Source organism: Tiliqua scincoides, chromosome 7 (genome assembly GCF_035046505.1).
Source record: "Tiliqua scincoides isolate rTilSci1 chromosome 7, rTilSci1.hap2, whole genome shotgun sequence".
Taxonomy (NCBI): Eukaryota; Metazoa; Chordata; class Lepidosauria; order Squamata; family Scincidae; genus Tiliqua; species Tiliqua scincoides.
Genome location: NC_089827.1, coordinates 63597902 through 63669990, shown reverse-complemented (window position 1 = coordinate 63669990; position 72089 = coordinate 63597902). Strand labels below are relative to the sequence as shown.

Genomic DNA, 72089 nt, shown 5'->3' with positions numbered 1-72089 from the left:
TCCCCTGGTAGAAATTCTCTGTTCACCATATTTCCAGATCTGGGGCAAGCATCCCTGGAACAGCTTGCCTCTTCGATTGGGCTAGTCCTGTAGCTGGGTATCATACCTGAGTGTAAACAACCATGTTTGAGGGAGCTCCTAAAATGGAATTCAATTCAAACTTTTCAACTTAACTGGACTGTCAATTTGCCTGTCTCTCAAATCCCGTAGTATTGTGTAATAGGATATTTGATTTCTGCTGCAGGCAGAATTCTCTCACAATTCTGGATCCTCTCTTATGTAGTGATGGAGAACTTCCCGCTAGGGGGAAGAAGAGTTATCTTCCATAGTTGAATTGTTTTCAGCAAGACAGAGATATGTGTGAGTGGAAGGGTAATGTGTGCTGTGTGTTTTGGGCTAGGCTGAACGGATGCAAGTTGACCAGACTATTACACCTTTAATACCTGTGTAGGTGAGGGAATTTTGGCAGTTAGAGAACCCCTCTGTCCCTACAAGGTGCAGCTACAAGATTTTAGTACACTTACAAGAGCAACAGGTCCCTCTTCTATATAATTATTAAAAGCACAGGAGCCTTGTCCTCCTCTTCATCTGGGCACCCTCACTTCAGTTTGGCTAGAGTTGAAGCAAGAACAAAAATTAGCTCTAGACGGAGGAAGCCCTCTCTGCAGGGGTAGCGTTGTAGGAAGGGCCTGGAAGAGGCATGAGCCGACGTTTGGCCATCACCTTTCTGGTTTATGTAATGTTTTCTGGACTGCAGACCACATGACCCAGTTTGAGAGACTTTTCTGGATGTACAAATTTTTGTGGACTGCTTTGGAGAAGTCCCAGACTGGCTGCCTCAATCGCATGGGGAAGGAGCATAGGCACACACTTCTCCCCCCCCCCCCATTCCAGCAGTGTGCTGTCCCGTTGCTGCCTAATTATACCTCTGTGCAATTAGGTGACAGCAGGATGGTATGATGGATGCGGGGGGGGGGGGGAGCGTGTCCATTCTACTCCCATGTGCTTAGAATAGCAGGCCAATATATCTGTTGAACTGAACTGATATTAACAAAACATATGTAGATGGCATATCAAATTCATATGATTCATGATTGATTTCTGGACTTTTAAATCATAAACAGAGCCACCAAGTGTTGTTGGTTTTATCAAAGAAGCAGTTTTAGGGTGAGTGGGAGTATTGAATCCTTCCTCCCCCCCACTGTATAGCTCACTGTTTGGTCTATAGATTAAAGCTTGAAGAACTGCTTCCCCCGTGTGAAACTGCTCATCCTCTTGAGATCAAGATCTTTTGTGTGTCCCACCATGAACAGAAGTGTGCTTCAGTGCCACTGCTAGGGTGTGCAGGGGGTATGAATTGCACCGGGTGACGTACTCGGGTGTGTGTGTGTGTGTGTGTGTGTGTGTGTGTGTGTGACACCACTACTGGCCAAAATTGTGAAATCGTGGTACTTCTGAATATTATCATCATGTTATACACAATTCGATGCAATGAAATAAACCACTTTGAAATATCTGTATTTTATCAGAAGTTATGGCCAAATAACCAGAAAAGGAAAGAACAACTGCTGTATGTAAAAAAAAGTGGATTTTATTAACTCAAAACTGACCAATAGACTGGTTGTACTGAGAGCCAATCAGATGTTGTTATGACAAAGCAGGAAGCCAATCAGGTGTTAGTATGAGTCAGCTCTCATTTCCATGTCTCAGAGCGAATACTAGAACTCTCATTCAGTTGTGTGAGTGTCACTGAGTGGCACTGAGTGGTTGGGTGACCAGCACTGTTATATATTAAAATAAATAAAGTTAATGGGGATTACACCAACCCTAGTGATGCCACTGTGTTTAGGTTGTGCATACGATACTGTAATTTATTCTGTATGATCTGGTATGAACACATGGTTGGCAACCTTCAGTCTTGAAAGACGATGGTAGAACCCTACAGCACCCAGTATTCCCAGGCGGTCTCCCATCCAAGTACTAACCAGGCCTGACCCTGCTTAGCTTCCGAGATCAGACAAGATTGGGCATGTGCAGTCTAGGAGATCCATCATGGGGGTGATGCAATGAGCTCTCGCACCAGGTGACCCAAACCCTAGTAATGCCTCTGGTGTGCTTGGCAGGACTGTGTGAGAGGATCATCTCCATGGTGGCACTTATGTGAGACTAGCTTTGTAGCTGTTCTGGTGGTGACTGAATAATTCCTGTCTACTGAGCATTTGGAGCCCAAGTTTATAGTGATCTATTTTGATTATTTAATTAACCTTGCTGTTCTGAGATTACTTTTGTGGTTTGGTTGGTGCTGTACATGTAATGTGTTGTTCTTATTATTTTGTGTTTGCTTTACCCCCACACCCGCAAAATAAAGACATGAGACTTCGGCTTGGATGAAAATAGGGCCACTTTATTAAACTTCAACTGCAGCAGGGCAATAACTCTGAACATCAATCGTGCGGGGCCATATGGGGGAAGCGGTCCTAGCCGCCTACCTCCCCCTACGTTCTCATTGGGCGTACCACCTGGCTCGAGGCCCCAGCTGTCAATTGCCAGCTTAGGCCTTTCACCGCCACCCCCAAAGGGGCAAGGCAGCCGGACTTCAGGTTAGCCGGCAGAGCCACGCCATCCTGTCAGTCCAGGCCAGGGGTCTGCCTGCCTGCCTCCTGGAGCCGGTCAGGCATCATGGGAGCGGTTCAGACTTACCCCTAACCCTGCTGCCTTGGATAGACACTGAGCCAAGTCCCTACCTACCCAGCCCCGCACGTACCCTGCCATAGGGGAGGACAGCCTAGCGCTTGTCCTCACCGCTCCCCACAAGGAGAAACTCCTTCAAGCCCTGCTGCAGGTCTGACTAAAACAAATCATTGCCAACAGGCGACAAATGCACCCCATCGCTGTGGAACAGGGCAGGCTCCATTAAACCAAATAGCCGGGTGCCTGATGACTGCCCCGCCCTGCTCAACCACTACCCTCCCCAGGTAATCATTAACTCTTTTTCTAGTAACATCTATCCTGCGTACACTCCGCGCCCCCCGCCACACTCGCCGCGGGAGGAGATTCGACCAGAGGATAGCCATCCCCGGGAACCAGCTACAAAGAATCAAGAACTCCCTACGTGCCTGGAGCCTCAAGGACATCGAAGTCCTCTGGCCCAGATCATTCTCCCCTAGATGTACTACGATTACCTGAGGAGGGGGATGCCGGTCCAGATAATGCAGCAGCACAGGCATAAACTGGCCCCAACACATGCCCCTTCTGGCAATCCAGGAGACACTGGCAAAAACCTCCCAGTCCCAACTGGGAGCCAAAGCTGCTGGACACTGCTCTTTTCCGGGCCCAAAAGATAATGTCCGCAGATCAGGACCCTCACCGGAGGCAACCAACGCAGACCTGAAATAGAAAAGGCAACATAAGCCGTTGAATCAACAAAACACAAGATGCCCACAGGCAACACAACCAGGGACTCCCAACTTATGGCCCCCGCACTGCACCAAGGCTGGCGACGCCAGTCAACACGCCCCCCCCCACTGCTGGGGGAGCCCGTAACAACTGCCTGCCAGGCCCCACCGACCTGCAGGCCTAACGCACATAGTACCAAAAGGCACCAGAGCACCACCGGCCAATCTTTTTAATGGCCCCCGCCGGGAAGCCAAGCCTGGTTGCTGTCGACGCTACACCGATCCGAAAAGAGTGCAGGCCGAACAGGTCAGGCGCCAAGCCGTGTCCCTGCAGGGCAGCGTGAAACACGGCCCTAAACTGATAAATGGTCAACGGAGAGGCATTCTCATGACGAAAAAGGGGGCCTGCACCCTGTGGCGCCACCCTGCGATAAGCAACCATCACTTGTACAGGGCAGATCTCGACAGTAGCCGCACTCTTCAAATGGACCCATTGTCCTTTACCTCATTGATCTGTCTTAGACTGCCTTAAAAATAAAGAAACATGATTAGCTCCCAACACACAATCACCCCACCGCAGGGCTCTATCCCCAGGCTTAAACTTGGAAATGGATAAAACCGCACTGGGACGAAAAGCCCCAAAAATAAAACCAGGCAACAAGCCTTAAATAACAGCGCCTCGTAACGAGACGTACAGAGCGTATCAAAATCGGCACAAAGGGCCTTCAACATACCAGGAGTAACCGGCTGACGGACATCAATGGGTCTGGGGCAACTCCTTCTCAGCCCTTCCAGCATTCTCCTGATCCGAAAATCAGAAGTGCTATCAACCGAACCCAAAGCCCTAGCCTGAAACGAAAGGGCGGCTAAATAGACAGCGATCGAACACACTGACAGGTCCCTATCCCTGAGGGCGATGATGAACCTCATCAGGTGATCCACCGGCAGAGGCCATGCATCCGCAAGACGCTGCTGCTTGCGGAAAACCACAAACTCTTGAATCTGTCTGGCGTAACTAACCCTGGTGGCAGTCGCTAGCGAGGCCCAGATCATATCCCGGGCAGCTCTGAGCCAAGGCTCCACAGCGATAGGGGCATTGGGTCTGGGTCCGGCCGCGCCCCCGGTGCCAGCTGCCAAAAACGCTCCCCCTGAAAATGAGAGAGAGCGTCGGCAATGCTGTTCCACACACCGGGCACGTGCCTAGCTGAAAAAAGGGGTGTTAATTGATAGGCACTGGAGAACAAACGCTCTCACCAAGCGCATGACCCTAGGCGACTTAGAAGTCTGACTGTCAACGATTCTGACTACTGCTTGGTTGTCGCACCAGAAGCGGACAGAAGAATTGGCAAACTCCTCGGCCCACACATGCACAGCAACTAAGATGGGAAAAAACTCCAGGAACGTGAGGTCCCAAGTGATGCCGTCCTGCACCCCTTCACCAGGCCAGTGGGCAGTACACCATCTGCCCCTAAAATAAATCCCAAACCCATGGCCCCCGGCCGCATCAGATTGCACCTGGAGCTCGGCCGCAACCAAATACCTCGACCTCCAAAAAGACACCCCACTGAACTGGTCGAGGAACGCTAGCCATACTTCTATAACTTCCCTAAGGGACTGCGAAACACGCACGCAGTGAGATGGCCTACGTAACCCTGCCATTGCTTCACACATGCGCCTCAAGAAGGCCCTGCCTGGAGCCACCACCCGACAAGTGAAGTTGAGGCGCCCTACGAGCACCTGCAACTCCCTGAGGGTCAGTTTTTTGGCTGCAAAAGCCTGCTGAAGCAAGCCAGACAGCTTGACCAGCTTTGCCTCCGGGAGCCTACTACATTGATTAACGGTGTCCAACTCTATGCCGAGGTAGGTCAACCTGGCTACAGGGCCCTCGGTCTTGTCATGTGCCAGGGGAACGCCCAGTTGCTCACACAGCGTCACAAATGAGTTAAGCAACAGTTCACATGTTCCAGTACCTGCTGGTCCCATAAATAAAAAATCATCAAGATAATGCGCAGTGGTCACGTGACCAGTCCGATATTGGACCGCCCATTCCAGAAAGGTACTGAAACATTCGAAATGGGCACAGGATATTGCACAACCCATTGGCAGAGCCCTATCAATGTAGTAGGCGCCCTTGAAGCAAAACCCCAGGTGACAAAAGTCATCCGGGTGGACAGGCAACAGGCGAAATGCTGACTCAATGTCCACCTTTGCCATCAAGGCCCCTACACCACATGACCGCAACCTCCCCACGGCCTGGTCCAGAGAGGTATACCTGACCGAACACAGTTCGCCAGGGGTGCCGTTGTTCACGGATGATCCTGCAAGGAAAGACAGGTGATGGATCAATCGAAATTCCCCCGGGGCCTTTTTGGGAACTATCCCGAGAGGGGAGACCCGCAGGTTGGGAATAGGCAGGGTTGAAAAAGGACCAACCACCCTGCCCAGGTCCAACTCCTTAGAAATCTTCCTTCTAACAACATGCTCTAACCCTTTAACGGAACGCAAATTCTCGGTTAGCACAGGCTCAACAGGCCGCACCGCCGGAATTCGAAAACCCTTCGAAAACCCCTCCACCAAATGTCCGGCAGCAACTCTGTCCGGGTAAACTCTTAATCAAGAACACAGCTGTGGCAACTTAATCGGCGTTGGCCCCCTTTTCATCTGCAGGATTGAAGGGGGGTGCCCCGCCTCCGCGGCTTTGGCCTGCTTGCCTCCCAGGGGCCTGTCTTGGCCCTCCCAATTTTGGGCACGAGGACACGGGATGCTTTGCTCCACACAAGCCAAAGGCGTGCAAGAAAGTGCAGTTATTTCTTCCGCACTTCCCTGACGCATTGTACTCGAAACAGGTTCTCGGGTTCTGAACCCACTGAGCACCGCTAGGTGCCTTGCCGGGTTCAGCCTTATTCCTGGCAATAAGATGCCCGCTATGAGAGCGGTCGCCCCATGCCGGCCTGGATGGCAGGACTAGCTGCGTCCACAATTCCCATTGTGGGACGCGCCAGTCCAGCGCAGGGTCGTGCACACCTCCGCCCAGCGCCCCCTGTTGGTAAGGACCCCAAGGGTAATAAGGGTTAGCAGCCCCCCACTGAGACCAAGGCAACCATTTTGAAACAAGGGCCGCTGAAGGGAAAGCAAAGCTCTCCCTTTCATCCCAGACAGTGCCGACATTGTTGCCCACATCATGCACCGCATTCACCTGAAGGACCTACAGCTGGCTGCCCACCACTGGGAACGGCCTGCGAGGCACCCGTAATCTCCACCTCTGGCACCTGGGCAGCCGGGGCAGGAGGTTCTGAACCGCTCACCCCACTTGGCTCCTGCACACGCCTGCTAGAAGATAAAATCCCTCTCAGTCTGGCACCACGCCCTTCCGAGTTGACCTATGCAGCGGGGTAACCACACCCGAGACCCCACCACCATCACCCCTCCCCACCCTCCTCAGAGCCTTCTCCTTTTCCCGGGCATCAAAACGTGCAAGCACAGCCCGAAGCTCATCAAACTCATCCTCCCCTTCAGATGAGGAGGCGGGAGAGGAAGGAGGAGGGGGAGCAGGTCGCTTGGGGGCTTCCCCCCCCGCTTTTGACTCTTCTTCCCCATGTCCGTCCTCGTTGCCGCTCAGGAACGCACTGAGCCTGAGGCGGAGCACGCTCTCCGCACCAGAGCTCTAGTTCCACCTCCCCAGCCGCGAGAACCAATCGCGGCTCAAGCCTCAGCCCCAGTGCACGAGGCGGGGCGGGGGCAATTGGCTGCTAGCGTCTGATTGGCGCTAATCGCTGTTGTTATTTTAGCACATTGTTAGCTGTTCTGAACACCTCTGTAGTGGGAGGGGAAAGGTGGGATATAAATATTTGAATGAACAGCTAGCTAGGTAAAGCCACAAGGTAGCTAATGATGTTATTTTAATAGTATATGGTGCGAGGATGGATGGACAGCTCAGTCCTGAGCCACAGGGCTCCCACGGAACCAAAATGGCTACTGCGGAATCCTGAGTACACTGGGCAGCCACCACTGGCTCTTCTGGAAAAGGGACTTTCATCCCCTTCCCCCAGGTAAGGGAAGTAGCCCCACAGTGGGGCTACTCGATTCTGCGGTGGCTCTGTAGCCGGCACAGTATCAAGGAGTCCCACGTAAGTCAGCGTGGCCTAACACGGGGCTCCAGATCTGGCTGAGTTGATTCTGAACAGTCTTGCATGTTTGTTCAGGGATTCCATTGCTTCCATAGGATTCAATGGAACAGAGATAAAGAGTTGGGTGTCATCCTCATATTGGCAGCACCATACCCCCAAATCAGGGCCTTTGAGAGGAATGTTACATTTTACCTCTTGCGTGGAATTGAAAATATGAATTTTATATGATGTTTATCAGCAGATCACTGATTACGGTGAAAAAAAATTACAGTCCATACTACATTCCATGGCTAATAAGGAAAAAAAAAAAGGTTCTAATACATCTGATGATACTAAAGAAATAGTCATTTTTCTTCAGTTCTTGTTGATGAAGACATACTACAAAGACTGATGAAGACAAATTGCACCAAACAGGTGTTAGGCAGCTATTTATGCCTCTAACTAGATGTGTAGGAGTGATGATAACCACCAAGACCCCATTTCTGTTAAATACATGGTATGTCAGCTGAAGAATTTACTATTTATCACAGTGGGATTATTAATGCATTTCAGTTTACAGGTGTCTAAATTTCTTACTTTTATGGAAACAGTAAATAACAAGCTACTCAAAACTACATGATAAATCTTTTTCAGGTCTCCACGATTTAGTCATTTCATGTTAAATCGACAAGAGCTTCCAATTGGTTACCCAATTCAGTGTCTTAAAAGCTGCAAATTTATTTATTTATTTAAAAGATTTATATCTCTCCTTTCCTATGCCAGAGCAAATGCCAAGTTTTCTTGGAATTTGCCAACATACACATCATTGCTTCACAACCAATGAAGACATAAAATATGGATTGATATAGGGCCACAACTTTATTAAATAACCCTGAACATCTGCAACTGTTTAAATTAATCCTCTGTTGCCCATTCAGTGCAAGTGTCTAATTTAAGGAGAGAGCTAGAATGCTTTTAATTGTGCTGAGCTCCATGTGCAGGTCGAGTTTGACTCCTGCATATTCAGCCAACCCTTGAGGAATTTAAGGGAGCTCCTGACAGCATCACCTCCCTCAGGTCATAAAGCTTTTGAGGTCACTGATACAATCCATATCGAAGGGAGAATATATCTCAGCTTCTCTTGTACCTTCAGCACTCAGAGGTTGGTTTGGACTTGCTTCCTTCACCAGTCTGTTAGATATCTTCTTAAAACCGCATATTTCCAATGTTGCTACACTGCATTACTTGTGATCAATTTAAGCAATTTCTGCCCAGGGACCAAATGTGTACATCTGTGGGCTGGGCGAAAATGGGTTAACATGCCTACTAATACAGGGCCGTCCTCGTTATCCATGGGGGTTCCATTCCAGGACCTTCTGTGGATAATGAAATCTGTGGTGTTCAGGGTCCTGTAATCCTCCTGAGGTGAGGGTATCTGTGCTCCCTTCACCTCTGGAGATTGCTTTTGGCATTCTGAGGGCTGGGAAGCACAGCCCCCCTTGTCTATGAAGGGTTTAGATGGGACTGACCCATGGGACCCATGGATACTGGAATCTGCAGGTCCCAAATCCGTGAATGATGGGGGCCCACGCCTATCTCCACCCACTAGGTCAGAAGCAGTGTGAAGTCACTGAAAAAACTCACCTGCCCTGGTCACTTTTGCAGGAAAGCAAATTATGTTCACTTCGAAAAAATGGCAACTAGCTAACCTCCCATTGGGGCATGGCCATGCTGCTGCTTTCTTCCTACCAAGAGGAGAGGGTCAGAAGGAACAACCTTAAGATGCTGCCCCAGTGGCCCTCTCTTTTACTACTTCAATTATGTGAAATCTGGTGACATATCACTAACCTCATCTCTCATGTTTCAACCAAAAGGGGGTTGAGAGAGACTGAATCTGTCCCAATCAAGTGAAGGGGTAAAGTAAGCTTCCCAAAGTTGTGGCTATTCTTACAAACTCAATAGACTTACACAATTGGCTTATGCATGTGGCCTTGCCTCCCCAACTCCCAGCAAACCTCCACGGACCAAAGCATTTTGTCTTCCATACGCCATTAGTGGGAGTAGCGCTGCTTCCCTTTTCTTGATTCAGTTTGATGAACAACATTTCTGAGAATAGTGTTTTGTCAACAAAATAAATTGAGATGTTAGCATCATTTTTTTCCCCCGTTCAAAAAATGTGGCTGTTCCAATCACTCAGTCACTTATTGGACTTCATCTCCCAAAACTGATGGATTAAGTTACTATTCAATGATTAATCAATTAGCTGATCAATTCAAATCCTAATTAGCAAACACTTATCAAAAATGGATAAGTGCCAAGAAAATTGTCAATGAGATCAAAAGCATCTACTTAGTAAACCATTCACTTTTCCAAACAACACATATATTATCACCCTCTGGGGGTCAGGGCATCAGTATTTAGACATACAAGCAAGTTTCTGCCCCCTTAGAGGCTGATACATAGTAGTCCTAGTTACATTCCCACCCATTTATTCTTATCTACACCCTTCCCTTTTTGACTGGGTTTTGGGAATTCTTTGGGCCCACTTCCACTCCGGTATTGACAGGCTTTTGCCCTTCTGGTGTGGGAAGTGCTGGGCTCAGCCAAAGCTTATCTGATTCTCAGAGGCTAGCTATGTGCTGCTTGGTTCTCGTCCTAGCTACAAGCTGCTTGTGTCTCATGCTTCAGCCATGTTTTTGCCTTACAGATGGGGGTACATGAACAATACCCAGTGACTGGCTCAGGTATTTTTGGCCCAATCCTATTCCCCCCATCGAAAAGGCATGTACTGTATCCAGCAGGGGGAGAAAGCAGGAAGCTTTGGAAGGGAAGGGTGATTAAAATCCCTTTGCCCTCTTGCTGTGCCATGGGTCATATCTAACCTGTGCCAGCTGGCACAAGTCCAAGGAGAGAAAGGGGTAGGGAGGCTTCTGTCATAGGGGATAGGATCCGGCATGTGCCATGGCCATCAGATCCACCCCTCCTGCAGCTTTCCCTCCACTCATTTCTTCCCCTTCCCTTGCTGTGCCCCCACCACTCCCATCTATTGGCTTACCTGCTCTGGCGGGGGTGGCTAGCACTCCAGTGACACTCACAGGAAGGCTCTGGCCTTCCCGCCAGCACTCCAGCAGTGCACACTGCCTGAGCACTCTTTGGGGCTGCTTTGCAGCAGCCACCACTAGAGGGACTTTAGTTCCCCCCGCAGGGCAGCCCAATAGACTTGGGCTGTTTCAATGGTATTCCACTAAGCAATGTGTACAAAGTCAACCACAAAGTCTGACTGCCTTGGGGTGGACAATGCAGTCCTGAGCTGCCTTGACTCCTTTGTGGATTGGTGTTGGTAAGTTGAGATCAGGAAGAGGGTGTCTGCAGATTGGAGCCAGAGTGGGATTGCCTGGAAAAGTGGGGAGAGTTAGGAACCGATGTTGAAAGGGGACAGGAGTAGTTGGATAGTTAGAACTCTCTGCAGTATGAATGTTTCGTAAGGTTGTGGCCCACGTGCAATAGAAACATTCTTGTCCTACTTCTTATTGAGGTATATGAACAATATGCCCACTTCTGTAATAAATAAAATCCGCTCCTGATAATAAAATTCGACTAGAAAATTCTGTTGCACAGACACACATTGTAAGTCCAACAATAACAACTTCTGAAGATGAAACTTCAGAAGGTACTAACAAAAACCAGGATCCTCAATCATGTTTTGTTCTGGAACTACACAAAGCATATCTAAGGAACACATTGAAGGGCATGTTCAGTGGCCTCTATCCACAACAAAGAATGTAGAATTCTTTGCATACTAGTGCAAAGTGTTGACCCTGTAACAGATCAGTGACATCAACTTTGATGTAGCTAACATAGAAAATGGAAGTCTCAAATTGCAGGTGGGCATCACTGTGAAGACAAAACCAACAGTGGTCCCTCTTATCACTTTTCATTTATACAGAAACTCCACTTATGCATTATTTGGGGTGTTGGAATCAGGAAGCCAGTGGAGGTATACATCAGGGATTGACCAAGACTTGGATGACTCAGACTTGAGTCATGAAAACACGTTTTTCACAACTTGTATGTACTCGAGTTAACGCATAACATAAATTTGGGTACTAACTTGGAACTAGGCGGTTTTACCCCCAAAAAGAAAAGACTCAAATAGACTTGAGTCAAGACTTACTTTTGTGTGTGTTTGTGACTCTGTTTTGTAAGTGTGCTTGTTTGATTGCTTTTTTTGCAGTTTCCGGGGCTTGGTTTGCTTTTCAAAAAGACTTGGACTTTAGTCAAAATGATTCAACAAACGGCTCTGGACAAGTCGTGACAACTGCCGTTATGACTCATGTGCAACTTGAGTTAAGATAGGTGGAGACTCGGGACTTGACTCGAGTCTCAGAGCTGTGGCTCTGACACATTCCTGGACATCAGTTGTGTTTTTCTTCTCAGAAGGACAGAAATAATAAGTTGAATGCTTCTAAAGGATGCTATGAAAAAATATAGTTTCAAAATTAGTTAAATCATGAAGGTATCTACAGGTGGGGTCCCTTTATCTGTGAATTCAGTATCCATGGATTTGTCCCACTGCAAATACCAAACCCCTGGACTGTCACCCCCCTTAAGACCTCCCAGACAAACAAGGTTCTGGTAGTGTGTGGGAGGTTTTATGAGCTTTGGAGAGGCCATGCACCACTTTGTGTGACTTCTCCAAGGCTCAGGATGGCTCCGGATGCAACCGGTGCAAGGCAGGCTCTGAAAACCACTATTTTTTTTTTATCCATGGTTTTCAGTATCCATGGGGGGTCCCATGGGGGGTAGATGGGACTCGTCAGCCTGGGAAGGCAGCTCATCTAAGAGAAGGAAACTCTGACCTCAAACCTCCACTGCCTTGTGGCCATATCCAGTTGTGGAAAAGGCTTCAGGAGTCAACCTCGAGGCAAAATCAGGAGCCGGAGTCCCTGAGGCAGTTCATGGCTGAACACAGTCACGTTCTGGCAACTCCTGCGAGGCCGCTGGAACCAACCGTATTGGCTTCTGCCTTTCCATTGGACCATTCCAGCGACGTGGAGAGGGGGGATTTGCTGCATGGGTAACAGCCTATCCTCCATACCTTCTTTACCCAGGCTTTGCGCACTGGAGAGGATACTCCATCTAACCACCATTCAGAGCGCGATACCATAGTCTTTCGAGACTGAAAGTTGCCAACATGTGGGGGGTCCAGAAATGGAACCCCTGCAGATAAAGAAGCTCCACCTGTATTCTGTAGCACAGAGTCCATAGTTAAATTCAATAATGCTTGGTTTTCCGTCAAAGAAGACATCATATCGGAGAACTCATTTGTACTATGATTATTAGGATAAATGGTTAGAAAAAACAGGGGGATAATGGAAACTTCAAAAGCTGAAAAACTAATATGATAAATGATACCAAATACCCTGTGTTAGTTTACTTAAGTTAGGTTTTAATGTTTTTAAAATGAGTGAAAGAATAGATCTCTGTGCCAGAGTCACATTATCATAAATGTATTTGCTATAACTGAAGACATGAACAGCAGTTAAATTCAGTAATGTACAGTGGTATGCTTGAATGTTTCTTTGTGATTAAATGTGAACAATTGGTCCTTAAGGTAAAGGTCTTTGTACGTGTGATTAATCAGATTGGAATGACAGTGCGGACAGCTCATGCCATGCCTAGTTATCAGAATGATTGATTTTAGTCTATGCGGCTGGGTGAGAAAATATCTGTTAATAACTACAGCAGCAAAACTCTTGATGTCACTGATAGCTCCAATCACTCTGCGCACTCTGTATTATCTGGCTCATTTGCAGACAGAGAGAGTAGAAAATGATATATTGGATTGCAAAATTATAACATAAAAAAAGACACACAGATTTATGCAAGAGCGATGTCTGTGAGGTGTACGTATAGCGCATGTTGCAATGTGCTGTGTTGTAGCTGTCATGGGCATGTTATTTTCTTTGGTCTGTGTGGAGAATCTGCTGTCAGCCTTTCATCCTGCTAATGAGTTTTAGGTGCTGGAACACTCTTCTTGCTTGTAGTATGATGTTCCTGAGTATTAAGAAACATGAACCTGGTTCCCGGAGAACTTCACCAACGCATATTCTAGTGGAATGAATGGGGACTCAAATTCCAGTTATTCTGCCAGTTTTATCAAGGCTAGCCCCCTGATGTCAGCATTTAAGAGCTTTCCTAAATAAAAAGGTCTTGACACCCTGCCGAAAGGACTCCAAAGAGGAAGCTGTTCTCAATTCCAGAGGGAAGGAATTCCACAGACGGGGTGTCACCATTGGGGAGGCCCTATTTCTTGCTGCTATCCCCCTCACCTCTACTGGTGGCGGCACAGTTAGAAGGGTCCCATCTGATGATCTGAGTGGATGGGTAGGATTGTATGGAAGGAGGCAGACCCTAAAATACCCTGGACCCAAACTGTATAGGGCTTTAAAAGTCCAAACTAGCACTTTGAATTTAGTCCAGAAATGAACCAGAAGCCAGTGTAGTTGCTGGAGCAACAGCCCAACAGATTTGAACCGTCAAGCCCAGTAACCACATGGGCAGCCGCGTTCTGCAGTAGTTGCAGTTTCCGAACCATCTTCAGAGACAGCCCCATGTAGAGTGCATTGCAATAATCAAATCTAGATGTCACTAGGGCATGGGTCACTGTGGCCAGGTCTGATAACAATCTTGGCCGTCTAGGCTTCCAAAACCAGAACATTTATCAAGGTCGGAAGAATCATAGTCTTGTCCTTAAGAAGACCCACAGCCCAATCCTGTGTTGCCTCAGCACCTAGAGGAACAGTGGCATCCATGGATTTGACTCTCCGTGGGTTCCAAACTCACAGGTTGCCCCACTGAAGACCTTTCAGAAGCAACTGGAACTTTGTTCAGGTTGCGTCTGGGAGGTTTTCTCAGCCTTGGGGAGGTTGTGCATTGTGGTGTGTGACCTCTCTGAGGCTCACAAAGCCACCCAGAGTAGCTTTCACCAAAAACGAAAAGTCACTGGAAAAAGGCTCAGAACAGCTCTGGATGCGACCAAAGCAAGACACTGGTTGTGTTTGGAGCTCCAGAGGGCCTGAAAATCAAAGATTTCATTATATGTGGTTTTTGGTGTCCACAGGGGGTCTGGGAATGGAACCCCCATGGATAATGAGATCCCACCTGTATTTTTTCTACAAACATGAATTGATCAAACAAATGCATTCATATTTTTGAGAACCAATACGTATGCTATTTCCATCTTCTGGGATAGCCAAGGAAGGGGAAGGCCTTTCTCATTATTACAGAAACCTCTGAAAGGAGGGCAGGAATTTTCTAAGAAGTGTGATCCAGTCAATGTTGTGGTCTTATAAATAAATCTATCTTCAGCATTTTTCAAGCATGGCGTGGTTATTTTTTTTCCTGTATGATTCATATTTCAGACCGTAGTTTTGACAACCTATTTCGTGCTTCATTGACCACAAAGTCTTGAAATTTTCATCCATATTGGAACAGTAGAACCAAATTTGTTATGATAAATGGGCGAGATGGTTGCTTTAATAGATTGTTGCTGCTTAATTCAAGATCTGTATTTTTTTTTTTAAAGGTCCATTGCTTTTACTTTTTTTTTTCTCCTTTTGGTCAAAAGCAATGTGATCAAAACGGACAAAGAGATCAAGGGGGAGTGCTGCTTTAGAGGTATCCATGTCCAGGCATAAAGGTGATCAAGGAATGAGAAAAAAGCACCTGGATTCCTAAGCAAAGGGTAATTGCTTTCATGTGGCTTAAGCTGAATAGCATTCATATTGCTTAAGCCAAATACATCTATCACATCCTGTTGCAACAGTGTATAACTAATATAGAGTTGACACGGAGGTGCGGGATTTTCTATATCAGCAGCACTTCAGAAGCTACAAGCAGTGAGTTCTTTATTTCTTACACTCTTAGCCCACGTTAAATGCTCACAGTAGCATCATGGTCACCCTGAGAGTTGCTCAGTCAAAAATGGCCCAGTTGCTTGCAGAGGTGGACCAATCGGATGCAGTTTGGGTCTTCTAAGTAAAAGACAAGCCGTCAAGAATTACAGGGTACAGTCAGTGGCAAGCACTTAGATCTCATGCAGAACATGCAGTAGTTATCCACTGCCAAGATACCGATGGCCTCAGAATAGCATGAATCTAAGGGCACAATCCTAACCAGGTCTACTCAGAAGTAAGTCCTATTTTGTTCAGGAAAGTCTTAGGAAAGTAGAGACTCCTATAGAGTCTCAGGAAAGTATGGTTAGGATTGCAGCCTAAACCTCCAGTGATCTAATTCATAAGAGGTGTTTCATGGTGATGATGGCAAAATTTATGGAATTCGTCAATTTATATAATGGTAAAAAAAAATTAAGTGAAACATTTGAGCCAGCGCCATTGTAAAAGGTGCTCCAGCAGTGTGCTTAGTAGCCAGAGGCTTCCCATCCATGCAGGTGGCTCTCCCACCTCTTGCTGGAGCAGGTAAGTCAGTGGAAGAAGTGTTAAGGGGAGGGGCAAAACCGGGTAAGGAAGTGGCATATTGGTATGGGGAGGTTGCAGGAGGGGATGGATCCAGCTGCATTGGCTCGCATCAGATCCTATCCCCCTTTCTTACAGCTTTCTTGTCCCCTTTTTCTCCTTAGACTTGCACTAGAAATGGCTAGTGGAGGTCCAAGGAGACCCAGTGTGTGTAGGGAGGCTTATAGAAGTGTAAGGGAATTTAAATCCCTCTCACCTCTGAAGCATTCTGATTCACTACCATAGATACAGCCTACCCATTTTTGGTGCCACTGCACCAATGGGGACAGCGAAAAACGATAGGATAGGATTGGGCCATGAGTTTTCTAAATTGAACACTGCAACCCTTACTGCTTACACATAGGTCCCATTGAATTGGGGCAACTTTTTGAGAATATGGCCTTAGGCTCTTGTTTTTGATGGAGTCAGAATTTCATCCATCATCGAGTTTAGTATTTAAAATTATATTTTTCTCTGTTTCCATTTGATTGCCCTTTCACTTCATTTGCATTTAGACAAGCCTGGATGGGAGCTCCCATACTGTGAATATGAATAACATCTTCAGCAGCTGACAGGAATTAAAATATGTCATTAGCTTTGATAGTTGTCCTAGTTGTAAAGATGTACACCATATCTGTTCATTAATGAGCTTATGTATCTTTTAGGGTATATATCTAATTAAAATCCTTAGGTTCTGCTTGTCAAAACAGTCTCACCACACCTTTTAGTGTATGAAAACATCATCATTTAATGAATAGAGCACACAGTTTCAATAGAATGAGGTGATTCAGAGGTAATTTCAATATTCTTATACATTGAATTCTACCGGATTACACAGCAAAAAGATTTTGAAAGTAAAAAAGAAATGTTGCTTTTAAATTTAGTAAAGACGTAACCCACAGAAGTTCATCTATGCCACTAAGTAGGAATGATACCACTAAGAAGGAAAGGCACTCCTGTGGCCAAGACGAGGCCAGCATGGTCCATGAGCAGGGTTCCCACTAAGCCGCACAGCCTTACAGGTCAGAACTGAGCTCTGTGCATCATGAACTTGGCAGCCTGGATTTTGACGGTGACAGGTGACATCATCGCTGAGTGTCCAGAGACAGCACTGTAATTGCGCAGAAAGAGAAGGAATCCATGCCCCCATACGGACCCCTTATAGAGAATATACAGTAGCTCATAGTAGAGTCAAGGGAGCTATAAAAGACAAGAAGACCTATTTCAGAAAATAGAAGTCTTGCCCAAATGAGAACAAAAAGAAATGCAACTTCTGGCAAAAGAAAAAAATGGCAGTAAGGGATTTGGAATAAATAAATAAATAAAGAGTATGAAGGGTTCATGGCTAAAAACACCCAGGCAAATAAAGACTTGTTTAGATACACCAAAAGTTCTTCCCCTGCTCTGCCCTCATTCCACCCTCATTCTGCTCTCTCCCCACCCCCCCAGAGGCTGCACCGCCACCCAGAGGTCTTACTTACACCCAGCGGCATGTCCTCTTTCTGCCAGCACTAGGCCCGTTGCTTGACTGGGATGGCCCACATCAGTGTTCCCTACTCTCCGGGTGCCCTACTCTCCGGGTGCCATTCATGGCATGTTTATGGTACCTAGCACCAGGGCTCAGAACTGGTGCTAGGTAAGTACAGAATTGGGACTGAACACAGCACAGGGTCTGGATGGCATCCACCCAAGAGTTTAAAGGAACTCAGATGTGAAATAGCTAATCTTCAGATGTGTAAGATGTCTATACATTAATTTCCATGCCAGGGGACTGAAGGATTGTCAATGTAAAACTTGAATTTTAAAAAGGATCCAGGGGGAACTAGTAAATTTCAGACTGTTTGTTTAATATCTGTTCTTTCAATCATCTCATTTGTAAAGGAGAAGAATGGGGGGGGGGGTGTGAACAGGGCTGGCCTTAAGAGCTGCGGGGCCCAATTGGAAACATTTTTTGCAGGGTTCACAGTCAAAATCTGTAGAATCTTAGAGATATAAATAAAATGTATTATACACTTTATATCTCTATGGTAGAATGGAAAGCAATCAAAATCAACGAACAGGCCTTGCTGAGGGAGAGTCAGCATGGCTTCTGTAAGGGTAAGTCTTGCCTCACGAACCTTATAGAATTCTTTGAAAAGGTCAACAGGCATGTGGATGTGGGACAACCCGTGGACATTATATATCTGGACTTTCAGAAGGCGTTTGACACGGTCCCTCACCAAAGGCTACTGAAAAAACTCCACAGTCAGGGAATTAGAGGACAGGTCCTCTCGTGGATTGAGAACTGGTTGGAGGCCAGGAGGCAGAGAGTGGGTGTCAATGGGCAATTTTCACAATGGAGAGAGGTGAAAAGCGGTGTGCCCCAAGGATCTGTCCTGGGACCGGTGCTTTTCAACCTCTTCATAAATGACCTGGAGACAGGGGTGAGCAGTGAGGTGGCCAAGTTTGCAGACGACACCAAACTTTTCCAAGTGGTGAAGACCAGAAGTGATTGCGAGGAGCTCCAGAAGGATCTCTCCAGACTGGCAGAATGGGCAGCAAAATGGCAGATGCGCTTCAATGTCAGTAAGTGTAAAGTCATGCACATTGGGGCAAAAAATCAAAACTTCACATATAGGCTGATGGGTTCTGAGCTGTCTGTGACAGATCAGGAGAGAGATCTTGGGGTGGTGGTGGACAGGTCGATGAAAGTGTCGACCCAATGTGCGGCGGCAGTGAAGAAGGCCAATTCTATGCTTGGGATCATTAGGAAGGGTATTGAGAACAAAACGGCTAGTATTATAATGCCGTTGTACAAATCTATGGTAAAGCCACACCTGGAGTATTGTGTCCAGTTCTGGTCGCCGCATCTCAAAAAAAACATAGTGGAAATGGAAAAGGTGCAAAAGAGAGCGACTAAGATGATTACGGGGCTGGGGCACCTTCCTTAGGAGGAAAGGCTACGGCGTTTGGGCCTCTTCAGCCTAGAAAAGAGACGCCTGAGGGGGGACATGATTGAGACATACAAAATTATGCAGGGGATGGACAGAGTGGATAGGGAGATGCTCTTTACACTCTCACATAATACCAGAACCAGGGGACATCCACTAAAATTGAGTGTTGGGCGGGTTAGGACAGACAAAAGAAAATATTTCTTTACTCAGCGCGTGGTCGGTCTGTGGAACTCCTTGCCACAGGATGTGGTGCTGGCGTCTACCCTAGACGCCTTTAAAAGGGGATTGGACAAGTTTCTGGAGGAAAAATCCATTACAGGGTACAAGCCATGATGTGTATGCGCAACCTCCTGATTTTAGGAATGGGTTATGTCAGAATGCCAGATGCAAGGGAGGGCACCAGGATGAGGTCTCTTGTTATCTGGTGTGCTCCCTGGGGCATTTGGTGGGCCGCTGTGAGATACAGGAAGCTGGACTAGATGGGCCTATGGCCTGATCCAGTGGGGCTGTTCTTATGTTCTTAAAATGTGTGCTTAAAAAGCGCATGTGAGTTAATGGACCAAATGGATGTAAGTACATTTTAATATAAAATGGCATATAGGTAAGTCTACAAAATGTGTAGGTTGCTTTTGAAACATATTTGTCTTTTTAACTTTTTCAGAGAAATAAATTATGTTGCTCTATAATTAATTAACAAAATGTAATTCAAGTATAGTAAAAAATTTCAAAATATAAATAGAATCCCTTCCTCCACGTGAAGGCTATGAGCACAGAGATGGTCTCAAGGATTAGCAGTGGGCCCTTGTGAGGGTTCTGGCCCCATAGCCGGTTGCTCCAGTGATTACAAACTCTGCCTGTAGCTGTGATATAAACCATGGTTTAAATCGGGATAGGTGCCTGTTTGTAGTAGGCCCTGAGCCCGTGCTGCGGAAGATTGTTGTGTGAATGCAGACCGCCTCCTGGCATGACTCTCCGATCGTAGCTTACCCAAATGGAATGGCAGGTATGCTGGTGGGTGGGGACGGTTGTTCCCTTCTCCCCCTTGGAAGGTGCGAAAGAGGAGCTTCCACCAAGTAGGGTGGAAGAGAAGGAGCTGCAGCTACAATGAGAAGCATGAGGGACAGAGAAAGAAAGCTAAGGCAGTTTCTTTCCTTCTCACCCCTTCCCATTGGGATTTCCTCCCTGGCCCTTGCGATAACGTAGAAGCCTGGGAGGAAGCCCATTGACTGCCATGTAAGACAAGCTGCTGTAGAACTAGTACATGAAGTTATGGAGACACACTGGGTTGTTTACCAAAGCATATGACTCTATTTGAGAACATACCAAGCTGCCTTATATTGAACCAGTCCATTAATTCATCTTGCTTTGTATTGTCAACACTGACTTGCTCTGCGCTTCTTGGGGAAGATGCTGGGGACTGAACCTGAGACTTTGGCATGTAAGGCATGTGCTCCATCACTGAGCTACAGCCTTTTCCCATGTGACTCTTTCTGTTCTTACACGAGTTCTATATTGCTGTGATTAATGCAGCAGCTCTCACCATGCTCGATGATCCCAGGTGGGCCCTTGCATGAGTCCACAGACCCCTGCCCTGTAAGGCCTCACCTATGGTACTGGACTAATATCAGCCCTGTCTTAGACTATGCTCTTTTCTCTCCGTTCTTGTAACATACAAGCTTTTACTATAATTAGAGCCCAATCCTATGTATGTCTACTCAGAAGTAAGTTCTTAGTAGTCAATGGGGCTTACTCCCAGGTAAGTATGGACAGGATTGTGACCTTCAGGTTATTATGGTGATAATGTTGTTGAAAGGGACAACATTGTATCGAAAGAGCCATCATTATTCTTTGGACTTGACTAATTGGAATGACCATTTCTCTTTCCAAATAGATCTTACAGTCCTCAGTCATTCTTTAGGTAAGGAAAGGAGCAACAAACGACTCCTTCCGAACATTTCAGTTGACAGATTTGAAACTCGGCGTAAGTGCATTTGCGGTTGAACAATGTTCAGTGCAAAATCAGAGTGACTCTTAATGCTGCGAGGAAAAAGAAACTACTTGTGACATTTCAAAACACGGCTTTTTGAGGACTACAATGTTTTCAGAGATTCTTAGTGCCTTCTTTTCTCCTCTTCTGTTTTCAGCGGTGCCACTTGGCAAGTGCCTGTGCCTCTTGAAGAGGTGACACCAAATACCTCTCCCTGCTTCTACAGCTCCCCTAAGGGGCTCTGCGAAGAACTGTGGTCAAGGCAGCTGATAATATATTAGAAGCCTAGCGACAGGTTTTGCAGGTCGATTTCCTTTTAAGATTCTAATGAGCCATGTTCCTACATCATGCCTACATTGACAGCCATTGCTTTTTGTATTCTTTAACCTGCAGGGGACCTTGTACAGGTTGCTTGACTTCTAATGTAGATTTGAGTTGTCTGTTTTGCTGGTGAAACTGCACATGTTTTGCACCACCTGGTTGTACAGGAGGAAAAAAAAAAGGCCTATGAGAAAAGGTTGATTTGAATTTGTAAATGGCATGAAGTTCCCTATTTCTGCATTTTTCTCTAGTGACAACAATCTCTGTTGCACATGACACTTGATTTGTTCTTTAGATATTGCTTGCAACAGGCATGTTACTGCTGTTATGTCTTCTGCTCAGAAAATTCTGTCCTCTGAATGAATGTGACAGTGTTTTAGTCATAATCTGTAAGGATATCTATAGCTTAAAGTGCAGTGAGAGCATATTCTTACACCTTTGAAAGAGCTGGACTGTCCTAGGGGAAGTATTGAAATGACATCTCTCCACTTTCTTGCAGGGTTAGTAAAACTCTCAGCAGGATTTTACTATTGTTAATGCTTTACCATTTAAAATATCCCTGCTGCGATTCTAAAATAAGGTTTCTGCATTCATAAAAAATAAACTCTTTTGATTATTTCTGATGAAAGTACTGAGGAATGCTTACCCAGGAGTTAGTTTGTGGAACTCCTTGCCACAGGATGCCTTGTGGAGGGGATTGGACAAATTTCTGGAGGAAAAGTTCATTACGAGTCATAGTAGGTTTATGTAAACTCTTGGTTTTAGAGGCAAGCTACCTCTGATTGCCAGATGCAGGGGAGGGCACCAGGACACAGGTTGTGTCTGTTGTCTTGTGTGCTCCCTGGGGCATTTGGTGGGCCAATGTGAGATACAGGAAACCGGACTAGATGGGCCCTTGGCTTGATCCAGTGGGGCTCTTATGTTCTTATGAAATACTCGCTCATATTTTTCAGATCCATCTGTGGGCACATAACAAGGTACATTCTTTATGGGCTTCCCAGTCAGCCATGCATTCAGGTACAGGTTGTGCCATGTTGTCTACTGATTTGGCATCCACTGATATGACTCACCACTGATACCAGGGTCCACCTTTAAATGCCTTGTAACAAAGAAAAAAAGTGCCAAAATCCAATTTTCTACCTTCGCCCTGTTAAATCGTACTGGTTGCAAACTTATTGGGGTTAAAGATAGCTATAAAGACCCACTTCCAGCTTTGTTTGTTTGTCCTTCATTGTCACCCCAGAATGCATTGATATAGATGCTATACTACATTCAGCCAGTAGATGGGGTGAATAATGGAATCTAATGGAATAATTTCATAATTTCATTCCATTAGAGTCCATTATTCCCCCCTTCTAGTGGCTGAATGCAGTATAGTGTCTATACCAATGCATTTTGGGGTGATAGTGGAGGAGCAAGAAACCCAGAAAGTGGGTCTTTAAAGCTATTTTTCCACTGATTTGGTATCCACTGATTTTTTTCATCCATGGAGGGTTCTGGAACGGAACCCTAGTGGATAATGAGGCACGGCCTATACTAACCTGGACATCTTCAGTAAGATTGCTGTATCATGTGCCCTTTAAACCACACCAACCAGAAAATGGTCACTTTAATATACAGTCAATCCTTGCTATTCACACATACTGTTCCTGCAGATTTGTTTAGTTGCAGGAACAAGAGTGTAACTTACCTTGCGCCATCTGCTGCCTGTTCTTGGCTATCTGTGGCATCCATGGCCACTCTCATTTTGAAGCATTTGGAGCAGCCACTCTGAAGCTATCTACACCGTTCTGAAGCCATCTGCTGCTGGCATTCCTGACCAGGTTAACTACCCTTCTCCCTAGCCCCACTGATCCCATATGAACGATGATTCGGTATCCGCTGATTCGGTATCTGCTGGGTTTCCAGGAACATAACGCCAGCAGATAATGAGAACTGATGGTACATTGGTCATAAATATACATACGCTGCATGCCTAAGAATTAATAGTAAATTGTAAAGTAAATGGCCCAGCCGGCACAACTTCTGATGCATGAAGCCAAACACAACCTACCGGTGACATATTGTGGCCTGCCAGGGGTTTGACAACTTTCCTGTACATTTTAGATATGCAGCAAAAACAGGAAGGTTTGGGGGCACCGTTAGGGGCAGCCTACCCTTGTGGTCCACTGAAGTGGTGGCTTTGAGCAGCAGCCTGAATGAGGCAGCAAACTGAAGAAGGGTCACGTTCACTCTGGGACTTTGCACTATCTCCCCTGGCCTGCCAGCTGCCTGGCCTGTTTAAGCAACAGGTGGATGGGCTGCGGTGGCTTCCACTCCACTCTTGCCGCCAAAAATAATAGCTGCATTGCTGGAGGATGTGATGGCAAGCGTCATTGAGGTTCTATTCCTAATGGCTCTCCTGGAAGGAAGAAGCCGTCAGCAAGAGGGTTGCTGCATCTTGATCTCCTTCCCTTGGAACTTCTTTGGACTATCAGATGTGAAGGATCTTGGGTAATTGAAAAGGAACTTCTTCTCTAGTTTTTTGTGTTTGTTTTTTTTTGCTTTGGTCACAAAAACTTGAAGGACAGTCTAACAGTCTAAACAAATTAAAATTCTTCTAAACAATCTTTGGTCCCTACTAACCAGATGTCCATTATAAAAACAAATTGACATTTACTAACAAATTGCCATGAGCACATGCTGAAATATAATGCTAGTTTCTTATTTTAAGTTGTGGCATGTAGAGCCACACAGCTTGAGACACAATTACTTTTGAAAAGAAAGCACAATGTTAGTTCTCTGCTGCTTACGCATTCTAGATTTCATTTATTTGCTTCAGATTTCATGTAAATTCTATTACTATTAAGCTTACACCATAAATAGAAATCCAATGTCCTCCCATTGCTCACCATGAAAATGAAAAATCAGTCCACAATACGATACATTTGAGAGATGCTGAGATCTCATTATGAGGAATATAATTATTTATCTATTTGTCTATGTCGCCCTCCCCATCCTATTGCTCTTTACTTTTACCTCTACTGTGTCCTGCTTTTCACCCACCACATTCTAACAAATGGGGGGGGGGAAGGCATAGGAGAGTCTGTTCTACTCCCAGCATGCTATGCCCCATTTGGCCAGGTAGGAACTAATGGGAGACAGTGGCAATAAAGAATGGAAGGGGTGGATAGGGATGCTTCTCCTTGTTGATCTGGCCATCGCTGGGTGGCCGAGAAGGAGGTGGAGGCCAAGAAGTTTGCCACTTCTCTGATTGTTCTCATGGAGGAGTATGAGCAGGATCACCAAGGTGCCCTGCTACTTTTTCCCCCCACGATGTTTGTTTGCAGTAGTGGTTGGCAACCTTCAGTCTCGAAAGACTATGGTATAAGCCTACAGCACCTGGTATTCCCAGGCGGTCTCCCATCCAAGTACTAACCAGGCCTGAGCCTGCTTAGCTTCTGAGATCAGACAAGATCAGGCATGTGCAGGGTGACAGTGGCAGTGGAGGAAGAGGTGACTGCCTCTGTCTCAATCTTCCATGGGGTGAAGCGGTGGCGTAGCTCCTTAGAGCCACACACGGTACCGGGTGGCACTTTGGGAATCCCCTGAGGAGGCAGCAGGTCTTCCTGCCTGTTGCGCTCTCCAAGTGATTCAGCCCACGGAGCCTTTGGCCACTGGCTCCGCAGCAGTCAGTCGCTTGGAGCTATGCTGCCTGCTGCCGAGAGAGTGGGCGACATACCTCTGAGATGTGTGATTGCCCCTGAGATGGACTGCAGATTCCTCCTCCGTGCAGCCAGTCTCAGCGCGGTTGCCCTCAGAAGAAGCAGGTGGCATCGCTCCGAGGCCTGGTCACCAGGAGCAAAGGTGGCTGCTTCTTCCAAAATTGCCACCTTTGCTCCCAGCAAGCGTGCCGACTGGCTACGGAGGCAGCAGGCAGGTCCTGCTGCCCGCCGCTTCCAAAATTATGCTTGAAGTGAAGCCAGCCATTTCAGAAGAAGCAGCTGGCCTCACCCCGAGCGTTCAGGAAGTGATTGTGATGACATCGTCATGTCACTGCAATTAGTTCTGGGGCTGCTGGGTGGGAGTTGGCAGGTAGGGGTGTGACCCATGGCGGGGCAAGCCCCATCTACACTGCGGGGGTGATGTGACGGAGTTGGTTGTGGGCTGGGGGAGGCAGCAGGCAGACACACAGTACAGGACAGTCATCATTAGTCTGCCAGCTCCCCGAGCCCGCCTCTTGAAGCAGTCTCCTCAGTCCATGTCATAGCTCAGATGGCCCTGCCTATTGTCACAACACGAGTTGGGTTCTAGTTTCCTAGATAGGCGCAATTGTGACAGTCGACCTAGCTCAAACTAAATTCTTCCCATGTTCAATGCTCCAGTTACGTTGCACATTTTGCTTGGTGGAACGGGTCAGTTCTGCTTTGATTTCAGCCTTGACTGAATATATGCTGATTTCGACTGCTGTGGCGATATGTGCCGTGTTTTTTTTACTGATAGGGCTCAAAAGGACCCCAGCAGTCACGTGTTGAAAAAAAAATCGTGTTTTTCACTTTCTAAAACAGTCAGGAGGATGGAAGAGAGGAACCAAATAACCCCCCTCTTACATAATTCACATTGTTGGCAACAGAACATGGTGCTTTTAAGAAGAACACTGATGCTGGTTTACCTGATAATGAGGAATTGCTTTTGTGCCTTGAACTGGTCTCTTCTGTCTAATAGGCAGCAAAGATTTTCAGAGAAGGCCAGCAAAGTGCCAGTTCTGTACAGTATATAAAGCCAACTTGCATTCTGAAATAATCGAGGCAGTATTTATAGAAATCTCTTGCAAGCGGGAAGTGCAGTAGATGTTTGCCCCGCTGCATTAGCACGGAGATTGTGCTCCTTCTGCAAGGACATGACTTAAATCTCTCTTCTATTAAAATATACGGGAAAGTGGCTTATTCTCTCCTGCTCTCGATCTTGGTATTATTTTTAAAAGAAGGGAAGACAAAGATGTCAGAGTCCCTTACATATGAAGGTGGGTGGTATTGCCAGCATACTCTGGCACTTCTTTCCATACCACATTTTTCTGCCGCCCAGAAATCAGATGCTATTATGAACATTTATTTGTTTATTCTCCTTGGATCCTGCAAATGCTTTATTCTATTTTCTTAACAAGAAAACGAGATTGGGAGAAATAAAGAAAACATATAGAGGGATAAATAGAAACACCATATATAGAGAAATATAAACATTTGGCACTGGTTAAGGGCCCAAGTGCATCAGAGGGCCCTTCTGCCAAGCTGTCCCTTGAACTGTTAGCCCTGGTGGCAATAGTAGTGTCCAGTTCACCATTGGGGTGGGCAAGAACCGCCCCGTGGCCCCACTGCTGGGCTTTGCCCCAGAGCCCCCTGCGATCTCAGGTTGGCACTGTCTGGACATATTTAACCAAACTGGTTTTTAAGAATGTCCACTAAATACCTTTATCCTACAGACTTTTTTTAAAAAAAAAACAGATCTACAGATTGCCTTTTTGATCTACAGATGTGCAGATTACAAATGGGCAACCCAATACAATATTTCTCAGAGCTGCAGTGGTGCCGAAATGGTGACCGCTGCATTCGGTGGGACTGGGAAGCAGCACCAGGTCTCCGTACTTTTGCTCCCTTACCCTGCGTAAGACCCGGGTGGTCCCAATGGGTTTCCTGGGATCTGCGCCTGCTATTGTGTGGATGCAGAATTGAGGAGATCCGTGCTGGGTCTCCCAGGTCAGGAGGACGGTCAGGATATGGTGGCAGAGCCTGCTGCTATCTCAGCTCCCCACCTGCCCTGCTCTCCTCCCCACCCCCTTCCTGCCTTTCTCCCACCCTCTTCCTGCCCCAGAAACACCTCCCCCCACCCCCCTTCACCATCACACCACCTAGCACTTGCCCAGAGCTCCAAGTGGTGTTTGACAGGCCTCTGCCCGGTGCTGGTTCAGCGTGGGTTCAAGCTGAGCCAGCACTGGCCCAGTGGTAAGTGTTGCAGGCATGTCTTATGGCACATTTGTGACACTGAGCACTAGCAATAGGACCGGGCACTTACAGATCTACAGGTGTTTTGTTTTTTTTACAATTTACAAATTGCTTTTTTGCCTTATCTAGTATATATATGTGTGTTTAGTATCCCAAAGGGTTTTGGATTTTTTTAAAATTTAAATATTTAATTTTGGATTATGATCTCTTGGGGATGAGACCCAAGTCTACTTGGGACCCACTGTTTCATATGCACCTTATACACCCCTGCTAATTGGGTAAGAGGCACTTTTTCAAGTGGGTGCTCCTTTTTTTAGCAAGGGGAGAGTAACTGGCCCACCTCACCCCAGCACTGTCTGTTCTAGCGGCTGTCTGCTGGTATTCATTTGCATCCTTTTAGATTGTGAGCCCTTTTGGGACAGGGAGCCATTTAGTGATTTGATTTTTCTCTGTAAACCACTTTGTGAACTTTTAGTTGAAAAGCGGTATATAAATAATGTTAATAATAATAATACACAAAGCCTGAAGATAATTTTATATAACATTTTAAATAACTTTGTGCATAAAACCAAGTTTGGGTACATTGAACCATCAGAAAGGAAAGGTGTCCCTCTCTACGCCACCCATCTGGACAATCCGTGGTTGTTTGGCAACACCATCACTCCTGACTCTGAATTTACATGCTTCTGATAAGCAGTCAGTGAAAAAATGTGTTCAGAGTAACCAAACACCAAGTAGCATCACCAGAATACCGTTGTCAGTTTTTAATCAACAGCAACAACAAACAATGGCATCAAATGGGACATTGTGAGGAACCTGCCATTGACATGTCTGGCCTGCACATGTGCCATTTTATTACCCTTTGTGGGCACGCTTGTGTGGGGGAATCTGAGCATGCGTGGAAAGGATATATTGCAGCTGAAGGGGGCTGGTAGGGTCTTTTTTTCTCTTGGGTACGCTGAAAAAACTGACTGTTGTGCGTCTGTGTTTTGACTGCAACCTGTCACATGAAGTCAGGTGTAGCTTTTCTGATAAGGGATGTTCAGCGTGTACTATATTTGCCAGCCATAACATATGCTTATTAATAACCACATCCTTATTAAGACCCTCCTAGACTTTATAACTTTGCTTCCTTTTCCCACAAGGTAAAAAATAATTATTTAAAAGAAGAGGGTGATTTAAAAGAAGAGGTTATTTTGGTATTCAGGCTGGTGGGAGTTGATGGTCATGCCTGATGGCTTCTTGTTTAACCTGGGTTAGCTGGAGTGTGTCTCTTAAGCCTCAGTTGTTGATTATCCCTGCTTCAATCATTGGCTGTAGCCAAAGAAAGTTATTCATGACTAAGGACCATTGAAATCAGTGAGACATGTTAGTTGTTACTGTCATTAAGTCTCATTAATTTTAATGGGACTGAGTCATGAGCATGATGAAGCCTGAAGTCCTACGCACAGTTTTCCTAGTAAGTCCCATTGAACACAGTGGGACTTGCTTCTGAATAAACATGCCAAGCTTTGTATTGCAACAGTGAATAAAACTCAAGTTTACCTGTTCCCTGGATTTCTGTTTTCATTCTCTCACCCCCTTCATTTCTTCTTTTGAGAAAGATCCATGTTAAGCCACTTGTACACAGGTTATATAATGTAGGGAGAACCATTGTGGCTTTCTTGAACTGAGACTAGAGCATGGATTCAAATAACTATGGTTGGTTGGCAACCTTCAGCCTCGAAAGACTATGGTATAAGCCTACAGCACCTGGTATTCCCAGGCGGTCTCCCATCCAAGTACTAACCAGGCCTGAGCCTGCTTAGCTTCTGAGATCAGACTAGATCAGGCATGTGCAGGGTAACAGTTGCTGCTTATGATGTGCAATAATATGAGCATATGCTTTTTAAATTGTTTCTGAATAAACCCATTTTTAAAACTCTTTGGTGTTAATATTCCCATTCTAATATTTGGGGTGTGATGCCAAAAGATACACAATAATGCTTAGCAATTTGTCTAGATTTTTTTTTTTTTTTTTGGGGGGGGGGTCAAAGTACATGTATCATCTTGCTATAATTCTTATAATATTCCTGAAAGGTAAGTAAGCTGAGGTTGAGTGGTCTACATAAGGTCACCTTGTAAGTTCATGGCAGAGGCAAAATTCTAAGCAGAAAAGCCCAATTTGCAGCTCAGTCTCTTTGTCACTGGGCTACACTAGCCCTTATGTGTTCTGTCTTCTGTGGTTGCAAAATACGTATGGTTGTTGTGCAATGACATGTCAAAAATGGGCACTCTGTGTCCCGTCGGTGCAGATCAGGAGGCTTTGGTGGTGAAATCCCTTTACACCTCCATAAGCCTCCTGCTCCGCAATGGGTCTCCTCGGATTGTGCTACTGACATGCTTGTGCAAGTCCATGGAGATAACGGGGCAGGGAGGCTACAGAAAAAGGGGATAGGATCTGGCACACATCATTCCTTCTGGATCCATCCCCTCCTGCAGCCTCCCCGCTCCGTTGTTCTCCCGGCCCTCCCACCTCTCCTGCCAACGTACCATCATCGGCAGGCTGTATCTTACCTTCATCAACAGAAGGCTCCAGCCTTTCTGAGAATGTGCTTTACGGCCATTTTGCAGCAGTTGCCACCAGCGAAACACACATTCTGCTGATGGTGGGGGCCGTAAGGACACTTACTAAGGTATCGGTCACATTAGAAATAATGCAGGTCAATGTGAAAATCTCTCCCCGGCTTGAGGATGTTTAGCAACGCAGGTAAATTTGAAGTTACATTAGTATAATATTTTGGAATATAAATGTAAATGAGTTCATGGAGTTTGGCTGCTTGTTCCTCCAACGCACACCATGGAAAGCCAGGAAATCTGCACTTAAGTCACAACACGGTATCTACACTCCACTAATCGGTTTTGCTTTCTGATCTCATTCTCAACCACTTCTTTTCACCACCCACAGCCCACGTACCTTCAGTATCCTCCTGAGCACTGTTAACACAATCCTTAATTACAATACATAAACACACAGACAGATACTTGTTCTGTAATTTTCTCCATAAAAATTGCTGCCTTATTTAGAAGTGGTAAAAATGTTTAGCAAACTGAGAGCGCAGATCACTCTTTGAGTCTGGGGCTGCACAGTGAGGCAGAATGATAGTAGTAAAATAGAGAGGAAGCATTCAAATGAGTCTAAATCTTTGGGTTTTTTTGAATATTAATTTGTTTCCAATGAGGTTTAGGCTTGTGATGACCATCATTCTGCAGGGCTGGTGAACCAGGCGGTCTACACTGAAGGCTGATGAATCTGGATGGACTCCTAATGGTCCACCTCCAGCTGACATGAAGATAGATCTGGTCACTCTGTGGAATATGGAGATAGTGTTGGATGTAGGTATGGTCACTCCTAAGCATCCTGTTCCATTGAATAGAGGCCACTGCGCTCCTCAGTATCTGATTCTAGCCAACGTGTGCTGTATCAGTGCTGGCACGCAGAGTCGCAAGCATGCCATAGGGCACACGTGTGATACTTACTGCTGGTCCAGTGCTGGCTCAGCGCAAGCCCCCTCTGAGCCAGTGCCTGGTACAGGCAGCCACCACCTGGAGCTCCAGGTGAATGCCGGGCAGCAGAGAGGTGAATGGGGACATGCGGCAAGGTGTTCAAGGGTGGGGGGAAGGTGGGGGAAAGGCGTGGCAGAGGTGGGAGCAGGGAGGAAGGGGGTCAGGACCGGCAGAACTCAGGTCCACCAGATCTGAAGCCCCATGTTGGGCTTCCCAGCCTGATGCAGGACTACTTTACTCTGTGCTGACCAAATAGCCAACGTAGAGTTGAATAGCCCCCACTGCAGTGCCACTTCCAGTACTCAGGGGAAGAGGACAAATGTACTCGAGAAGGTGTTGGGAGCTGCCCGAAGTTCATAGGATGAACCGGCAACCATTTTGGCATTGCTTTGGCCTTGGGCACCAGGTAGCTCAGGAATGGACTGCCCAAGAGCTGGGGACAATGAAGCACTCTGGGTGGGTGGGGGGGGGGAAAGTAGGCTGAAATGGGCAAGACTTTTGAGGAGTGGGTATGAAATTTAGTTTAGGATTTCTTTAGGATGGGGAGGGGCTGTTGATTAGTAGAAGGAACAAGTTTCTTCTGCTCTTTTGTGCCTTCAACTTCTTTCGTTAAACTTTTTAAAGAGCAGCAGAACTCTTTTCAGTAGCCACCATTCCTCCTGCTACCAAATTGCACCTGGGATAATGCTATACTGTCACCTCATAACATCTCATATCATCTGGGGCTTCACCACATCTTTGTGGTTCTTTTCCTACCTGGCAAACCACTCCAGAAATTGATTGCTCTGAATAATGATTTGTTTACTATGGTGTGCTGATGGATCCCTCTTTGTGCCCCCCCTTCTGTTGAAAATTTACATGAAACTTCTGGAGAAGATCAGCTGGAGGTTTGGAAGTTGTCATTAGTATGCTAATGTCACTTAATTCGGTTTCTCTTTTTCATCAAGTTCAGGCGAGGCTGTGAACATTGGAATCAGTGCCTCACAATATCTATGATTAAGAGAACCTTTTCATCAGACATAGGCCCAACTAGGGTGAGTAAAGTTTGGTGAGACTATATGGGTGACGGGGGACGGGACACGGGACTGAGGGCCAAATCTTGAGTTGGGCCACTGTCGGCACTGACCTCCAGCTCTGCTCCGCCAGATCCTGAACAGTGTGTCGAACCATAAAGCCCGACACGGAGTCCCTCAAGTCTGCACTGGCACAATAGCTGGCGCACACGTGAGAATCCCCATTGTGGGGCTTGGGGGAAGGGGTGCTCCGGCAGCTGCCACAGTGCCACAGGATGCAGACTGCAATTCTATCGACTTTTACCTGGGAGTAAACTTCATTTACTATAATGGAATTTACTTCTGAGTAGCTTTGCAAAGGATTGGGCTCTAAGAAGCTTATCCATTTCTATGTTTCCTTCCAACCTGACTATCCTGGAAGATTCTGAATACAGTATGTCGCGAATACGATTTAAAGTATTAGTATTTGATTTAAAGATTTTAAGAATGTGCCTCCAGGTTACAGTTGCCCTGAAAAATCAACTCTTAAATAACCCATTAATAAAACCCATTTCTTTCTAGTAACATCAAAACTGAATGTTTCTCCTTGTCACAAAAAAGTCTGATGACCCAGTTGCCGCAAGCTGGTAGCTGCCAAGGGCTGGCAAGCTCTACCAGGTCTCAGGCCTTCATTGTTTTCATGCCTTGACATTCTTCAACTAGAGGTACCTAAACCCTCCTGCCGAGCCTAGACTCTTCAGTGTGCAAGACATATACTTTACTAATGAGCTCTCTTACTATGTTACCTCCTGGTCTGCTAGATTTATCTGTTGTTGTTCTCTTGCTCTCCGCTTTCTCCCAGTATACCTTCACCTGCAGAATCTTTGCCTCTTTTTTTCGTGAGTGGGGAAAAGAATAATGATCCAAGTCACCCAAGACAGTGTTTCCAAGGATATTTGTGTGAGGGCTATTCAGAAAGTAACCTCTGGTAGACTGTTTAAAAAAAAAGAACAATAACAAAAACAAAGGAAAACAATTCTATTATGCACAAAAGTTACTTCTTGACATAATCACCACCCGAATTAAGGCACTTGTCATAGGATGGCACAAGCTTTTGTATGCCCTCATCACAGAATGTCAAACAGGGACCCCATTCACTGCTTTTTGTGAATGGCTGTGTGGTTTTTGGGCACCCACCCTGCACAAAACTTGAGATAACCTAGTTTCTTACAGTTCCATGCAGAACTGTCGTGTATGTTCCCTACACTATTTCTGAACTTTCTGTCTAATTCCCTCAAGCTTCACGGACAATGGAAAGTTCAGAAATCACGAACCAATGGCGCTCACAAATCACTTTGTTGACTCGAGGATCACGTTGTCAACTCCTTCAACATGATTGTCTATCACCATAGTGGCAGGGGAGTACCAAGTATGTTGTAGGAAGCATATATGACCTCACAGGCGTTCACAAAAAACAGTGAATTGGGTTAGTGTTGATATTCTTTGACAAGGACATACAAAAGCTTGTGCCACGCTACGACAAGTGCCTCAATTCATCTCGAGAAGTAGTGCTGTATTCTCTACATTGAGAAGTACTGTTGTATAGTAAGTAACTTTTGTGTATAATAGAATTGCTTTTTTCTATTCTTGTTTTTTTTTTTTAACAGTCTACCGGAGGTTACTTTCTGAATACTCCTTGTATATACCTGGGTCTATCTTGGTGGTGCTTTTTGGCCAAGTCACAAGCGACAGCCAGTGGGGTAGCTGTAGTGTTCTGCCCCTAAAACGCATTCCAAATTTGAACTTGGGGCTTTCATCTCATCTCATGACTGGTTGGTCTTGACAAGGCAGGACAATCATGTGAGACGTAGCAGCATCTAGACACACAACAACCAAGGTCTTCACCTCGAGATGACTTTGACGTTTTCACAAATGGTCATGTATGCATTATGTGAATTATTGAATGTATAATGCCAGAGCAAGTAAACATTATTTGATAATTAAGTTATGTTATGGATATTGACTATAAATTATGCTGCCTGAACAAAAGGACCAACTGCTGAGACATCTTCTCTGCTGCTTTATTTTTTACATAATACCAGGAGCTTGTCCATGTGCAATGATTTTCTTATCTAAGGATACCAGCTGCTTATTGTCGGCAGAAAATAGTTGTTCCTTTCTCAATCACTGTCACAAAGAGACAGAAATATGCGCATGACTTTCATTATCACTTTCATTATGCCTTTTCATAATGATGGATGCACTTTAGTTAGAAAATTGATTATAAAAATAGAAAATCAGCTTTGAAAAGCAATTTAAAGCTGGGGCATTTGTCTGTATGATCATATTAAAGCTAATGAGTATATTTTGCTTGTGTGGTTAATATTTTCAAAGTCGTACAACAGTGTTAATGTGGGAAAGCCAGTGTTTGCGGTATGATAAACATTTCATTGATTTGCACCCAAATTACATGCTAACTATTTACTTTATTATGTGAAGGATGAAGCACAGAATGCAAGTATAATTTACAGCTAAGTAGTAGTCTTGTTTAGAACAACAACAGCATCGCAGTAAGCCCTTGTATATATTCCTTAAATGATAGGAGATGATTTGAATTAATGAATTGAACTGGCTCTCCATTCTGACTGAAGATTAAGTTTAAAGCTAGCATACTTTTGTTTTTCCCTTGGAAAAGTTAGCGGTGCCTTCAAGGCATGGCAGAGCACTTATTTTTGAGCTTCTCAATTTTTTACAATTTGTGGACAGTGGTAGAGATTGGGAAACTGAAAGCTATTAAGTTAGTGCAGGAAGTTTCCCTTCAATTGCATATAAGAGGAACCAGAACAGTTATTGATGGACAAGAGAACTGCAGTGTGTTATATAAATCATTAAGGTGGCACTGTCTGGCTTCCTGTGCCAAGAGCAAGCCCACATTTATCAATGGATCACATCTTTGGCACTTTATAAGTGGGGAAATGGACACTGAATGACTTTTTGGAGCTACTTTGTTGTATGTGACAGGTTGCACAGAGCCAATGCTCTATATCAAAACCATACTTTTTTTTTTTTTTTTTTTTTTGGCCAGGCCAAAAAAAAAAAAAACAACTTCATTTATAAAATGAAAATAAATAGATTGGAACATTTCTTGTTACTATTTGTCTTCTGGAGGGATATCAGAGATATGTAATATAGGGTTTGAATTCAGATTATACCTCCTAATAGTGTTCCTTTGTGGGGGCAGTAGTTCACACATCTTTTGATAAACTTCAACTGTTGAGTTCTGATACAATTTTTGTTGCCAATGTGTGAAGCAAAACATACCAGGATTTCCCCCTTATAACAATCTGGGTGCCTAGTCCAGTTAGGGTGTTAGGTGCCCAGTCCAGCAGGAGGCAGCTGATGCTTCACTGGTTATCTTTCTTTACCCTTTGACCAGTCTAAAAGTTTGAGACTTAGTGTTCCTACCTAAAGAAGTGGGTTAGCCCTGGGTTCCTGCCACACAGCCAGAAGTGGGCCACAAATTGAGTGTCCTATATCTTAGAGAGTCTTCCCCCCCCCATGTTCTGGCTTCCCTGCCTTCTGTTCCCTCCCACAACTCATGCAGAAAAAAACCCCCACAAAACTTCCTACTCCCTTCAACCCTTCAGCCCCTGCCTTCTGGAACCTACACTTCCACCATGTCTGCTGAGCTGCCATCCTTCAGAATGCCTGCTTCTGGAGCACCCATGAGGTCTTTGGTGCTATGCAGAAGCAGAAAAAAAAGTAAGCAAGAGAACACACACAAGAGAGTCAGGACTTGAGTAATTTCGAGTCCCAACACTGGTTCCAAGTTGCAAACTAAGTTTTGCCTCCATGACTTGATTCCATGTGAAGTCCATGGCATCCATGACTCCAGTTGTCAAAAACAGTGTTTTAGTGCGATTCGAGTCAAGTCATCGCAAGTTCAGTTCCCATCCCTGCCTGATGCAGCCTGCAGAAGCTCTTTGTCTGGCCTGCATGACCATTGGGCTCTCCTATTGCTGCCATCTTCCTCAACTCTCAGCTGTCGACCTACAAAGCGACACCAAGGAAGAAGTGGCGCTGCTGAAAAGGCACCGACATGTCCAGGGAGAGGACAGCGAAGAAGCAGCTCCGCCCTCAGCTCTCACAACCTGTGTAGGCCTGCTCTTTTCTTTCCTGTGCGTTATTCAGCAAGCCAGGGAAAAGGAGAGTGGAGCAGTAGCAAGAGAATAGAGGATGAGAGACTCAGGGGAAGGAGGACAGAATGGGGAAGATCAAAGGAAGTCAGCAGAGGATGTAGAGAAGGAGTATGGGATGAACAGAGGGGAAGAAGTTTAGACCTTGAAAGTTCTGCTCTGCTGCTACCACTCCTACCTGCTGCTACTAGAGGCTGCTACTACCTGTTGCTCCTAGTCACTCCTACCTGCTGCTCCTTGACTTTTCTTGTCACTAGTGTGTTGTGGATTGACTACCTTCATGGTCAGAAGTCTTACCATTCAGTCTCACCAGCTGTACATATGTGTCTTCAATGGTACTGTCCAATGAAGAAATCTCGTGTTTTTGCTTCACTGTTATTTATTTAAATACTCATAGAAAAGAGACATTGTTTATTTAAAGAAGGAGTTAGAAGATACTGTTATGGCAAAGAGTTCCAGGAACGTGTTTACCATAAGATAATTCAAATCTCGGTTTTTAATTGAGCCAAGTTTTGATCAGATCCCTGCTCCTGGTAAGGTACTTCCTTATGACATTGTAATTTTATTCCTGTACTAAATACGATTCCCAGAGCATTATTAGATTGACATATATTCATTTGTGATGTCCTGGCCTAACTGTAAAACAACATGGTTCTGTTGTCTCAGAAACCAGTGGACCTAAAGCAGAAGCAAGAGAGAAACTTTGAAAAGTCTTATAGACTTTGTAGTTTGAGGACAACATTCTTTCCTATATGAACCACATCATTTTCAGAATGATATAATAACTTGTGCAGCCTGGGGATATGAAACAAAATTCAGGTCCTGCCACAAGAAAATCATGATAAAAAGGTTTTAAATATTATATTGTTGTATTGGAGGGGAAAAGCTTTCTTTCTATATCAAATATGTTGTTATTACTTTTCAGGCTTTCTTCTTTTGTAAGAGGAACTCTTCCTGTGTTGTCCAAGGATGACTTGATTTTTGCAAGGAATAGAGTTGTTAATTCCATCTTCTGCTGACAGAAACTTTAATGGAAAAGATCTGAAACTTTCAAACAGTGTTGGCTATAACTGTTTCCACAGCTTCTCATCAAACAAGCAACAAATGGCATCCATAGCTAAAATGACCACGTCTCCATACCCTCCTGCCACGAGTCTCATATCCCCTGAAATAATGACATTGATGTTTATATATCACATTGTGGTGGTAGGTCTAGTCCTGTTTTAGATGGGGAAATAGACAGAATATAAATTTTGTCCTTATCCAATTATATTTTGAAAAGAGCTGAAGGACTTTTGCCAAAAGAAGAGCTGATTGCCACTTATGCCAGAATAGAAACCCTGAGAAACTGCTCAGTCACATATGCTAATTTTAATTTATTCACCAGTGTTTCTCAGACTGTGGGTCGGGACCCGCTAGGTGGGTCACGAGTCAATTGCAGGTGGGACCCCATTCATTTCAATGTGTATTTTATTTTTAATCTATTAGACTTGATGCTACCATGGTATGTGAATGTATTTGGGAAAATGTTACAGATCTGTGTTTTTAACAGGTTCCTACGTACAGGCATGCCCCCATATCAGCCGGGGTTCTGTTCTGGAACCCCCCGCGGTTAAGTGAAACCATGGAGATGGGCAAACGCCTCCCGCTCACTCTCCGGACCTGAGGGAAGCTCTGCTCCCGTTGCCTCCAGAGGATCCTCTGAGCCCAGCAGAGGATGTCTATGGCTTCTGCCAGGCTCAGATTGAGCCCAAGAGTTGGGGGAAAAAAGCAAAAAGCTATTTCCGGTTTCACTGTGAAACTGGAAGTGACATTTATAATAACTTACATGGGGAGTCTTTTTAACTGGATCAGCCTTTATAATCAGAACTGCTTGGGAGAGTGAGGCAGGTTCTTCTTTGTTTTAAATACTTTTTAAAACTTATACTTGCTGCAAACTTTTAATTTCCTTCATACTTGATGGATTGATGGATTTGTTTTGATTTTGTCTTTTGTGGGGGACGTTAAATTTTCCTGCTTGACGCTGTCACTTCTGACCATGACATCACTTCCAGGTTAACGACATCGCTTACAGTGAGTCCCGTCAGATTATCATTCTAAAAAGTGGGTGCTGGTACTAAAACATTTGAGAGTCATTGGTATATAACAGTTAAAAAGATTGTAAACTTAATTGAGGATGTAAAAAAACCATTACAGAAAAGGCAACCTTCATGTTTTGATGGTTTCTCACAGGTCACCCAATGAGCTTGTGCCTTCGCTGACTGTAGTGGTGGTACAGAGGAAACTGTATTAAACTGAATCATACCCTTGGTCCATTCAGCATAGTTGTGGCAACACAGCCTGGCAGCAGCTCTCCAGGGTTTCAGGTAGAAATCTTTTTGTAGTCTACCTGGAGATACCTAGTATTGAACATGAGTCTTCTGCAAGCAAAGCATGTTCTCTACCACTAAGCTACCCCTGTGGGGGGTACATCGGGTAACAGGGAGCACTGATGCTTTTGCATATCTTCTGTACATAAAAAAAATAGTTTCACATGTTTGTGAATCTTAGATCTATGACGACTTACAGCCCAATACACTGTAACTCCTGTACAGCGATTCAGCAGCGTCAACATGGGGGGAATTTTGGCCTCTGGAGGCCTCCTCAGGGAGGCAAATATCCCCTTGCTCCAGGGTAAGATCCTGCAGGTCTGATGGGTCTACTCAGACCTGCACCAGCGATATCACTGGCAGAGTGAACCCGTGAAGGCAGATTGAGCCTAGGGATGGGGTTTGGAATGGTGGTGGACACCATTGCTGCCAAACCGGCCACCTTCCCTGTCCTGATCTGCCCTCCTCCTCATCCCTTCACTGCCCCATTCTGCCCACCCACAGCTCCCTCCCACCATCTCTGTGTTCTTACCTGTCCTGGAGGGCGTCTGGTGTCCAGTGACACATGGTCTTAGTTGTCCCCTGCTTCCGGTGGCGATGGACAGTCCACGCACCCCAGCATGTTACCTTTGGTGACAGCTGGAAAGTGGCTAGCGCCATCTGAACACTCATTCTGGGTGCACTAGAGGCTGATTGGATTGTGCCCTTAGGAAAGCAGGCACATTTGTAGTTTCACGACATCCATTTCTCATAATTCAACAGCAACAACAAAAGCAAACAATCTCCTGGTTCTGCCTTTCCTCTCTTCCCTTACCTGAACAGCCAGGCTTGCATAAATATTGTATGGGGTTGTATGTCAAGAAAGAGGTGAAAATCAAATTAAAAACAATGAAACACAGGCGGCCCCCGCAGATACTGACATTTGCTTAAGATTATATCTGTGGATTATAGGGGCCCCCAAACCCTCAGAACATGACTGGAACTGTGCTGAGGGCCAGGGAGGATGTGACCCTGAGCACAGAACAGTTCTGAGGGTCCAGGTGCCTCCCCCTCCATAGGTTTGGATGATGAAATCTGTGGATACCGAAACCTCGAATAATGAGGGCCCACTGTACACTTAGCAAAAATGTATAAATATGAACATTTAGCTGTGTCCAACCATGGACAACTTCATAGTATATAATAGAGTAGCAATAGGACCTCCTGAGTACACTTCTGTACTGCAGCGAGTCATGGACTCTTCACTCACAACAGGAGAGGAAACTGAACGCTTTCCACATGCGCTGCCTCCGACGCATACTCGGCATCACCTGGCAGGACAAAGTTCCTAACAACACAGTCCTGGAATGTGCTGGAATCCCTAGCATGTATGCACTGCTGAAACAGAGATGCCTGCGTTGGATCGGTCATGTCGTGAGAATGGATGATGGCCGGATCCCAAAGGATCTCCTCTATGGAGAACTCGTGCAGGGAAAGCACCCTACAGGTAGACCACAGCTGCAATACAAGGACATCTGCAAGAGGGATCTGAAGGCCTTAGGAGTGGACCTCAACAAGTGGGAAACCCTGGCCTCTGAGTGGCCCGCTTGGAGGCAGGCTGTGCAGCATGGCCTTTCCCAGTTTGAAGAGACACTTTGCCAACAGTCTGAGGCTAAGAGGCAAAGAAAGAAGGCCCATAGCCAGGGAGACATACCAGGGACAGGCTGCACTTGCTCCCGTTGTGGAAGGGATTGTCACTCCCGAATCGGCCTTTTCAGCCACACTAGACGCTGTTCCAGAACCAGCTTTCAGAGCGCGATACCATAGTCTCTCGAGACTGAAGGTTGCCAACAACAACAACAACTGTGATCCCAGGTCCTTAAACGGGAAGATGCAGGACAAAGACAGATCTGCAGAGGGGTCAAAGCAAGACTGCCACTTACCAAAATGTAAATGTGGTTCTTCTTTATGATGGCCAGCCTAGAAGGCCATAGGCTTGCACTGTGATGTGAGGTAGTAAGAGGAGTCACCATTTCCCAACCATGTTAACAATTAATGGATTGGACACTATTATCACAAATGAGTAACCGTGGCCCTCAATCAGGAACGTCATGTTGCTAACTCTGCATGCCTGGTTGGCCTTTGGAGATTGACCTCTTTTGCCCAGAACCAGCCAGCCGTGCTACCTGGCAAGGAACGCTTCCAACTCGGATGAGTTTCAAAAACAGTCTGCAGTGAGGGGCTGCTGTTTGCAGAAGAGCTATATGAAGCTGCCTTATAGCAAGGCAGATCAGTATTGTCTACTGTGACTGACAGAAGCTCTCTGGGGTTTCAGGCAGATCTCCTTCCCCCACCTGCCTGGACTGAACTCGGGTGAATTAAGTATATGCCCTTTATGCTGAGATTTCCATACTCCAGTTTTATGCTTGTTAGGTACACAGCCTTAATTTTGTGGGTTCCTCCTCTCCTTTTTCTATGTCCTATAAGGCGATTTGGCTACTTTCCTGCTGGGGGAAGGAATTCCTGTTTTGCTTTTTCCTTTGCCTTTAAAACTTGTAGCTTCAACCTTAATAGCACTGCTTCTGCTTTAGTTTATGTGTGATGTTTAAAAGCTGGGGAAGGGTATTGCGACTACAGGCTTGGCATAATTCAGTAATGATATTCTGGCTTCTGCTTCAACAATTCCCTAATTTTCACAATAAATATGTGCACTCTTTAGAAGCCAAACATACAGATGGCACAGGGAACAGTGAACTCTGGTTCAGCATGGGATATCAATCATGAACGAACATCTCTGACAAATAAAACATTGTAATTTCTTTTGCAACTGGGTATTTTGGTAGCGTTGCAGGAACAAGAACTGTGGGAAAAAGAACCTTGCACTAGTGATGATTTTGGCTGCATGCGCTTAATTGTTTTTCGTAAACCAATATGGAAAGATGATCTATATAATGGCATCTGGGTTGGGCATGGCTGTACAGTTGCAAAGCACCTGCTCGGATCCCTGAACTCACCATGTGGGTTTCATGTGGTCATATGTGGTTGGGCAGAACCATTCTTTTGGGGTCCATCCACATAGGACTGGGGACCATGAAGTGGAGTTTGCCAAGGAATCCTTGAAACTGCATTTGGCCTTGTAAGTACATGATACTATATCTATCATACATGATACTATATCTATCATCACAATGTTTGTTTAACTGTCATTTATTATTTAAATAAATTATTTATGAATAAAGTTATTTATTTATTCATTCAGCTATTGAATGCCATCCTAATAGAGAGGTCTCAAAAGGTCTCCACAGTGGTAGCCATTCTTAATTTCAAAGGGAAGAAATTTCACAGTCAGGGTGCCACCACCAAGAAGGCCCCGTTCTTTCCCATCATCCCCCTCACCTTCATTAATGGTGGCACAGTTAAGAAGGCCCCTTCTGATGTTCTCAGAGGACAGGCTAGGTTATATGGAAGGAGGAGGTCCCTCAGATACCCTGGTTCCTGGTAAAGGGCTTTAAAAGTAAAAACTAGTATCTTGAATTGTGTTTGGAAATGAACCAGCAGTGTAGCCGCCAAAGCAACAGCCTGACTGAGTTGAATTGGTGAGTTGAACCACACAGGCAGTCAAATTCTGCACCAATTGCAGTTTCTGGACAGTCTTCAATGGCAGCCCCCCATAGAGAGTCTTGCAGTAATCTAATGTCACTAGGGCATGGATCACCATGCCAACTCTGAGCGAATCAGGTATGGTTGCAGCTGTTGGGTCAGCTGGAGCTAAGCAAAAGCTCCCCTCACCACAACTGCCACCTGGAAATGGAGGGGCAGCTGCGCATCATTTTATATACAGATCATTGTTATGTATACTGGATTTGGGACTCAAAAAGTTGCATAGCCTGAAAAAACTAAGCAGGATCAGCTTGGGACTCACCTTGGATGGGTGACAAGAAGCTGCAGGCTAGAGACGAATGCATGTGGACTGGCGAGAATCTGAGAACCAGCCTTTGTTTTGTTTTGCAACCTGTGTTTTGCAGGTGCCTCTGGAAGTTTGGGGAGCGCAAGAACTGTGCAGCTAGGATGACGATTGCACCAAGAAGAGAAAATCTGGAGAAATGGAGGATTCTATGAGTTTCACAGAATAAAAACTTGTTTAAGAAACCATTTGGGGGAAAAAAGGTGCTTATATGGTTAGCCTGCCTATCTAAACCACCTTGAGTCTATGAGACTCAAGTCTACAAGTCTGTGAGAAAGGTGATAGATAAACAAACAAACAAGAAACCTTGACTTGGACTGTATACCCAAATCCAAGTAGAAGAGCTTTGTGATTTGGGTGTACAGCTTGTTCTGAATGGGTTAGTAATCCCCCTGGAAAATCAGATTTGCAGTTTGCTTTTGAGGTGCTTCTGGATCCAGCCTACTGGACATTTCAGTTCAAAATAAGCGTTCACCAATTCCCCCCCCCCCCCGAAAAACTATATTGGTCACCTTTACCTTTTTAAAAATAATCAAAGCACTTAGTGTGAAGCACTTAAGGACTTTCTTTTTGGTTGATTGGTTGATTGATTTACATGAATTGTCCATTAAACTTTTCTCATATCCACAATCAATTGGAAACGTGCATTGCTTCTCTAGCATGTTGGAAAATATTTGTCTGTGCTGGTAGTTTTATCTGTAATCAGTTCTATCGCTCATCTTTTTTCACATTCAATCTTTCTAACAAGTTGAGAACAGGAAATCCCACAGGACAGTTGCACACTAAGCTTGGATTTCACCACATACTGCCACACTACTGAGTACGATTTGTGAAAGAAGCAGTGGCAAACATGTGAACACATTTGGTAAATAAAATCCTTGGTGTAAAAGGGATAATACCTGTATCCGATAATAGCTTTATATGATAATACCTATATATTAATATAATAGTACCTTTATATGGAAACATGGAGGATATCTTGGTAGAACAAAGTCTATGCACATCTTGCTCGGATGTATTTAATATAACAATTTTGGTTCCAGGGAAAAGCATTTGTGCCTTCACAGAAAGAGCAGCAAAATATAATTGGTGTCACCATTGTCTATGGATGAAGCTAAAATCCAATATGCATTCTGATCAAATCACAGTCTGGCTTAACATTCTGTAGAAGACAGGAAAAATACCACTATTATATTTTATCAGTGTATTGTTGTTTCAGGGGTGTGTGTGTTCCTGTGCTTAAAGGTATTGTTTCATGTGTGCTGGTAGCTACCGTACCATCCCATCGACAACTGGGACTTGGGAGCGCAAGCTTTTTAATGCACTAAGGGTAGCAAGTACTTCAGCCAATCTGTGATAAAAGGGGAAAATGAGATCACTATGGAAACGGCAGGAAGAATCTAAAAGGTTTCTTTAGAAAATAAACGTCTGATGTTTGTGACTGCAGGGGCAAAAAAAAAAAATTCAGAAATCTGTATGATGCTATCATTTCTGATTTGTTATTGCTGCAAATGCCAAGTGGAAGCAGTCTCACCATGGCTTTATTAAGCACTTTCTCTTGCAAAGATAGTTACTATTCCATGAGAGAGAGAGAGAGAGAGAGAGAGAGAGAGAGAAGTGTTGCAAGGGAGACCTCGCTTGTTTAAATTCCTCATCATACTTTTCTTTTTAAATCACACAAACCTTAGGGCTTGTGCAGTCGGAAGCACTGTGAGGTTTCCAGAAATTCAGCCACTCAGGGAGCTGAATGCAACTGAGAAAGCGATGTTTCACCCCATTACGTGCTTGCCTTTGATCTCATATTGAGAATCGGTGACCCTCTCCCTCCAATCCGAAAGCAAATAAATGTGAAAGGAAAAAAGGAACCTTGCCTCACTTCAGTACACACGGGTGCTGCTAAGGACTGAAAAATGAAGGTGACAGCTGCTGCACCAGCTCTCGTGGACCTGTTTAGACAACAGACAGCTGCCACTGGGTTCACTGGACGAGTTTCAGAAGACTGGAGAGAGCTGAGCAGAGACAATGCAGCATCTCCAGTCCTGGAAAGGCCAAGCAGTGCTGCCTTTGAGGCTTTCTCTGCACTTTGCTGCCAAACCTTTTGCAGAAGCGACAAGATAAGTCGTATATCTTCCGAAGACCCAAATCCGCCTCTCTCAGAATACCTCTCAAAGCCTCTGCAGAAAGAAGAGGTAAGGCGATCATTTAGTGTCCAACAGCCATTTATTGCTTTGAAATGTTGGCTTTCTTTTTGTGCGTTATGCCTCTTGAAGAATGCTTGCTTTTTCAGCATTTTACAATTAAGATGTATCTTTTATTAGTGTCTTTTGCCATGTATAATCTTTATTGATTTGGTTCAATATGTTGATTAGTGTTGTTAGAAACACTCAGGGGACATTTAACAGACTTGAGTACAGAAGGCTGAGATCCCCCTCTAAATGTTTTGTGTGTCAACTCCAGGTTAAGAAAATAAATTTGTATTAACTATTTTCCTTGTCAAAGCACAGAATCTCTGTTAACCTGAAGCCTGAGACTAAAGAAGTTGAACTTAGGTATACACAGATGTGCCATAGTTTAGAACAGGCTATCTGAAAGAATGAGGATTTGAAGTTACAGTTCTCAGGTCAGTCTCTTGGTTTGTAAAGTATTGAAAGAAGCCTGCTTTTCTGAAATACATTCAGATATTGTTTATGTTTATGAGTGGTACCTGGAACAAAAGTAACCTGGGATTCTTGTCAAGGCAAGCACCTTGAAACAAAGTAAAGTCTAGCTTTAAGTCATAAAGATACGTTTTGAAACAATACAGTCTGGGCATAATGATTTCACTGCTGCTTTTTATGCACATCATGAAAACCCAATTATCGTTGGAGAAATTTGACTTTGCGGAGTGAAATGAAGATGCTTTTGAAGGACCTCCTTAAATAGTGCTCACTTGGAAGCCAGCCAATAACGTTTTGAGCTCCGAATGGTAAAAGACCTCCCTACACTGATAAATCCTGTTGCATTCAGACTTTTATCAGATGATGATGAGAATGGCTATGTTAGGGCAGGATAATTCTACAGGAGTAGTTCTTGAATGTCTCTATTTTTCTCCTGTCAAGCTACTCTACACATGGCCTTTCCGGACCAGTTACTTCTCCAGAACAAAGCTTACAAGGTAGGTCAGCCCTGACAATCAGACAGCTTGATAACTTTTGGAAAAATCTAAATGGTAAGCAGCAATACATATTTAGTGAATAATCTTGATGGATGAAGTCTATTGTGTGCAAGATGAGACAGGAGATGGACTTATTTTCATGGATGCTTGCATTCTCTATTGTCATTTTTTTTTTAAACTGCTTTTGGTCCTGACTAGTACAGGTTGCAAAACAGAACTGTACATCAGAAAACTGTTGTGTACATCCAAAGAAAATGCCAACACAACTCATAGGGTAGCAATATTCCATATAGATGCTTGACAGTTTTTGATTACTACATTTCATTCTGGGGCAAGGTAGTTTCTTCAAAAGAGGCAGGGAACAGGTGCAAAATAACATGCAAGAAATTGAAAGACTGCACCAAAAAAGTTGACATTTTCAGAAGCAATGAGCTGTGCTTTCATTAGATGATGATGATGATGATGATGATGATGACAATTCCAGTGAGCTTTATTGAACAGCTCATAAAACAAAAATATAACAATACAAGAGTGTGAACATGACACGCATCTTTGACCATGATTCTCTGGGTAGGGATCTAAAGGCTGCCTATAATTTCTTTCTCTCTTTTGGTGCTTCAATAGTGTCCAGCAAATAGTGCAGTGCCCTTCCTATATTTCTGTTAAAATTAAAAGGAAATTTGGTGTACTAATTTTTGAAATCATATATTTAGTAAATCACATTAGAAGTGAGTTTTGGAGAATTGATACATATTTCCCCCCAAATCCGTTCAATTGGGGCAATTATATTGGCATCAATAAAATTATTGCAGAATCCCATAGAGTCCTATCTCAAGTTTCAAAATCTTTCATCATGCTTTATTGTTTCTATTCTCTATTATCACTCATGAAATTTAATCTTAAAACTTCTTTTCCACAGGAATAACTTGTTACTGCTACTACTTTGTGTAGATCTGCCAGTGATATTGGCTATGCTCTAGTGGCCAAAGAATCCAGTCTTGTGCCTGCTGCAATCTTTTTGAAACCCATGGGGTTTAAGCATTCTCAGATATTTTCATGATTGTAACCAATGGGTGCTGCGTTGTCCATACATGATAGAATACAAAACAGTTTCTGTCTAAGTAATGATTCAGTTCCCATAATATTTGTTCTCTCTTTCCCTGTTTCATTTAAACACATTTCACTCATTGTACAAGCTGTATGTACTAGCAGATGCCACATTAAAGTGCTTAGTTCTGGGTGGGGGGGCACTCACCACTTTAAATAATACAGATATACACATTGAAATGAAAGGCTAATTAAGACTGATATTGGAAAACCATGCTCAGAGTTTTCATCTAGTGAAAACATGAATGGAGCTAATGTAATTCTTTTATTTGTATGTATTTCATATATGCATATGTTTCGAGATCTCGGCTTTCTGCTGCTAATTCATTAAAACTCTCCTGGAGGGTAAATGAATCCTAGATATCAGTAAGCGCCTTTGTGTGAAAGCACATAACATTATGACTTAGCTTAAGGGACTGTTGTTAACTGTTTCCTCAGGTAAAATTCTCATTCACTGGTATATTATGCAATCAAAAGTAGATGGGCTTCAATCTCTCTCTCTCTCTCTCTCTCTCTCTCTCTCTCTCTCTCTCACTCACTCACTTTACATTTCTTCTGGGAAGTATTATCCAGACTGTTTGGAACAAGACATGCTGGTGGATGTGATGGCTAGAGAAATATGCTCAAAATTTCTTGCTACACCTCTCCAACCAAAACTAACAAGTCCCGTGAAACCTTAGACCTTAGCCCTGACTCTGAAAACTTAGTGTCAAGGTATTTTAGTCCAAAACCAAGTCTCTCATTAAAAAAAATACTGCATACCGTTAATTTGGGTTGAGTCATTACTTATTATAGGCATTTGGTTGTTCATGATGGTCTTGACGGACTGTTGTAACTTTCCTCTGCCTGTTGAATTCAACAAATTCAAGGGGTCTTACTCTAAGGTTAATGTGCATTGTAATGCAGTTTTACTCTGTAATGTATCAATCTCTTACACCCTACTCAATTTCTTACACCCTTGTACAAAGGTAACTTTCTGAATATAGGATCACTGGACTTGCGCAGTGATCCTTCCACACTTACAATATGGTATCATAGCACTGATCAAAGATCTTTGTCATTCCTGAATAATGTCATGCCTTGTGATGCTGTAATGGTGCATAGAGCCCACATTAAGCACATTTTTTTTCTAGTGAAATATCTTTTCAGATTGGGCTAGCAACAAGTACCAGGAAGTCCCTTTCCCTGGAAGATAAAGAAATTGGGCAATCAACTGTCAGGGATACATTAGGTATAGGTTATCCTGAGTTGTTGCAGAATTAGCCTAGGTGCTGTATTGGTCTCTTGAAAGTTTTTGATTCTGTCTTCTAGAACATATTAGGTATACACTCAGCACAGTTGCTTAATAGCTCTTTCTTAGTCCCATTTTTCTAGTACATTGTTTTATAAATTGTTGAAAAGCAAGTCCAGTTTGTTTGCTTGCTATACTTCATACCATTCTTTCTCCAAAGAGCTCATAGAGGCTTATATACGTTTTCCGGGCAATCTCCCATGAAGGTAATAATCAGACCCACTTATGTCTGACAGTAGAACTGTATGATGCACCTCCAGGCCATTCTCTAGGCCAGTCATTGAATGTTCAGGCCACCCACTCACCCACAGGATGGCTGGGATCCACCTTCTGGTGATGTGAGCCCAATGATCAGGGGCGGATTGTATGACTTTGTTATCCTCCAAGAATGAGAATACATTCCCACTCAACTAGGTGAGGAAGATCCATGCAATTGGCCCTGCCTATGTATGTCTGATATTTCTGGTGGGGAAGCAGCACACATGCCAGTCGTGTGTGAGCAAAGAAGGCAGTAATATCGTGTAGTTTTGATGGAGGCATATGAAATAAATATCCAGATACAACTTTGACAAGTCTATATTTTGATGGTAGTTTGGCTATCAATGAATTCTGGTCAAATCTTAAAACACTTAACTACTGTGTCATCAGTACCAGGAATTTAATGGTTTTGACTGAAGTTGGCATTTATTTTTGTCATTTTTCAGTAAGAGGTTATATCCAAGGATATTGTCTAGATTGCCTTAGGGTGTCAGCTCAATGGTTTGCTTCTGGATGTAAAATAGTTGCTTCTGTGATGGCGATCTTGGTCAGCAAACTCTAAGAGGAGATGCAGTGGATTCTACCTGGAAGGAAAAAAAAAACACAAATGCTAGACATTAAACAAAATTATAACCCATGTAGCTAGGAAAATGAAGAAATATTCTTCTCTGGAGATTTTAAATAGCAGCCTTTTTGGCTGACTGTCATGAGGTTTTAAGAACCTTTGTCACTGAGATGATCCTTACATTGCAATCTGGGAATTCCCTGGGAGTGAGTGCCCTTAAACTCAGGGCTTACATCTGTGTAGATATGCATATGATTGCACCTTTACTCCTAAGATTCTGTCTTTATTTAAGAATCTTAGAGCTATTTTTAAACTTCCTTTTTCTGCCAATCCGTTCATTGATCACTCCCTCTGTAACAACATCCAAAAACTCCTGTAAATTGTTTTCAAACGTATTCTGGAAAATCAAGAAACTACTTAAATCCCATTAAGTGTAGTTTCTAGAGTTGGTCTTGGACAATCCACACTCAGTGTTGAAGCGCAATGGGTTCTGCACGCTTAGGAAATGACTATAGGGTTATGAACACTCTTTTGGTAACAATAGTTTCACTGTGAAACATTTTATCCAAGACTAAAACACTTTTTCCTTCTTGTACTCTTTGAATCACATGTAAAATAAATATATACAGGTATACTGTATGTGTGTTCCATTTTTCTCACATATGGATGGCTATAGTTATCAAGCTGCTCACATGTATGCAACACTATGTTCAAAGCTGAACCTTACCAGCATCACACATATAAAGAACCAGACTTTGGCACAATAAATGTCTGAAGATGTCCTCACTCACTGGAATCCATGTCCAAGCATAATTTAAGCTAGTTTTAAAAGGAAATGGAAAGACTAAAATGCCTTTTCTGAACTGACAGAAATGTGCAGAATCCAAATTTGTAGTGCTGTCTTCTTGAGTTCCTGTGGAGTTAAATTTATAAAATATAAATACTTGATTTTAAGCGTTTTTTTTTTCTTTTTTCTTGTGACTCAATTTTTAACTTGTACTTGGAGGTAGGATTATTTTTAGAGGAGAGAATTGTAAGAGCCAGAAGGATGGGGGCAGCTCTCTGCCTCTGCGATCAGATGCAGAAAAATCTCCATTGTCCAAAACTTTCAAGGAATAAGTATTGCTTTTAAGAGGAAAATGCAGGATTATGGTAGAGAGAGATGCACCTCATGCGGAAACTGGAAATCTTGATATTTGTCTGTCAAATCCTTCTAACTACATATGTATCATCTGGGAATACAAGCAGGTAACAAACTAGAATCAGATATTATTTGGCATACTAAATGTTATGTGCAAATAGAACTACTAATTTAGATTTGCAGACAACTAGAATAGTTAGTTGTACTGTATGACTCTTGTAATGAAAATAAAGATTTTCTGCAGAAGAACAAAGGAGACTGAGATTGCACTAAATTTGAAACAGTCCAAAAGAGAAAGTGAGGTATTGGTGTTAATTTCAGTTCTTTTTCATAGCTGGTTTTGTTGTGCCTAGGATGTGCCCTTAATTGTGTTTTTCTTTTCTTTCATGGGCACACAGCGCTCTCTCTCTCTCTCTCTCTCTCTCTCTCTCTCTCTCTCTCTCTCTCTCTCTCTCTCTCTCTCTCTCTCTCTGGGGTTATGTGAAAGTAATGCATCAGTAAATAAGGAGTTAAACTAAAGGCAGGCTCACTGGTTAGTTTAGATCTGTCAGAGTCTGAGTGGCTGGCTACATATCTGTCTCAGGAACAATAGGTACCTGTATTCTGTGTGGACTGCTGGGCAGGCACTAGCAGTCTGGAGATGCTCTGCCTCTGTTAGAGGTTTCTTCATGAGAATCCCTAGTGACAGCCCCACTTTTCATAAGGGGGGGGATCCCAAGTCCTGCCCTGATGAGGGGCAGAGCTTTGATCATTTCCATTCAGCCTTCACTTGGCCTGAGATTTAGGTTACCAGTCTAGAAGTCAGCAGGCTCTCTCTCACACACACACTCACTCTCTCACTCACTCTCTCTCTCTCTCTCTCTCTCTCTCTCTCACACACACACACACACACACACACACACACACACAGACAGACACACATACACAGATCCTTTGCTAGTCTAAGCAGGCAGCTTAGTGTCACAGCTATAACCAAACCACAGTGAAATGAACAGCACCAGTCTCCATGGTGGCAAGAGGGGGCACTGGAGGTGAAAAACAATGGAAGAGTCCTTGCGAGCGCAAGTTTAGGTAAGACAGACTGTTTATTTTCTCAAGTTTTTCAGACACATCCAAATTTTGTGAGCTTTAAATGATACAGCTTAAAAATAAAAACCCTTTGCAATTTCAGATCATTGGTTATTCTAGCTGGCTTCTAGCATGCACATTGTGTAAAGCTGGACGCATCTTTAGTTTTTGAGGCCGTGGCAATTCTAAATGGATATGTTCTAAGACTCCACATTTTTAAAAAGGCATGGCGTGGCTTCCTCTTGGCGTGTGCTCTGTTGTGCAGAGATGTGTTTAATTCTTCTCATTCGGCTAGGTAAAAATGCTCCTTTGCATTTGGCCATCCGTATGCAATATTAAAAACTGTGTGGCGTTGAGTCTAATTTTTGATTATTTTTACACTCTCCACTGTACTGAGGTCAGAGAGTTTTAAACATTAATGAGCTTCCCTGCTGAGTTCAAATAGTACAGTCCACATGGATTGCTGCAGCAGGACGATTGACGTGATCCTGGGAATATTTTGATGCAGGTGTAACTTGCCAACATTTAATAGATTGTTTTTGGAATACTTCAGCGTGATCAGGGATGGGTATCATTTGTTGTGAAGGTGAAGAAGGGTCACCATTTTATTGGAAATAATGGTAAATTAGAGCATGGAACAAAATGTATTGTCATGCGTGACAAAACTAATGATAGTATGTTTTTTTTTTAAAAAATGAATTTAGGGAAGTTTCTGTCGATGCGTTGAGACTATTGCAGGGGTCACGGACTGTTTAGTATAGGAACACCTAAAATTGTACATTTTAAAAGTACTGTCCAGTAAACATTGTTTCCTGTTGGAAGAGCAAAAATTAAATTCTGGCAACTGGTTAGATGACAGTGGAGAAAACTGGCGAAAATAACTTGAAGCGTGACAGTGTGAACTTGGAACATGAGAGGAGGTGATGTGATCACTACTTTAGTGATGTGTTCTTTTTTTTCCCTAAATGAAATTTAAAGCAAATGCCACAATTTCCTGATCACAAAAAGGATGGGATTTGCTCCAGCCAGCCAACCCTATGCAAATAGAAATGTACTGTGTGAATCCCATCCGGGAACAAAGGCTGGCGCTGTGAGCTTTACAGCACTTTCTGTTTATTGTAAGCGGCTATATTGTTGCAGTGAAGGAGAAAGGAAGGCAGTTTGAAGCTGGAGTGTACAGTAATCAGTGTGAGAGATGCATTTGATTCACTTATCCATTTGCAAGTTCGTCCTGAGCTTCCTGTGATATATTGTTATGTAAATATGGTTCAGCAGGGGAAAGCAATGCTAAGGGGATTCAATTTACTTTGAAAGTTGTTCATTATAGCCAGGATGAATGTTATTTATCTGATGCAATTCAAAGGCAAGAAATGACTTTTCCATTGTGAGACCTATTGTGATAGCTGCAGGCTGATCTGATCTTTTTTTAATTTTGGCATTCACTCTGGAAGAGATAAAAGAGAGCTCAGCTCATTCAGAACTGCAAAGTCTCATGGAGGCCTCAGGACGGCTCTTGGTTGCTATGGCCAAACTGACCTCAGTCTGTGCCATTTTAGGAACCAAGGCAATCCTTTTTTTTTTTTTTTTTTTAACATTTAGTTAGGAGCATGTACCTTGATTTATGTCTAAAATTGTGACTCTGTGTCTTTGTATCCATGTGATAAATGGTGGCATGCAATTAATCATTTCTTGGAAGTAAACACTGCTGCCCCACTCAAAATGTGTTTTGTTCCGAGTTAATGGTATGGAACAAGCTAGTCTCGGCAAACAGCTATCTATTATTTGAGAGAGCCACTGAAACTTGGATCAAAAAGGAGGAAATTGGCAGTCATTTTCTTGGGCATTAGTATTTCATTTCTGCTATCTGATGATGAGACAGCATGCAGATTGACAATGAATGGCTAGCATTTCATGTCTCCACCTGAATATATAATAGGTCAATTCTTAGTATATTTATTCCACAAGCCCCCCCCCCCGAGTCCCCAGTGCTTTATCTGATTGTGTTTGTCTGCTACTCCTTTATCACAGAAGATACAATGATATGCAGTCAGAACTACTTTGCGCTTCTGAAAGAAACTCACTGTTTCAGTCTTACGCAAGTTCCTTGAACTCAAATACTATCAGATTTTGTTACTACTAGAAATGTTCTGCCTGTGTGATGCTTAATGGTCCTTCCGTTTTCATGTATTAAGAGGATCTCAGTCACAAGGAGCTACTGTGATGAGGTGGCTTGGTACAGAGCGATTGGGATGGACAGAAACAGTAATATTGTTCATTTAGAATGAAAATTACTGGTTTGACTGGTTGTTTGGGATGCAAGGGTAATGCAATAATGATATCTGGGGAAATGGGGTGTGTGTGTGTTTTAGCATAGTTGAAAAACACAGTCAGGATTCACAGGATTCTTTTTCTTTAGCAAATGAGTTTTGGCCCCCAATTGGTTAACTAAAATTGCTGCAATCAGAATAGCCAAATGCAGTGTTGAGCCTAATAGGAAAGTTAGCTGGCATTATAAATAAAAGAAAGCTCCATCTAATTGGTAATTATACAAATTTCAGCTGACTGCTGATTTAGGCCATTTCTTTATTTACTTAATAGCTTAAAACCAACCCTTGAAAGGAAAATCTTTGTTCTTTTTAAAAGAACACATCTTGCATAAAAGAGCTTCCAGTGAAAGTCTTAGCTAATTGGCTCATACTCCCATTGATTGTCATCTCCTAACTAGACACCACTTGGGGAAACCAAAGTAAGTTTTCCTATGAAGTTCATAAGGACTGGTATTGTGGATTTAAAGTTAAATAAGGCTTTTGAAAAAAGTACTTTCTAACATCCGGAAGTCACCTAAATTGGTTGCATTATTTTCATCATGTAACTAATGTTGAAAAGACAGCAAACGGTGTTTGCCAGCAATAAAGCTTATTTTTCTTACATTGAGATGGTACAGAGGAACTAATGGAAATTTAGATTAGTTAAGTTGTAATTGCCACTGGAATCAGGAATATGCCTTGGAAGCTAGATTTTTGGGGGAACATTGCGCTGGATGGGTAGCAGAATTTAGAGCAAGGGTTACATAGGCAGAGCTAAGCAGAGGTTTAATGATTAGCATAGCTTTTGGAGGAATTTGGAGAACAATTTTTTATCTTTCTCCTGTATCCCCTGTTTATAGATAGATTTACCCTAACACTAGTTAGGGGTGCAGTCAACACCCCATTTAATCTAGAGCCAGCCATCTTGCTGTCCATGAAGTCCAAGGAAAGAGCTCTTGAAGAAGTAGGTGTTACGAGTGCTCCCAAAGTCTCTACTATTGGTTTTGTATAACTGCCAAAATGATTAAGGCAGCCATTCAACTTTTGAGAAATCAGCAAGTGTTCTGCCACTGATTTTAATGGCGTGTGGACTGCTCAACCTCTCAGTGGCTCATAGCTAACTTGCAAGCATAGTTACAATCCAAGAGTGACAAGAGTATTGGTATTTTACTTTATTTCTGGTTTAAGGCTGTCAGCACATGTAGATCCACGTTTCATAATAATTTTCCAGGGCTCCTAATCATTTTTCTGCAAAAAGGTGGCAAAATCAGTGTATTCCTTTATGCATCACATGGCCCGTAATGGATCCATTCGTTTGCATAAATCAGTAATTAGGTAAATGGCTCAATGTTTCTTGGTGACTGAACCCAAATGGAAACATTGGGCAATTATGTGAAATAAGGTGACACGTACAGAGAAAAGCCACTATAATTCACCCCAGTGCTGCCTGTATGTTTTCATTGCCATTGCTTTTAGTGGTGTATGTAAATGTACACTGACCTGAGCATAATTTCCAGTCTTCCGTATGTCTACTTAAAAAGACAGAGTAATAGAATTACATTGTCTTAGTTAACTGCTGCCAGATACAGCCGTATTGATTAAACAGCAGGAGATGCTGTTAAGTGTTTCAGCTGTCACCCCTTCATTGGAGACTAAGTGCATCGTTTTCACCACGGACTCATTTCCCACTGATCCATACCAAGAGGGAAAGTGCTCATTTCTGTGCTTTGACTTCCTTAAGCTTCTGAACCAAATCTGACTTTTGTCCTGTTTGTTTTTAGAGTTTGTGCTATCACAGTACGTTCTGCTAATGAAATATCACTTTGTTAAAGCTGCATCACTGACCAAGGAATAGGAATTTGTCAAAACCCTGCACAGATTCATGTTATATTGATGATAAGCTGATATATTGATAAATTCTTCCTTATTTGTTTAATGCAACGTTGCTAGAGGCTCATATCTTGTTTCTGAGGTATCACAAAGGTATCATATTTATCCACAAGCGTTTTGTAACTGAATGCTCCAAACCTGTTCTAGATCAGATATCTATCTATCTATCTATCTATCTATCTATCTATCTATCTATCTATCTATCTATCTATCTATCTATCTATCTATCTATCTATCTATCTATCTATCTATCTATCTATCTACAGAGAGAGAGAGCAAGCAGACATAAAGTCAATCTGCACACATTCTGAAGCCTCATTTAATGTGTTGTGGTGTGGAGCCCTTTTATTACCTCCTCTCAAAGCACAGCATTAATGCTGCCATTTTGACTTTTGGCAGCAGAAATAGTTCAGTTTTCAATTTCCTTGTTTTCTCCCAGTGACTTTATGCATATATGCTGAATAAGGGTTGCCGGGCTGCAACCCAGAGAACTGCACTGCCCCATTAAATTCCCTACTGAATTGAGCAAGGAAAACAGCTGTGGCTTATCCCTTACATTTTCCCCAGACCATTCATCTGTGCCACTTTCACATGGCACAAGTGGGTGCTCCTTTTTTTAGCAGGGGGAGAGTAACTGGCCCACCTCACCCCAGCACTGTCTGTTCTAGTGGCTGTCTGCTGGTGTTCTTTTGCATCTTTTTAGATTGTGAGCCCTTTTGGGACAGGGAGCCATTTACGTAGTTATTTGATTTTTCTATGTAAACCGCTTTGTGAACATTTAGTTGAAAAGCGGTATATAAATACTGTTAATAATAATAATAATAATAATAATAATAATAATAATAATAATAATAATAATAATAATAATAATACAAGCTGTCTGATTTGCCATGTGGAAGCTGGGCAGTCCATCCTGAGCTTTCTGGTGCTCACTGGAGCAGATGCAGCAAAGTGGTTACCGCTGTACCCAGTGGGCGCTGGGAATCCACCTGGAGTCTCCTCAGGGAAGCCCTAAGCCCTGCAATGGAGCTTCTGAAGTCTGCACGGGCTATTTGCCAGCACAGACTTGAGAGACTACATGTCAGGTCTTCTGGCCTAACACGGAGTTCAGGATCCAGCGGTCCCACTCCAGTTCCTCACGTCACCCCGCCCTTGTTCCACCCTCCCCCTACACTGCCACCCAGCGGTTTCACTTACCCCAGGTGGCGGTGCGTCCTCTTCCTGCTGGCACTGGGCTCAGTACCTGAGTGGCATGGGCCCAGCACCATCACTTCCTACTCACTGAGTGCCGTAAATGTGCTTTACATCACATTTACAGCAGCCAGCGCTTAGCACCAGCACTGGTTGAGTTTAGGATTGGGCCCTTGCAAGCCTCTGTGGTTTTGATTTGTCATATATTCCTGAGACAAGCGAACACCACATTTTTCTAGCTGTAGGAAATTGTAGCAAATATATGTATACAGCTGTTCTTCACTTGGCGCGATGTTAGCTAGGAGATTCTTTTCATTCTCTTCCATTTTTGTTTTTATTTTGCCGTTCTTACTTTTCTCCTGTTGGCCACAAGGAACCATCCTTTTGTGTTACCAGTTAGCGTGCTAGACATGTTCACTTGCTTTTCAGAAATGTCAGCATGCTCCACCTGAGGATGTGGACAGGAACCTTTGATCTGTGGAACCGGATCCATGCTCGACCCTAATTTCAATAATATTGAAACAGCTTGACATGGATTTATTGGAGAGTTATTGTCTCTCAGTTTTGATTGTAGCAGTTGTATGCCCAAGATTTTTAAAAAGCCATCACTGGACTCATTTTTGTTACTATGATCCTCTTTCTAACATTCTGTTTTAAGGCAAGGTACTTGAGCTTGTGGTTGGGTCCCATCTTTAGGTTTTTCTGGATGGTACTCATTATATAGGTCCCTTTTAGTTTGACTTTCTTTTGGTTTTGTGTTGGAAGCCACTCTGGTCACCACAATAGATGATATGGATCAGGAGATGGGTAGGCAGTGCAATACTTCTGATTCTCCTGGACTGTTCACAAACCTCCAATATGACCATGACCAAATGACGATGGCATTTGTAGACACCATAGATAGGTAATTCTACTCAGTCCTGGGAGCTGTATTTTAGAAGGTGGTGCTGGGGGACTTCTACTCTGCTCCTTGCCTGTGGCATACTGTTTCATATTGTCTCCCCCCCCCGTCCCCTGCTTTTTAACTTCCACATGAAACCACTTGGTGGAGGTGAAGTTATCAGTATGTTCACCAGACCCAGTTCTGTCTCTTGTTCTAAGCAGATACTAGAGAGGCAGTAAGACAGCTGCACAGGATTGCAGCTAAATTCAAACAAGACAGAGGTGCTATTGGTTGGGTGTTTGACAGATCTGCTTTTAGAAGGGATTATTCTCTCCTGGAAATGAAGGTTTACAACCTGGAGTACTTCTTGAGCCTTTTGGAAGCCCAAGTAGAGGCGGTAATGAGGAGTGCGTTCTTTCAGCTTTGGCCATTCCTGAAAAAGTCTAACCTGGCCATAGTCACCCATGCTCTGGTACTCCTCCTGGAGTACTGTCACACATCTTATATGTGACTGCCTAGGTTGGAGCCTGAAGGGCATCTGCCCCAGTAGCTATGCTGGGAGGCAATGCACAAGGCTGTCACTTGTGGGTTCTCCCTAGAGGAGGTGCTGGCAGCTTTGCAACTGGGGAGCCTCCACAGGAGACGGAACGGGGCAGGCGAAGCCACCAGCCCCTCCTTCTCCAGGGAGAACCAGGAAGTGACATAACATTGTCACGTGACATCGTGATGTCGCTGCCCCAGGCGTTGGGGCTTCTAGTTATGCCTCTGTGGCTTTGAGGTTTGGAAATCTCAGCTACAGAGGCAGTTCACCACCTGTTGGCTGGATCTGCATGTTACAAGCATATTGCTCCAGTTTAGTTTGATCTACACGGGCTTCCTATTTATTTCTGAATCCAGTTCAAGTCGTTGGTTTTAACCTTTAAAACCTTAAATGGCTTTGGACCTGGGTATTTGGAAGGACTGCCTACTTCCATATAGTTCGGTCATCACCTGAGGCCCTGCTCTGGATGCCTAAACTGTCTGAACACTCTTCAAGGAGCAGATCTTTTTCAGCGTTGGTCGCAGCTCCCTGAAATGCTCCCCATGTGGAAACCAGATAGGCGACTTCATTGTACACCTTTATGTGCCAGCTGAAAACATAGTTTCTTAAAAGGGTCTTGAATGCTGTCTTAGATTTCCGTTTTAAAGATTATACACAGAGAGCTACTGTTGCTGTGTGATGTATTATTGCGGTTTTGTTGCAAGTGAAATGACTGTCTCGTGCTATTTTATATTTTTTTAATGAATTATTAATAGTTGTTTTGAATCCTTGTAAACAAAAGTGAGATAGGAATAGTTTAAATTAATAATAATACATATATATTCTGCCTTTGCTGCATGGCATGATCAGCTCTTTCTTGCAAGGTGCATAAATACCAATGTCTGGTGTAGTGGGGAAACCTCCAGGATAGAAGCTGCAATCCTATACACACTTTCCTGGGAGTAAGCCTCATTGACTACAATGGGACTTACTTCTGAGTAGATATGCTTAGGACTGTGCTGCTTGGGATCTTCCAGTGTCTCACTTTTACATGTTGATAACAGTGTTGCAATTCAGAGGATAGCTCTGACTATCAGATGCCCAAGATAATTCATTAAGAGACAGGGTCTGGAAGGGATAGCCTGGTTGGGGGGGGGGGGGTAGTGACCTTCCAAGGGGATCAAAGTGCTGCACATTTGCAGAAAGCCTTTGAAGCCCATTTGACTGAAACACAGAATATCCTTGCAGTCTTGGTGTTCCCTGTCTGGATGAGTGGTTTGAACGGAACTGACTTAAGTCAATTTGTCTTCTCTCTTCTCAGTATTTAACCATTTGTTGTCCAGTATCATGACTATTAGTGATAATGTATTACTTTTTGACCCACTGTTATCCACGAAAACGGATTCTCAAAAACACTCTCAATTGGCTCTTTCGTACAGGATTTTTTTTTTTTTTAGGTATACACCTAAGGTTTTGTGTGTATCTGTGTGATACAATGCCTTGAAATACTTGTCTGTCTCATTCACAACGCATGCACACACATGTCCCAGGTATTTCAAAGCATCTGTGCATCACAGATACACTTGTTAGAGAACCAGCATTGGCTCTCTGTTGGCAAACCTACCTTTGTTGCAGCACAATGTATGATGTGGTCCCTATCAATTGCTATACACTATGAAAATCCATTTTCATTTTTACACATGCCATTTGAAGCTTTAGCGTCTACTACCCTTTCTTCCACCTTCAGCAGGCTTATATTGAAATTGTGAGGTGTAGCACCTTAGCATTCAATGCAAATGCAAGATGTTGGCAGAGAGAGAGAGAGAGAGAGAGAGAGAGAGAGAGAGAGAGAGAGAGAGAGATGGTATTGAATACAGTATTTACTGTGACAATTTCTCCTTATCTTTCTCAGACATGAGAAGGATTTTGTTACATTTACACATCTGGACAAGAGAAGCATTTTGATTTGTGTAGGTCTGATTTGTGACTGTCCATCTGTTTGAGGACTTCCAATGAATCAAATTCAAACATGGTTTAATCTTTGCAGACTTGGCGCATAATGGTGTCAGTGTTACACCCCACTTTCCAAACAGGTTGCTGGGCTGGAAAACCTATGGGATTCTGTATTACTACCTCCTTGACTTTTTCTGTGTGTAACTGATGATTCATCTGCCATCTCTATGATATTGGGCGATAGAATGTGTACCAGCCTCTTCAAGAGTGTCAGTCTTAATTACTTCTCTTGACAAATGATTCCCATCCTGGCTGAAATGCATTGAATACTTAGCCACATGGATATCACACTGTGAATGTCTACAACTCATTTCATATTCCTGGTTGCTGTTGGTGTGGCATTAAGAACAATATTTATTTGGGAAATTTATATTCCGCCTTTCCCATGCCAAAGCAAATGGCCAAGGCTGCTTATGAAGCTCTTAATAAATGTACAATGTATCACAACCATAAGTAAAAACATCATTATTGGTTGGCAACCTTCAGTCTCGAAAGACTATGGTTTAAGCCTACAGCACCTGGTATTCCCAGGGGGTCTCCCATCCAAGTACTAACCAGGCCTGACCCTGCTTAGCTTCCGAGATCAGATGAGATCAGGCATGTGCATGGTAATTAATTTCATTAATTAAACATTAATTTCAATACTGAACCCTAAAACAGTGGTTCCCAAACTTTTTAGCACCAGGATCCACGTTTTTAGTACCAAGACCCACCTAGGTTTACCAGACTTTTAAAAAGGAGACCTAGAAAGAAATATTTTATTTTATTTATTTATAAGAAATAATAACCAGAAAAAGACCCTCAGACATTTATCTCCCTATGTTTATACATGCTAAGCTCTGTGTAGGATAATTAGCAGATTTTTGAATAGCCTCAGGGCTTGAGGCAATTAGTTATCTGATCTTTCCATCACCCTTTGGTGTCCCACCAAAAATCAGGTCAGGACCCATCAGTGGGTCCTGACCCACCGTTTGGGTACTACTGCAGTAAAACATAAGAATATAAAAAGTTTAATTGGCTCTAGCACAGATGGGTGGGTTTTCATAAGAGAGGCTCATATCATAAACTTGACTCCAAGTTGGTGAAAAAATCACAACATGGTGGCAGAATCTGAGTTGCCACATGAAAGCACTTTTCGATGACATTCTTATGATGAACATTAGCACATTCTTCCAGAAATGTATTCCACAAAAGAAAGAGAAAACTATATTGTGATTACATTATTCTGGAAGCAAACTCTGGACACTTTCAGATCAATCCTCTGCATGTTTACTCAGAAGTAAACAGCAAGTCTCACAGCACAATCTGTCAGTTGAGATGCATGGTAGAAGATGATAGGGGATAGGATTGGGTTCTTAGGGTCAATTTTGACCTCCTCCCCCCGCCACTGATGCATTGTGCTGCTGGAGCATGTGCTGCATCCTTCATGGGAGGGGGAAGTCCTGGAGAACTCCTCTGGGCAAGGGAACATCTGTTCCCTTACCTGGGAGTGTGTCTCTGACACCAGAATGGGTCTACTTTTACCTGCGCCAGCAGTTTCACTGGGGCAGGTCTGAATAGACCCAGGAAGGCAGGTCGAGCCCTAGAAGGGGAATAGGATATTGGTGGCACCACTGCTGCCCTTGTTCAGCCCCTCATTCTTCCCCCTTCCCACTCCTCTCCCTTCCTACATTCTTCCTATCCCCCATGCTGACTTAACCAGCACGGGGGATGTGACAGATCCTCAGATGGGTGACTATAGCTGCTTCCAGTAGTGGCCCAGCTACACCAGATGGCAGATTGCATTTGGATCCATAAAGAACCTTATACTACCAGAAAACTAGTTCCTGCAGTGTAAGGGCAGCTTAGGATTGGACTGTTCTTGTCCTAAAGCCTTATTGCAATGGCTTCACCAATGTTCACCTCAACGCCCCTAGTTTGCTATTTATTTTAAGAGAACAAAACCTAGAAGGTACTCACATGTTTAGGGTCATGTCTAGTTGGACCCCCTAAGTTACTATAATATTTTAAATTAAAAGTTTAAGAAATTAAATTCAAAGGTGCTTTCCTTTCCATAATTTCTGTAAAAGTATCTCTATATGACTTCTATTTTATTTTATTTTTGGCTTAGTATTCCATTCCATAATGAAATTGCTTTTTAAAAAAAAACAACTCTGTGGAAATAGATGGAAGTGCTTCTTCTTACCTCCTATAGTTTATTTTCCAGGGTATCAGATTTTTTTTTTCTGTAGGTTTCTCTATTTTGTTATCCTTTTGTGTTGCTCAAGACAACCTCATATTGAGCCTCTCCTCATCTTCTGCAGAGGTAAAGGAAGATTGCAGAATTTCATTTTTCAGTGGTAAGTCCTCAAACCCTTCTGTAAAGCTGAGCTTTCTCCTCAGCAGTAATAGCAGTTTCCATTGGCCCTGAAGCATTAGAAAACGGCTGGAGTGTTTTCACATCTGACGGTATATGGGATTCAATTTGCCTACTTGTTATTCTTGCCTTTTGGCATGTAAAAGCTTGAATCCACTTCCTAGCAGCTCTGGTTTTCTGAAAGTAAATGGAGCCCTCTCCTGTATCAATAAAATTTTCTTCAGATGGAGAAGGTGCAAGGAAGAGACTGTAGGTACCCATTACAAGTGGAAGGTGATAAATTAACATTTTCAAGCACAGCCCATAGGCTGTGTATATTCCAGTGGTTTTATCTCAGCATGGCGATACCTTGGATATATTATCTCATAGAATCCATTTTGTTTTCCCAGTTCCGAGCAACAGATTTCCACAAAGAAATCCATTGGTTTTATAGGTGATTTTTTTTATGTATTGATTTTAAAATATTGTTTTACAAAACTTTTAGGATAAGGCCTATTGTCAGTGGCGTTGCTAGTGGGGTTGCATTGCGTATGGGGAGTGACACTACTAGTTACCAAAAATTTTAAAATCCTAGTATGTTTGAATAATACCATCATGTTATATATCAATCGATGCACAATTTCATGCAGAATGCAATGAAACAAACTGCATTGAAATAGCTCTATTCTACAAAATGTTATAGCCAAAAAACCCAGCAGGGCACAGCGATAGTTCACCACTGCCAAGGGCATTGCCCTACCCACTTCATGGGATGAGGTCCATTATGCGCTGGCCTCTTGCACGGTGACACAAGCCCTAGTGACACCACTGCTTATTGTTAGCCATGTTGGGCCCCCACAGAACTGTGGGAAAGATGGGATAAAAATTATTTTAAAAATATGGTTTAGCCTTTTCCCAGATCCACGTCTCCTCTCATCATTCAGTACTTTTTCAGGTTAATTAGTTCAATGCAAGTGGTTTCACTTTTTGCCACATTGAATCATCAAAGGTATTATAGTCTTAAAGTTGATTTTTGGCTAAGACCCTGAGCTGTGAAACAAGATTTCGTGCCACTTTGATTGTGCCACTGCCATGAATTCTCATGATCTGACCTTAAGCAAACCACTCAGCTGTCCAGCTGTAAAAGAGAAGTAGCAAAACTTGGTTGTTCTAAGCACAACGTCACGACAATCCATGTGAAGTACTTTGCACGCTCAGAGTGCTGTGTCAAATGCAAAGTATTCTTATTTTGCAATTTGTCACAAGTTTCCCCTTTTTATGGAGATCCTGTGTTTGCCTCAAGTAACGTATACGAGGGAAGATGACCAAAACAGTTGGTGCTACTCCTTTAAATCTGGCCATGAGCCAAACTTATTAGCTGATCCTGTGCTAATCCAGGTATGTGGGGAGGAAAATGAGGGTGTCACTCAATCCTGTAAATAATACAGATAGGCCTTCATCATGCTCGATCAGTAGCAGTGGGAGAAAATGGTGCTATTTTTTTCATGGATTTTGGTGTTTTCCAAAATTAGAAGTGCAGAAAGTGGTGTTAGGTGTTTTTGTTAAAAATTTACATTATAATTATAAATTACAATCATTTTAAAAGTGTACAAGGTAGGTGATACAGGTGGTACAGTGTCAGCAAATGTAGCCACAGTCAATACCCATGCACCCCACCTTAAATAATAAATAAAAACCAAATAAAATGGTTTTTCACATATTTTTTTTAATTTTTTTTTACAAAAATTAGAGGTGCAGAAAGCAGTGTTATGTGTTTTTATTTTGTTATCACAATTTTCTCCCACCTCTAACAATCAGGTACTTGGCTAAAATGTAGGGAAGAGATTCAGGCTTTTTCCTCATCTCCAGTCTCCATATCCTTCAAGAGTCAAGGATCTTATCTCCCCTGGAAGTATGAATGTGATCATTATGAATAAAAAGGTATCAGCGTTTCACTATACAAGGAATGTGATGACACCAGACATCTGGTTCTAGCCTTCAGCTAAGACCCACTTTCTGCTTTAGATACCCATTTTACATTGCTCAAGATTACAGCTGGCCTCCGTTCCTGTTCCTGAACTATTTACTATGGTGAAGACATCCTGACATTACCTGTCAGCCCTTCTTCAATTCAGTCCTTGTCTAGGTAATGTCAGGATGACAGAGGTGCCCCATTTCCATCCTATTTCTGGTAGTCACTCTAATCCGTCTGTGTATATGAGCTCAATTTGGAGGGCTGAATGAGAGGAAGCAGCTGCTTCACTGAGACTGGAGTGGAGGACCCTGTCAGAGGGCAAAAGCTTGGGAAAACAAGTCACAAATTGCCACCATTCTACAGCTTCGTCTTTGGAAAGCTTGATCTAGAGGTTCTGACAATCTCAGTGTGATTTTCCCATAGTCTTTGGTCAGACCAGACTTGGGAATAGGACTGAATTAACAAGCCCCAAGACCGCCCTAAATGCTGGCTGCGGTGGTTTCTATGGCAACAGGAACTGAGGATGACAGTCGGGGGGTTTGTAGTCAACTGCGGGATGCTAATTTGAAAATATTGCTTTTTTTTTTTTTTGTAATAACCTTGTCTTATTTATCCCCATTCAATCTCCGTTCAATGGAAAGGAATCAAAAAGATGGCGGGTTTCACTTGCCAGCAGCGATGGATGAAAACAGTCTCTTGATACTTTGATATGCTGGTAGTCGAGTAAAGGACAGCAGTGCTTCGGTTTTCTAAAAACTTGTAGCAGGTGAATGGCAAGAGAAGCAGTGCTGCAGGGCCTGCCTCACCTTCAAGCAAAGGATACAACGTTAGCAGCTGCAATGCAAATGGTGTGTGCTACGTCTCTTAAACTGGTTTTATGATCAGGCTACCCAGCTGCCATCATATGCTTAGTTATGTACACTATTTATTTATTTATTTGATTTCCCTACCGCTTTTCTAAAAACCCAAGGCAATATATAATGAACAAGCAGAGAGATAAAACATTAAAACCAATTATTAAAATAAAACCATAAAAACCATTAAAACAATTTAAACTATATCAAAAAGAAAAAAGAAAAAAAAGAGCAGGTTAAAATATTAGCAGCATAGAAACATACAAGGGAATGCTTCCCAAAGGCTAGGCCAAACCGATGGGTCTTCAAACCCCGCTGGAAACCATATACTGAAGAGGCTGCTCTCAGATGTTCTGGCAGTTGATTCCAGAGGCCACAGCCAAGAAGACCCTACACCTCACTGCCACCCCTTTGGCTTCAGATGGTGGAGGTACCCTAAGAAGAGCCCTCTCTGATGACTGCAGGGGACATGCAGGAATATATGAGGGAAGGCGGTCCTTGAGGTAACCCAGTTCTATGCCGTATAGGGCTTTAAAGGTCATCACCAACAACTTGGTCTTGGAAAGGAATGGGCAGCCAGTGTGGCCACCAGAGCAACAGCCTAGCAAATTCCGCATGCCAACCCCAGTGACCAACCAATCTGCTGCATTCTGTACCAACTGCAACTTAAATTCTGATATGACTTTAGTGTTTGAAAGTGAGCTTAGGCTAATTGTCCTCACGTTTCATTTACTTACAGCCCAATCCTACTCTGTGGTTGTGGTGGATTGGGAGGATTCAGACGGGAATGGGAATTTAAATCCTCTTACCCTTCTGTAAGCCTCCTGCTGTGCAATGGGTCTCTTTGGACATGTGCCGGCAATTTCACTGCACAAGTCCAAGGAGATAATGGGGGCAGGAAGACTGCCCATGGAGGTGATAGAATCTGGCCCATGGCATCGCCGTTGGACCCACCCTCCAATGCTAGCATAAGGACAAGAGTAAAAAAAAAAATACTCCACCCTTCCCACCATCCAGGTTCATAACTTGCACCAGCATGAATAGATTACTGCAGTTCTGGAGGATGAAATGAAATTATTGATGAGAAAATGAATCAGTAATGGCCGATGTGGAGATTTCTTCCGAGGCAGGGATGGTACGGTTGTGGGTTGTGTGCTTGATACTGTTGATGATGTATGCACCACTGTTGCCACCCATTCCGAGGAACCAGGTGTGAACTCTGGCTGATGTACCTGCACAGATGATGATGTTCTAGGAACCACCTCTCCTGAGGCTCTTGAGGGGCCCATGAGTGGTAGTAGATGCATCTGCCTCAGTAACTGGTGCAGTCAGTGACCCTCTGGTGCTTGTTACGAATGGGAGTGCCACTTCCCATGATATGGCCAAGGGTCACATCTCTCCTTAGAAGCACAGTTGTCATACAATTCTGGGCACACAGCAGTTTAGGCACTACATCTTTGAATTTCATTTTGAGCTGGTCGATCTTATCTCTGCACTGCAGACCAAGGCAGTTGTACCCTTTCGTAACTTTCCCATTCATCTGAATCTTATTCAGACTAATCCCGGACTGGTTCTGGAGTCCCTCCTGACTAGACTTTGTTAGCATAGGGCAAGGAAGGTTCCCATCTTGCATGCGCTCTTTTGGATTGCAGGAGATTCTGACTCTCACCACCTGTAACTAGGGGTTTTGTGATGTCATAGCAGGATTCTTGCAGATAGAATTAGACAAGCAAGGACTCTGTGGTTTGTGTGACCTTCCCCAGAAATCAGTGGGGTGACCAGAAGAGTGTGCAAAGCTTAGGCTTGCGGATTCATTCTGCACATTTCATGTCTAATTGTTACTCACCTGCAGTGGGTGAGTGTCTGTGGTTTGGATTGCTGAATGATAAACAGCTTGTTGACCAAGGGGGTGAAATACAGAGCACAGAAGCTCTAATTGAATAAATGCAGATGCTTTTATGACTTGTGTGCTTCTGCCTCTGACTTTTTGCTGCTTTATTGCCGCATTGCTCTATACTGTTTTATAATAAAAAATTTTGTTTAATTTTCTGTAACCCACCGTGGGCGCCCAGAGCAGTGGAGGAAATGTGTGGCAAAAATGCGTTTGATACATAAATAAAACATATGTGGTAGCATGTAACTGCTGTTGGTTGCTACTGAATACCATATACAGTCTCCTTACACAAGGGTTACATTCCAAAGCCAGCTCTCATAAAGCTAAAATTGTGTATACTCAAAATTACATTGAAAGTCCCTGACATTGGAAAAATAGGTAACGTCTCTTTAAAGATTACAAGAAACAGGCAGGAACAGAGGGAACAGCCGCTTCATTCTCTGATCTCAGGCTCACTCAGGGGCATGTATTTAAGTGGAATTGTCTTTGCTGTTTAAATTGTTGCTTTGTTCTGTTGTTGTTGCTCTGCCAAGTGCATATAGTTGAATTCACTCAGCTGCACCTAAAACGAGGGGTGATTTTACGTTTAAAGCTCCCTGATATAAATGTTTCTGAATGTATTATTTTGTTTTCAATTCGTAACTTCCCCCCGCTTTAAACTCAAGGTGAAATACCTCTGAGATCCCTTTACAATATTTTGCATTTGTTTTTATTTATTTGAACCATTTCTATCACACTTTTCCTGTGCCAATGCAAATACCCAAGGTGGCTATCAAAGCTCCATAATAAATAGGCAATGTGTCACAGCAAGAAATAAAAAATGACATTTTTTTTGCATTTTGTTGTGCTACTAGATGACTAACAGCACTATCCTTACTTGTTCTGGAACAGGCAGGCTGGTGGGCCTGCGCTGTATCCAGCTCAAGTTTGTGGCTGACTGAGGCTCAGCCCGAAGCAAGAGGAAATAATTCCCCTTACCCTGGGTAGAACAGCAGCAGCTCCAATGGGTCTACTCAAATCTGTGCCACCTAAATTGGTGGAACAAATCCAAGCTGCCCCAGGCATAAATGTTATGGCATTTATCTGCCATAAATAGAGGCATAAATCTGGCATAAATGTTAGATTCTGGCCCTGCCTCCTGCTCCCCACCTGCCCACCCACAGTCCTGCCCTCTCCCTGCCCAGAAATGCCTGCTTTCTGCTCTCCTCACACCCCCAAAGCCCCCGTGCTGGCCTGAAAAGCCAGCCTTACAGCATGCTTGCGACAGTTCCAGGCCGGCGCAAGGGACTTGCGCCAGCCCAAGGGCACTTTAGGATTGGGCCCTAAGGGCCCAATTCCAACCTCATATTGGGCCAGCACAAGTCCCTTGTGCCGGCCCAGCGATGTTGCAAAAGTGCCGTAAAGCAGTTTTGTGCCACCACTCGAGGAGGGAGCCTAGCCCAAGCCCCGTTGGGCAGGAAGGAGGCATTTTGGGGTGTGGGGTGGGTGGCAGGTGGGCTTGTGGGCAGGCGACGGGTGAATGGGCTATGGGGCCAGGATTCAGCACTTGTGCTGCAGCCTAACCCCAGTCCTGGGCAGCCCGGGACAGCTCTGGGCTTTTTGGATTTACTCCATGTCTTGAGGTGGTGCAGATCCGAGTAGCCCCATTGAGGCTACTGTGCTTTGCCCAGGGTAAAGGAAGGAATTACCCTTGTTCTGAGCTGAGCCTCAGTTGGCCACATCTCTGCTCTGGATGCAGGGCAGGCCTGCTGGCACCAGGGCACTTTAGGATTGGGCTACCCGCTCTTAGCCTGTGTACTTTGGAGCAAGAGGGAGGTATGTGAGCTAGGTAGTTGCTATATAGACAAAAGAAAGGCAGAATTTACATAATTTAAAACAACTTTTGAGTTGAGCTGTTGCTAGGGAGACAAAGAGGGCAAGGGCTGTTTGCGGAAAGCACCAGAGAGTGTGTATTTCAGCCTAGAACATCTGTATTTCTCAGCTTTTCTAGGCTGGCATCTTTGTAGATGTCAGTGCTGAGAGTGCAGGGCCACTGAAACAACCAGGATAAACCAGAATTCTTAATTTGTACATAAGCTAGAACCATATGGCAAACTCTGGATAAAAACCACCTTCGAACCATGGGTTCAGATCATAGTTTAAACAATCCTAATTCGTTCACCAGAAATAAACCATGGTTTGTTGAGGATTGCAGTTCAGACAATTAAACATACAACAGTCCATGGAGCTATGTGATTTCTGAGTCTACTCAGGCATCCATTCCTATGCCACTAATTTAGAATTATAAATACTTATGTCCTTGTTTCCTGCTCCCATCAAGAGAAATCCATTCTGAATAGGAAATAGAGATTGAACTATTCATGGTATAGTATCATCATGTGCATCTCAGTGGTGTAGTGATACATTTTAAAGTGTAGACTCTTGACATTTCCCATAGTTATGCCTCCAGAGCCACAGTCTTTAAAACTAAATAAATAAAAGAAAGAAAGAAAAAAAGAAATCTTCATTAGAATCCACCACATCTTGCTTTGAAAGTTATCCTTCATTTAAAGAGCTAGCCCATTTTACCCCAGATTGTTTGACTGGTTTGCAAAAGTTTAAAACAAATATACATAAATGGAAAAATGGATTTCTAAAATATTCCAGATAAATATAAAGGGTATACTTGAGTGCTAGCCTTGGCATACTTACTCAGAAGTATGTCTGATTTGAGTTGAGTAGTACTATGTATATGTACTTACTCCCCTGTACATATACATAGGATTACAGCCTTAATGTGACATGAGCTTCATACTGCCTCTCAGATAGCCCTTAGGAAAGACAAGGGCCTAGCCATTTAGTTATTTGATTTTTCTCTGTAAACTGCTTTGTGAACTTTTAGTTGAAAAGCGGTATATAAATACTGTTAATAATAATAATAATAATAATAATAATAATAATAATAATAGAATGGTACCACAGGCCCTTAGACAAATATCTCAGTTTGCCTTCTGATGAGTCAGATGCTTCTTCTTTGCTAAGCTCCTGTGAAAAAGTGTCAGAGTCTCCAATGGAGAGCTTGCTGATGTGCACCGGCAGGGAGGTAGGAAAGCTCACTGCATGCACCTCTGCCTCCAGCTGATAGAGCCAGAAGTAAGTGGTGATGATGACATCACATCACTGCCAATTACTTCAATGTCTGCACAGTTGGGGGGGTGGTGACACCAGGGTTGTACGGCCCGCCATTTAATAGAAGTTGGACTGCCCTGGATTAAAACTACAAGGTGTTTTTCATTGTTTCTCCCCCTTATCAGAACAAGAAGTTTTGACCTCTCTTTAATCTCTGAATTGTACAAGCTCAGGGATATCATGCATGTATATAATATTTCAGAGCGCGATACCATAGTCTTTCGAGACTGAAGGTTGCCAACAAAATAATATTTCCTAACCTGGAACCTTTTCCCTCTAATCCTGAGTTTCTGTCCACCATAATACTGGGTTGTGTGCACTGTCAGAAATCATTTCCTGGCACCTTCCTCATGCTCCCAGCAATCCAGTTTTTATTCCTTCGTATGCTTCAGGCCTGGTAACTGACTACAGATTCTTGGACAGGGATGTCAACCTCATTTCATACAGAGGACCAAAGGTAGCATTCATGGTGCCTGCTGAGGGTTGGAAGTGACATCATCGATTAGAAAGTGCATCATTAAGCAGATGATGGCCAGAAATAAGCACTTTGGTCTCATGTGGAAATCCATTAGCTGCAAATGGCAGAAGAGCAAACATGCAGATCTTGTTCATATTTTCAGAATATGAGAAAGTCCAATTATCAAGCTGGGTGAGCCACTGGTGTATGAATGGGGGGGGGGGTCGTGGGTCTTGGGTACTGAGCTGCAGGGGGGTGACAAAGGCTACCCCCCAATACATCAGCATTGGGCCAGTGGCACTCTTGCTGCAGCCGCACACAATGCCAGCCAATCATAGCCATTGAGGAGGTGAAAGGAGAGAGGTGCTGTGTGAGCCTATCTTCTACAGTGCATCCCCCTCGCCTCTCCTTCCACCTCCTTGACAGCTCTGCAGTTGATTGGCTGGCTTGGTCAAGAGGATTGGCAAGCCCAGTTATAATGGGGCCTGATAAATTGCTTCCAGGTGCAGCACCTGGCCCACAGGCCTTAAGTTTGACACCCCTGTCCTAGGACTTGACTCAAATTAAATTATGAATAAAATAATGGAATGGGCTTTCCTTTCTCTAAAGGGGGAGAGAAACACACACTGTACAACTTTTAAGAAGCAAATGTAGACAGTAGAACAAATTATGTTTCAGAAAACCTCGGCAAAGTGTATTGAATAAAGGAATTAAAATTAAGTACTAAAATATGTGGAAAGGGGGAGAGGCAAATGTAAGAGACATGCAATTTGTCTTCAGGTGCATTATTGTAACAATTTGATCCAATTACACATTAAGTAGGAAGCTTTTACTTTAAGTGCAAATGTCTGTCGTATCTTTGTTATGAATTCACTACTCATTACACTGTTAAGATATAATAAAAAATTAAAATTTCTTTATATGCATAGGTTTGCATGAAAAATGTAAATAATTTCATGTTCAGATTGCATGTACTTTGGTGTAATTGATTTTCTTATTACCAGTTCCTGTTGGTTTTCATAGATCTTACGATGTCTCGCCTCGCCTGTGATAATGCTTGCAGAGATATGCAAGTCACCCTTAGCTTTAACACCCTTACGTTAAGGTCATTTGCTGCAAAAATGATATATGATGCTGCTATAAGCTATTAAGTTTGCAGACATGCAGGTATGCCTGTAGAGAATTCAGACAACCTATTAAGAAAGCAGCACTGCCGCACAGAGAACAATATATACAAGAATACTAATGTGCGTCTGGCTGCTCTCCTTGGAAATTCAGTAATTTAGATGACCAGTTGAATTGTGGGGGAAAACTCTAATTCGATTGAATTAAGTAAAAAGTTGACCGTAGATTTCACATTTTCTATGGAGCATCATGATCCTCTGTATCTAAATGTATACGTACCTCTTTTACCTTGAAGGTTCTTCCTGTTAATGAGGAGGTGTTCTCATTATCACTTCCTTTAGCATCCCTCTAGTACAGGGGTCTCTAAACTTTTTGGCCAAAGGGCCACATCAAATATCTGGCACAGTGTCGAGGGCCAGAAAAAATTTTTTTTAAATAAAATTTAAATAAATAAATTAGAGCTGGAACTTAGATGAATGAATAAATGAATGGGATCAAATGTCCAGGATTTCTCCAAGCACCAAAACAGTCCAAGAAATAAAGCACAAACTTAAATGGACCCCTATCCCCCCCAACCCACAAGCACAAAACTAGTTGTGTTTGGTCAACTGG

The 72089-nt window shown here is 43.6% G+C and overlaps 3 pseudogenes; all 3 read right to left on the bottom strand.

The window, feature by feature from the left end:
* Positions 1–24627: 24627 nt before the first annotated feature.
* On the bottom strand, positions 24628–24747 carry LOC136658207 (5S ribosomal RNA; annotated as a pseudogene).
* A 4229-nt stretch (positions 24748–28976) lies between these two features.
* Positions 28977–29096, bottom strand: LOC136657733 (5S ribosomal RNA; annotated as a pseudogene).
* A 31079-nt stretch (positions 29097–60175) lies between these two features.
* On the bottom strand, positions 60176–60295 carry LOC136657684 (5S ribosomal RNA; annotated as a pseudogene).
* Positions 60296–72089: the final 11794 nt, after the last annotated feature.